Consider the following 72,089-nt stretch of genomic DNA (forward strand, 5'->3'; position numbering starts at 1 on the left):
TAGTGGCATTGTCATGTAGTTCCCACTAATCTGTAGGACCTGCACGTTTGTTGACAACATAACCTGTGGGTGAGGTTCCGTGACTGATTTCGAGCACCCCCGTAGGATAGGCTCAAAGTGCCACCATAAGCCCCCCTATCCTTATAGGGAAGTGAATGGTTTCTGGCAACCCCTCAAGTATCATGGAAACAGATCAGAACCTCTCGTTCAGTCACTCGTGCTTACTTGTGCTCGGAGAAATATACAGAGAATACATACTGGGACGATTTCAATATTTTTATTGAACCACAGTTATTCTTGTATAGAATACATGTGCTGCTATAATCAGTAGACAGAAGCATATGAAAGTGTTTACAAGCACCAAAAGAGTAAATAGTAGATATAGTTTTACCATGGTGCTAAAACAGTGTATATATGGGGGCATATAAACAAAGCAGTAATCAGGCTTACTCCACTATGCAAACCCTACTCTGAGTGTACCTAGACTGTTTGTAGGTGTGAAGCCAAGAATCCACCCAAGGGATGATCCAACTCCATTACCTGGCAGGAGAGAATGTAGGAGGCCGTCTTGGCCATGAACTGGACACCCCCTCACAGAGACGCACGGGAGGATCGTGTCAGGACACGCCACGCCATACTGGAATTTGAGGTATGGTGTGATGGACAACGCGATATAATATACGCCGACTCCATAATATACAGTTACTCCTACTGGTGGATTTACACCGTGACGATATAGGAAATTTTGCTTGTTATTTCTGGACACCCTTCCCTTTATATTGCGTTAGAATTGTGGGAACAGGTTCGGTGTGATGGACAACGCAATATAATATATGCCGACTCCATAATATACAATTACTCCCACCTGTTGACCAACACCGTGCCGATATTGAATCTTGTGCTTGTTATTACAAGCCTTCTTTCTGGACATCCTTCCAGTTATATTACGTTAGGATCCTTTGGATAGTCACTGGCGTTGATTCCATCATCTACACAATATAGGACTTTACTACTAGCCATTTCAACTTACCTATGTTCTTTGAAATATTGCCTGATTGTGGAAATTTTTTTGTGTGAATCCTTAGACTATGACTGGCTCCTTCACTACTGACTACACATCCTAGGACTGTGATTACAATTCTGATTTACGCATTGTTGTTTTGTGAAACCGACTGAATGCGGATATATTTTTGTGCCCTGAGGAAGCTCTCAGTGTCAGAGTGAAACGCGTTGGCTGAGATTTTGATTCAACTGGTTTTAAAACTTGAAACAATTTTGATACAATAAAGAAGTGACTTTTTCCATACATCTGTGGTCTACTGGACTTCTTAAGTTGTGCACCCCATCATTGTTCGACGATCCAACTCCATTACCTGGCGGGAGAGAATGTAGGAGCCCGTCTTGGCCATGAACTGAACACCCCCTCACGGAGATGTCAGACCTCTGCGTGGTGCAGTTTAAGCATGCAGGGACCCTCGGTGTCAGCTGGAGCACCTCCTCTGCTAATCTTTTGGGATGCTCACTATTTATAAAATAAATCATCCTTGTGATATCTGTATAGATTAGCAATGTTATGGATATGTAGATAGCCGTGTCACACTGTGGATGAAACTAGAACAACATTTGTACATAGTCTGCCATGAGTCCTTGTACATGGTGTTCAAGGCATTGTGATAATGTTATGGAAAGCTAGATGTGTAAACAAAGTAGTTTCAGGGAAGCTAATCCAACATTGTTGCACATGCAAAGATGTGCAAAAGGTCACAGCAGAAATGTTATTGTGCAAAATTAGGACAATGTAAGAAAAATCTGTAGCTCCGTTACTTGGGACTAACTCAGGCCCATAACAGAATTGAGTGGCATAGAGAGGAGTGGCTTAGGCTAGAGTAGAGTGGAGTGGAGTAGAGTAGAATGGTGTAGAGTAGAGTGGAGAGATGCAGAGTTTCATAGAGTACAGTGGGATATAGTAGGTTGGCGTATAGTAGAGCTGCGTAGAGTGGCAAGGGGTGGAGTGGAGTGGCATAGAGTGTAGTGGCACAGAGTAGAGTGGAGTGGTGTGTAGTGAGATAGAGTGGAGTAGACTGACGTGGAGTAAAGTGGCATAGAGTAGAGCGGAGTGGCGTAGAGTGGCACAGAGTGGAGTGGTGTAGAGTGGAGAGGAGTGGTGGAGAGTGGTGTAGAGTAGATTGGAGTGGAGTGGAGTGGTGTAGAGTGGGTTGGAGTAGCATAGAGTAGAGTGGATTTGAGTAGAGGTGCTTATAGTGGCATGGAGTGGTGTAGAGTGGAGTGGACTGGCATAGAGTGGTATTGCGTGGAGCAGAGTGGCAAAGAGTACAGTGAGGTTAGTGGAGTGGCACAGGGTGGAGTGGTGTAGAGTATTGTATAGTGGAGTGGCATAGAGTGAAGCGGCATAGAGCAGAATGGCATAGAGTGGAGTGGTGCAGAGTGGTGTAGAATAGAATGGCATAGATTAGAGTGGTGTAGAGTAGTGTGGAGTGGCGTAGCATTGCATAGAGTGGAGTGGCATGGAGTGTCATAGAATGAAGGGGCCTAGAGTGGAGTGGCAGAGAGTACGCTGGTGTGGAGTGTAGTAGAGTGGTGTCAAGTGGTATGAAGTTGCATAGAGTGGAATGGAGTGGCATATAATGGAGTGGCAAAGGGTGGCATAGAGTACAGTGGAGTAGCATAGAGCAGAGAGTTGTAGAGTAGAGTGACATAGAAAAAAGTGGTAGAGAGTGGGGTGGCATGGAGTGTTATGGAGTGGCATAGAGTAGTGTAGTGTAAGGTAGTGTGGTGCAGAGTAGCGTTATGTAGAGTAAAGTTGCATGGAGTGGAGTGGAGTGCAGTAGCATAGAGTACAGTGCAATAGAGTAGGGTGGAAAGGCTTAGAGTGGAGTGGAATGGCATGGAGTGAAATGGCATAGAGTAGATTGGAGTGGAATGGCGTAGAGTCACATTGTATGACATAGAATAGAGTGGTGTGGAATAGAATGTAGTGGCCTAGAGTGGCATGGAGTGGAATAGAGTAGATTGGAGTGGCGTAGAGTAGAGTGGCATAGAGTAGAATGGCATAGAGTAGAGTGGTGTTGTGTGGAGTAGAGTACGGTTGAGTTGAGTAGAGTGGAGAAGAACGGCATGGAACAGAATAAAGTGGAATGAAGTGGCATAACGTGGAAAAGAGTCGAGTGGAGCAGTGCAGAGTGGCACTGTGTGGAATGGAGTGGCGGAGAGTTGAGTGGAGTGGCATGGGGTGGATTAGACTGGAGTGGCGTAGAGTGGGATAGCGTAGAGTAGAGTGACATACAGCAGTACAATTGTGGGTGTAAGTAACTAAAGTGTTGAGACCACTGTAAGGGTGAAAGCAAAATAAATAAGAAGCCGTAAAACATTTAAAAATTTTAAATTGCTGAAAAGACATGCAAATATATGCAGCGTCATGAATTTATTAATTGTAACGAAAGCTCAATGTCACATAAACGCGCATATTTTACAAGCAAGAAAACTCAATGTAAATTTTTCATAAAAAGCATCTTTTGAAAGCATTCTTCTAAATAAAAGTGTTTTTTTTCACAGCATTCATCACCCTAGTTTTGTTATTGCAGAGCCTAATTTAATATGCTGAGTGGTGTCTCAATATTACTAAAGCATTAATAGAGATGACAGATAGGGTCAAAGCAACATAAATAAGAAGCCATATGCCAGTGTTAAAATTAGGAAAACACATTTCATGTACGGGGAATATATGGAAACGCTATCAAAAAAATTGTGCGTTTGAAAAAGACAAGAAATAACAAAGATAATGACGAACACATGTACGTAATCCATGCCCCAGGGAGGTGCTAACACAAGAAAGGAAGGGAAGCCTATGGGAGTTAAGCAATCGAAAGAGTCACAATGAAAACAACCAATGGTATGCTGTGGCAGGTTGTAAGCCCAATGAATACTATATAATGTCTTGCAGCACAGCGCATTTGCTGTGTGGGTGAGACATAAAAATGGTATAGAAGACAGAGTGGTGGAAAGAAGGCAAGTAGAGTGAAAAAAATAGAAATGGCGATGAGATGGGTTAGAAGATGTACTTGAGTCCGAGGGAGTGGGGAAAATGACGTTCCGAGAGTAGGAAAAAAAGCAGTGATAATTACAAAAAGGCCCAGTGAAAAGTACCTTTCTAACAAACTAGTGTGGAGGTGCACTTAGGGTTAAATAATCACGCTGGGCACCTTAGCATGCTCAATACTTTATTTTATCAACGGGAGGGCGCCGAGGTCATTCCCACACGTAGAATCCTCAGTGTGTCAGATGGCCGCTGGCGCTCCCGGCATCCCTTGCGGCGTGGTGTGGTAAAGACCACTAGAGCGCTACCCACATATCTTCCCCTTTTGGACAAATCACAATACCAAAAACTGTAAGAACAAGAAGGGGGGCATGAAGAGGATCCCTGACATGGGTGAGCGACTAATATCAAAACTAGATGCTGATTACGGGATGTGATAGGGCAGAAAGTGCAAGGAATAGGGTATTATGGTTTCATATCAAACTCCTTGTATCTTTTAGGTAATCCTACTGCCCTGCCTGTGCGTGTGCGTGTAGAGGGTGTTTGTGTCTCTTCTGTTTCTCTCATGTATGCTCTGGTTTCCCTTGTACTCTCGTGCTGGTCATTTATGGGAACTGTGGGGTTTTGTCGCCTGGTGTCTGGTTCGCTGGTGCTTTGGTTTTCTTGTGGCCTACGTTGACGTTTGGCCTCTAGACTTCTTAGTTCCTGTGTGTTGCCTCTCTCTTCTTCTCTGTCTCCTGTTGCGCCGCTTCTCTGTATGTCTGTCTCCGGTCCATGTACTTCATCGTCCAATTCCCAATTGGTGTTGCCTGTTTGTGATATAGCTTCTCCCTTTTCCCATCCTATTACTTTGTTGCACCTGGCCATTCTGCTGTGGGACCATACTTTGCCATCGCTTAATAAATCAGAACGTGAGTAGGTTTCCTTGACTTGTAGAGGGTCGCTGAACTTGCTGTCTCCTTTTTTCCGTAACTGTGCCAAGTTCACCCGGACCCACTTTCCCTTTTCCAACGAAACTTTCTTTACTTTGTGCTGTTTGTCGTAGTGGTCTGTGTAGATTATCTGGGCCTTCTCCAAGTTGCCGCGCACCACTGCTGGGGACCATTTGCTAGGTAGCGTCAGATTCATCCACACTGGGTTGTCTCGTGTGAACGGGTCCCAGCCCTGTAAAATCTTGAATGGGCTATATCCTGTCAATGTGGGAGTAATGCGGTAGGCCCACACAGTGTGTCTGATTTCCGTTTCCCAATTCTTGCCCGCGCCAATTGTAGCCTGCACTGATCCCAAGATCACCCGGTTGAACCTCTCTGCGAGGCCATTACCAGCAGGATGATACACCGGGGTGTGCTTGGTCACGATGCCATTCTGTTCCGTGAATGCCTTCCACTTCTCTAACGTGAACTGAGGGCCGTTGTCGCACGTGATGACTTTCGGTATTCCCTCTCTCAAGAAGGTGGCAGCAAGGAAGGCTACAACCCTGTCTGTGTCTGCTTTTTCACATAGTTCGACTTCCGGCCACTTGGAATATCGATCAATCAGAACAATGGCGTACTTGGGGACACTCCATGCGTCAAGAATTGGGCCTAGAATTTTCACTGACAATTCTTCCCAGGGGCTGGAGGGTGTGGCGAACTTCCCTAGGGTGGTCTTAGCATGGTTTGCGCCTTGTCCGCGTTGCTGCACTGCTCACAATTCCTTATGTGCTTCTCCACCTGGTTGTTGACAGCGGGCCACCAATACACTTGTTTGACTAGCTGTGTAGTCTTCACAATGCCTAAATGGCCCTCGTGCAAAATCGTGAGCAGGCGTTCCACCTATTGTCGTGGGGGGATTACTTTGTCTCCTCGCAAGAGAAATATGGCATTCTCACCAATGGACAATTCTTCCCGGACTTCCCAGAATTTTTGGATGTCAGCGTCCAATTGCTTATTCTCTGGCAACCCCTGCGTAAAGAATCGTTTTACAGTCACTAGGTGGGAGTCATTCTCGTATGCCGCCTTCCAATCTTGTGTGCTCATGACTTCCTCCTGATCATCTATGAAAGCTATAGTGTACTCGTCCCATTCTGTGCGGCCAGGTGCACCTTCCTTGGTGCCGATCTACTGAGGTAGTCCGCTAATTTGAAGTTTGTTCCCTGGCAGGTATTCTACATCATATATGAAGTTCAACAACCAGAGGGTAATTTAGCAATGCATGGAGTGGCACTGGCATGTCCACTGGACGTAAGTACTTTAACCTGCGGCTTGTGGTCCATTCTGAGGAGGAACTTCGAACCCCAGAGAAACTGATGAAATTTCTCCATTGCCCAGATGGCTGCCAGCATCTCCTTCTCAATGACGCTAAACTTCTCCTCATCGGGGGTAAGGGAGCGAGACGCGAAACTGCTGGTTGTCACTGTGCCGTCCGTGGACCTCTGCGCCAGAACTGCTCCCAAGCCTTTGTCACTCGAGTCCGTAGTGAGGATGGAAAGTGCAGTTTGGTCGAAGCCATGTATTTATTTATTTATTTGTTTATTATTGATATTTATTAAGCGTGAACGAATACCCGTAGGCGTCTCGGCGCTAAACCAACTACGATCTTAAAAGAGTGTTTCGCTACAGTTCTATTGGTTAAAAAGCCAGGTCTTTAAACGCTTGCGGAAAAGGAGGAGTGAAGGGCTGGTCCTGATGGATTGTGGAAGAGTGTTCCAAAGCTTAGGGGCCGACACCTCAAAACAGCGGTCACCCAAGGTAACCGTTTTTGTCCGTGGCACCGCTAGCTGATTCAAGGTGGCAGAACGAAGATTTCTAGAGGGAGTATATGGAATTAGCTGATCCCTGAGAAACTGCGGGCCTTGATTGTGTAGTGCTTTATAAACTATGCATAAAGTCTTAAACTTGATTCGATTATGAAACGGCAGCCAGTGATAATTCCTTATAATGTCTGAAACAGATTTAAATCTAGATGTTTTAGAAAGGAGTCTGGCCGCCGCGTTCTGGATGGTTTGCAGTTTGTTAATCACTCGAATCTGCGCATTTGCGAATAGTCCGTTACAGTAGTCCAGGGAAGATAAAACTAGGGCAACCACCAGGGTTTTTCCAGCTGTGTCAGGTAAGAAAGGAATAATTTTCTTTACCAGTTTTAGTTTATGACAAGCTGTAGCTGCTGTTTTCCTGGCATGGGCCATGAAATTAAGGCCATCATCAAATGTCACTCCTAGGTTCCTCACCTTAATTGCTGGCTTGGGGGGAGCTCCGAAAGATGCAGGCCACCAAGCCGGAGACCATCCTGGTGAAAGAGGTCCAAAAATGACCACCTCCGTTTTCTCAGAGTTTAACTTAAGACAATTGAAGGCCATCCACTCCCCAATTGCTAGCATGCCTCCTTGAAAACGTTCTGTCACCCTGTCTCCATCGCTATTTATGGCCAGAACCAGCTGCGTGTCATCCGCGTATGAGGTTAGGCTCACCCCATGAACTTTGATGAGTTTGGCCAGGTCCGACACATAGATATTAAACAGTGTCGGACTTAGGGATGAGCCTTGAGGAACCCCACACGGCAGAGACAGCTGATCTGATTGGAAGGATCCTAGGGTGACCATCTGAGTCCTGCCAGTCAAAAAAGAAGCCAACAAATCTTTGGCCAGCTGTTGGATGCCCATTTTTTCGACACGGTCGACTAGGATCTTATGGTCGACCGTGTCGAAGGCTGCAGATAAATCAAGTAGCACCAGGACAGCTGTTCCTCCCTGGTCCCGAATGACTCTAATGTCATCGGCTGCCTTGATTAGTGCCGTTTCCGTGCCATGGAATTTACGGAATCCAAATTGGGTGCTGTCCAGCAAGCGATGGTCCTCAATAAAATATGAAAGCTGTTGATTCTTGGCTTTTTCAGCTACCTTTGCTAGAAACGGCAGGCTGGCTATAGGTCGGTAGTTTTTTAACTCGTCCCTATCCAGGTTTGATTTTTTTAACAATGGTTTTAGGAGGGTCTTTTTCAGTATGTCTGGGTAAATCCCGGATCTAAACATGGTGTTACATAGTTGTGTGATCACCGAGACCAGAGAGTCCATTACCGGGGGCAGGACTCTAAAAGGACATGGGTCTAAGGCTGAGCCTGATTTAATGGATAAAATAATATCCGTTGTCTGGTCGTCCGTAAGATTTGTAAATTGCAATAATGGGGGGTGAGAGACAATACGACAACTGGAGTTCAGGGTGGTATCCATTTTAGGACGGAAAGCCAAATAAATGTCATTTACTTTCGTAAAAAAGAAATGTGCGAGCTCATCACATAGTGATTGAGAGGGTATTGGCGCTAAATCAGGAGTAGTTCCCGCCAGTTGTTTTGTTATCTCATAGAGTTGCCTGCTGGAGTTTTTTGCCTTATCTATTTGTTCGGTAAAGAACTTCTTCTTTGCCTCAGCAATCATAGCTTTATAAATTGAGAGCACTTCCTTGTAGCTAATTTTGCTCTCTGAGCTGTAGAATTTTCTCCAGTGCCTTTCCTTGTTCCTGCAGAGTTGTTTTTGTTTCCTTAAATCATCTGTAAACCAAGGTGCTGATGGGGTAGCTCTATTTCTGGATACCGTTTTTATGGGTACCAGTGAATGGGTAGCATGCCCTAGCCATTCTTGATATTGGAGGGTGGCAGTGTTAGGGTCCCTGGCTAGAATAGGGCGAGTACTATCCAACAAATCTCTTAGGTGTGCTTTGTTTAAATCTTTCCAGATCTTAAAAGATTCTGGTTTGGTAATAATTGCCCTTTGAGTAGGGGTCTCCGTGATAACTAAGCTACTTCAAATGGCATGGGAGAATATCTGTTATACAGAGGCCCTCCAGATTAGAGAAAACGCCATCCAATATATGCCCGGCCTCATGAGTGGGAGAAGTGACCAGTTGATCAAGCCCCAACATTTCCATATCAGTTAATAAGGAGTGTGTTTCTTTCTGATCAAACTGATCCAAGTGAAAATTCCAGTCGCCCATGACTGTATAAGAGTCTTCGGCCACCAAAGGCTCCAATATTGAGCCTAAATTAGAGAGGAAACCTGTCCTCGCTCCTGGAGGTCGATATAGTAACACTCCTTTGAAGTTAAAAGAAGCAGTTAGCTTAATATTAAAATGTAGGGCTTCACAACATGAGGAAGGTATAGCAAAAGTCCTTACTATGTAGCTGTCCCTGGCGATTAACACCAACCCACCTCCTCTTTTACCCTTCCTATCTTGACGATAGACATTATATCCAGATGGGACCGCAATCACAAGGTCCGGGTCCGACGTATCATCCATCCAAGTTTCTGTAATTAGGAGGATGTCTAAATGCCTATCCGAAATAAAGTCCGCTATCTCCTGTCTGTGTTTTCCCACAGATCGGGCATTAATAAGTGCTATACAGATCGTAGTCAACTGATAGGTATTTTTAAAATTCGATTTCACCTTACCATTAATAAAGGGAAGTGGCAGTTAGGGCAGCTTAGTGGAGGGAAAGTTGCCACACAGTCCAGATCTTTTCTAGTGCAATTAATGTGAGGTGGGCACAATTCTAACATGGTAGATCTGGAATATATCCGTCTCTCATCCAGCTCTTTCAGACCGGGGGGGTGGCCTAGGCCCGGTCCAGGCGCGGACGGGCACAGACGGGCTTGCCTTTGGCGCGCCTTCGGCTCACCGCCGGCGCGCCCGCTGCGCCCGCCCGCTGCGCGGACGGGATGACGTTCGTCTTTTATCCAGTGTTGGAGGAGGGTGGGAGGTGGCCAGCTACTAGAGCGGCACCCTTTCCTTCCCCCAACATGGATCCTGCTCACCTGTGTTTCAAAGCGTCAGCAAGTATTCTGCTGCGCTGAGACAGCGTGAGTGCGTGATAATGCCTGGAAGCAGAAGGCTCTGATTTAAAATTGCCAAATAGAAAGCAAACGAATATCACAAAGCAAAATATAATGCACACTTTTTAAAACAGAACAGGCCCCCGGCTTCCGCCTCAGGGGTAAGATCGTAGTTGAGATCAGCGCGCTCGCGCTATTGGGTGGAATAAATAGCCTGGGAGGGCGGGAGGCGGCCAGCTACTAGAGCGGCACCCTTTCCTTCCCCCAATATGGCTCCTGCTCACCTGTGTTTCAAAGCGTCAGCAAGTATTCTGCTGCGCTGAGACAGCGTGAGTTCGTGATAATGCCTGGAAGCAGAAGGCTCTGATTTAAAATTGCCAAAAAGAAAGCAAACGAATATCACAAAGCAAAATATAATGCACAGTTTTTAAACCAGAACAGGCCCCCGGCTTCCGCCTCAGGGGTAAGATCGTAGTTGAGAGTGTAGGGGCACTGCTGCACAAATGTCATCTTTGATTTGTAGAAATTCCTCATTGGAGGCGGTAGACCAGGCAAAGGCATTCTTTTCCTTCAGTATTTGACGTAGATGGTGTGTTTTTGTGAAGAAATTTTTCACAAACTTACTGTAGACTTCTTCCTTGTTGTGGGGTGTAGGCGCCGAGTTGATTGCTTCCACGTTGGCACGTTTGGGTGATATCCCTCTGTCGCTTATTTCATGACCCAAGTAGGTGACTGAGTGTAGCCCAAATTTGCATTTTTCCCACTCTGCTATGAGGCCCTTTTGAGATAGTATGCATAGTACTGTAGAAAGCTTCGCGTCATGATCTGGTTTGGTCTTTCCCAGGATCAGAATGTCGTCCTGGAAGTATTGCACTCCATTGATGTTTTTAAACAACTTGTGCATCAGCTTCTGAAACACCGCTGCAGCAGATGCCAACTCGAAGGGCATCCACCCGAACCTGTAGCTTGGTTGTTCGACCAATGATGTCCCTCTTTATTCTATTACTTTTGGATCCCGATAATGTTCCTACTGAGACTATAAGCTGAGTCACAGCACCAAGACACCCATGGGTATAAGCTGCGCTTTATAAATTTTAAAATACATAAATAAATAAATAAATAGCAGCCGAATGGTGTGATGAAGGATGTGAGTTTTCTACAGGAGGGGTGTAGTGCAATTTGGTGGTATGCCGCTGTGGGAAACTATTTGATGTCTTTGGTCTGATCCAACATTTCATTGATTTTGGGCAACGGAAATTTGTCCACTAGGATGTTTTTGTTGAACTCCCTCAAGTCAATGCAGAGGCGCACTTTTCCGTGAGGTTTGCATGCGACCACCAAGGGCGCCAATCATTCTACGCTCTCTATGGGCTCGATTACCCCATTGTCTTCCAGGCGCTGTATCTCCTGCTGCACTGCGTCCCTACAGTTGAATGGGATGTTTCTCACCTTGTGGCATACTGGCACAGCTCCCTCTTTGAGGCAAATTTTGTGGGTGAACTTTGTGAGTTTGCCTATGGTGCCGCCGAAGACGGCTGGAAAGTCTGCCTTCCATGTACCACTCTCATATATTTGGGAATGGTCTGTCATGAGTACTTGCGTGGTGCCAGTTGAATTCAGTTGAATCCCTAATGCTCCTTGGTCTGCCCAACCTAGTACCGAGGGACCATTCTCTACTACGTACTGTTTTCCCTCCGAGGTTCCACCCTTAAACTCGAAACAGAGTGGGCGGAAACCTACCATGGGGATCTTTTCATCCTGTGAAGGTGACAGGGTGGATGTCTGTGGGGAACAGGTACGTGCCTATAGTGTGTACGATGTACCACTCCCAGATATTTCGTTGGCTGATGGTGTATGGGGACCCCGAATCTGCTACCATGGAGACTTGTACACCCCCTATGGACAATAAACAAGAAGGTTTTTTTTGTACTGGCACAGTCGATACCTAGAACTTGGTCATCAATGCAAAGAACACAGTCCTCTTCATCCTCACCTTCCACCCCGTCTGGGTCGAAATCCTGTAGGACACATTTAACCAATGATTTGCGAGGTTTACATCTACTCACCTTTTCAAAGTGACCCATCACCCCACAATAAGAGCATTTGACTCTAAAGGCTGGACACTGTCTCTCATTGGCTGCGTGCGTGCGACTGACACACTTGTAGCAGCTATTCTTGTGGTCACTGGATGCTTTTTGGGAGACGGCCTCCTTCGGTGGGGGCTTCCTGTGGTGCTTTGCCCCACCCATGGGTGGAGGCGGTATCAGTCACTCTGCACACAGTGGCCTTGCTGGCACTGTCCTTTTTCGCCGCCACTGCACACCGTTTAGATAGTTCAGCCTTCTTAACCATGGCGATGATCTCGTTGAGAGGTGCATCCCCGCTGACCCACAATTTTTCCTGTATGTTGTAATTTACTGTGTGCATTATTATCTGGTCACGTACTAAATCATCATGGAGGATGCCAAATTCGCACGTGACTGCCCACTTTTTAAGCGGTCTATGGCAGTGCAGACCACCATCTGGTAGTGACTGTCTAAGTCCTCCAGCGCATGTTGAAACACATAACCATCTTCGGGGGGGCTTGTCTTTTTTATTATGTTTTCGTACACCCTCAGCCCTTCCGGTCACAAATTGTGCAACAGGATTTTTTTTCTGCGTTTGCTAGAAAATTCCTCTTCACCCTCGTCTTCCAAAGCGGACAGGTAATAAAGAAAATACCCCTTCCAGTCTTCCCACTTCATAGCTGGCTCCCCTGATTGAGGTAGGAAGGGGACCGGGTTAGTGAGGGAAAATGTCTGCGCACACATCTTGACTGACCACTGTGGCTGGGATCCACCGGGTGCAGACGAGGGACTGCCGGGGGCTAGCTGGCCGGGTGGAAGTGCTGAACCAGACTGCCGTGTGGGGTCGTCAATCACGTGGTCCTGATCTTTGTGCGCCACGGCAGGGTGTGTGTGGCGGTGGTGCCACTATCCTGGACGTTCAAGGAGGCCCACTCTGTACTTGGCTGGCCGGCTTGCACCCCAAGGTGGGCTAATCAAACAATAAGCTCTAGTGCATGACAGTCTATGGGCTGCTGGGGCCACTGGGGGGCTTCAAGTGAGGTAGTCCTGGGGTGGTGTGTCTGCGGGGGTGCGTCACCGAGGACTGCAAGTAAGCACTGCCAGGCACTTACTGTGAAGGTGCTGTAGGCTTCTCCTGCAGGACAGCAGGGTGTAGGCTGCAGTGCGTGGCTCCTGTGCAGCTGACTGTGAGTCCTTTGCGGGTCCCAACCACGCGTGAGGCCGTGTGTTAGCGAGGCTGTGCTGGACGGTGACCAAGGTCTCGCCCGCCTCCCGTCCCTCTGCCACGCTCTCCTGTAAGGCTGTCTGTCCCGAATCCACTGGACCGACCGCCCGTGCTTGCATGTAGCAGCGCTGGAAAAATGCGCTGATTTCCCCAGCCTCGTCGCCAATTTGTGGAGGTGCACTGAAGGTTAAATAATCATGCTGTGCACCTTAGGATGCTCAATACTTTATTTTATCAACGAGAGAGCGCCGGGGTAAGTCCCACACGTAGAATTCTCAGTGTGTGAGATGGCCGCCGGCACTCCCAGCATCCCTTGCGGCGTGATGTGGTAAAGACCGCTAGAGTGCTACACCACAACTAGATGGCTCCTAAAAAAGTTCTTACAATTTCTAAACTTAAAATGAGACCTCTCCATTACAACCTAAAGAGGATCATGAATAAACCATAAAAATTACATGTCTTGTACTGGGGCATGTACCACTGCTATAGTCCTTTAGTATGTATGCTGTTTTATTGAAAGTAGAATAGCTCTCCATAGATAGTGGAGACCGAAATACAAACCTGCTTCTAGGAAGCGTACCGTCACAGTACACCATGAAAGTAATTGGCAAGAGGAATGACGTAGGCATGCTCCAGAAAAGAAGAAGTAAATGGTACCTACTATACATAGTGTCAGCCGCACCCACTATTGCTCGTTGTCATTGACACACAGCTGGCTCCCTGCTTAATGAAAAGCAAGATAAGATATTTTCCTTTGAAAGCCTTATTCATATAAGAAGCTCATGTTAAGAGTCAACCCTTAAAATGAAATAGTGGAACAGTATGTGAACTTGCGAGTGCAGGGTAGCGAGGCAGAGCACAAAGATGAAAGAGAGGGCTCTTGAGTCATTCACAATATTGCATTTCGTAAAAACCTGCTGTTCACCCTCATGCTGACATTTAATATAAAATTAGTCCAATAATAAAATCCATTAAGAGGAACACATGAAAGGTGCAGAGGTCTGAGGCATTATCAGCAGCTCACTTTACCAGGCAAAATAAAGCCACATCAAAATTCTCCCAATGGGTAGACTGGCTCACGTTGGAGCATGGGGAATCGAAGTAAAACAGAAGAAAACAAGCACTGGCAAATCCAATATGCCTATCCTTTTGGACTTTTTGGTTTACCAATGTCTTTTAGCCATGCTGTACAACATCTACAAGACTCTGCGCAGCATGGTGAAAAGCTAAAAAAGTATAAAAAGGCGTAATGATGCAGTTGTGTTATTTTGGACCGCATGCATGTTCTATTGCTCATAAGGGCCTTCAAAGTCACGCAGACGGTATTTATTTTATTTACTGATCCGAGATATATTGATAACAATTTTTTTAATGAATCGCTTTTCCGAGCAGACGAACCGGAAGCAATTTGCTGACTGGTTCTCCAACAAATAACATAAATTATTATTATTTATTTTTTAAAGAACATGGATGGGAGAGCTAGAAGAGGCAAAACAACAAACGGGTTGGGCAGGAGGGGAAAAGCTGCACCTGTGGGGCAAGCACAATCAATTAATCAATCAATCTGGGGATTATAAAGCGTGCTACTCTCCTGTGAGGGTCCCAAGGCACTGGGGGGTCAAGGGGGGGGCAGCTCCGGTTCAGTTGAAGAGCCAGGTCTTGAAGTTCTTCCTGTAAGTGTGCAGGTTCAGGGAGCGTCTGATATTTGCGGGGAGACCGTTCCAGGTCTTGGCTGCGATGTAGGAGAAGGCTCATCTGCCAGCTCTGTTTCTACGGATGCGGGGGTTTTCTGCCAGGGCGAGGTCAGCGGAGCTGAGGTTCCCTTTTGGTACGTGGAAGGAGACTCTCTTGTTGGGGTATTTGGATCTGATGTTGTGGAGGGCTTGTAGGCATGGGTGAGGAGTTTGAAGGTCACTCTCTTCTCGACGGGGAGCCAGTGAAGGTCTCGTAGGTGTTGGGTCATGTGTTCATGTTGTGGTGTCCTTAGGACGAGTCTTGCTGCGGCTTTATGAATGGTTTGCAGCTTGTGCAGCAGGGTTCTGTTGATTCCGGCATAGAGGACATTGCCGTAGTCCAGTCTGCTGGTTATGAGTGTGTGGGTGATGGTCTTTCTGCATTCAGGGGGTATCCATTTGAAGGTCTTTCAGAGGATGCGAAGGCAGTTGAAGCTGGGGGAGGTGACGGAGTTGATCTGGCGGGTCATGGTGAAGGAGGAGTCCAGGATGATGCTGAGGTTCTTTGCATGGCCTGTAGGAGTGGGTGGACTCCCAAGGGCAGGGGGGCCACCAGGTGTTGTCCCAGGCTGAGTTGGAGGGTCCTAGGATGAGAACTTTGGTCTTCTACGAGTTGAGTTTCTGGCAGCTGTCCTTCATCCAGTGTGCGACGTCCTTCATTCCTTCCTGAAAGCCAAGTCTCGTGTTTTCAGCGTTCTTCATGAGGGAGAGGATGAGCTGGGTGTCGTCGGCGTATGAGACTATGCTGAGCCCGTGCTGTCTCACAATGGCGGCGTGGGGGGCCATGTAGATGTTGAAGAGCGTGGGGCTGAGCAACGATCCTTGGGGTACTCCGCAGTTGATCTCTGTTGGTTCGAAGAGGAATGGAGGGAGTCTGTTCATCTGGGTTCTGCTGGGGAGGAAGGATCAGATTCAGTTGAGGGCGGTTCCTCGTATTCCCGCGGCGTGAAGTCTGGCTGTGAGCGTGCAGTGTGAGACGGTGTCGAAGGCTGCAGAGAGGTTGAGTAAGATGAGGGCCGCGGTGTGTCCCTGGTCGAGTAGCATGCAAATGTCATCAGTGGCGGCGAGGAGCGCGGTCTCGGTGCTGTGGTTGCACCAAGACAGCACAGAAGCTAGGAAGCAATTCCTGGCGGAGAAGCACAAAAGGCTGAGTGTAACACAGAGGTGGTGGGAGAGAAGAACAATAGCGAGAGACAGCAACACGGAGCGGAGTGGAGGGGGTGGAGAAGCACACAAGGGAGATGGCTGGAAAAATGGATTACTTCAGCAAAGTTGAAAAAAAGTAATGCTAAAAATGAAATCAGCGATAGGGCACAAGTAAAGAGGCCATGCTCCAAGGCAATGACAAACATAAGAAGAAGAAGAAGAAGAATGCACCCAAGCAAGCGAATGAAAGTCACAATAAAGCCAACCAATGAAAAGGAGTGGGTGGGCTGTAAGCCTAATGTAAGCTAACAATAAATCTTTCACTAATGGACAGTTTGTGCTGTCAGATAGGTGAAACCCAAAAACTATCTTAGTAGTGTTCTGCTTTGCAAATGGTGGTGTTATAAGAACCAAACAGCTGACGCCCAGAGACCTTGCTTCCTCATACCTTGACATGTACTGGTTGTCCCTGTATACTTTGTTTTCAGGGTGACAGATGGAGCAAGTCCAGTTGCCTGTGACGAGAAGTAAGGCCAGTTGCTATAAATGAGGATCGTTGGGGAAGCAACAGTCGAGCTGGGAGGGCAATATGGTGAGTGTGGGGGTATTTAGGAAGGGAAGCAGAAAACAAGGGCAAAATCAACAAAACACATGCACCCCCATAAACTGCTGAAAGATAAAGAACAAGAGGGCATATTAGCAATGGCAGCGATAATTATCGCTGGCCGTGCTTAGCGATAATTAGATTATCGCAGGCTATCACTGCTTTTTATTGCCCTGGTAGCGCGCAATTAATGCGTTACTCCAGGTCGATACAAATTCCAGAGATAGCGAGTTTATCTCCCTTTTGCAGGGAACATTGCTGGTTTTCCAGTGATGTTCGCTGCAAAAGGGCGACAACCTTGCTGATACGACCCACAGGGTCATAACAGCAGAATCCATCCCCTATGTTACGGGTGGCTAAGTCAAGAATTTAGCAGACGTTAATTTTTGGAGAAAACAGCAGTTTTCTCTACAAACGAACGTCTGCTAAAATGCTAGGGCATCCTTGCTGATAGCGCGAAGCCGCGCTATTGATGTCCTGACATGTAGTGTATGTCAGGAACGCCCACTTTGCATCTCATTAGAGATGCAAAGGTAGGCAAAGTGCAAAAGGGTGCTAACATGCGTATATGCATGTTAGCACCCTCTTGTAAATAGGGCGATATTTTTATCTCTGCTTTCTTGGCTTTTTAAGCCAAAACAGCAGAGATAAATCCCCTGTAAATATGCCCCATAGTAATTCCCTTAATGTAAGCAGAGGAGCGATGTAGGTCGTCCAGTCAAAAGAATGTGGAAGAAGGTAAGCTACTGAGAGACAAACACACACACGAAGAGGAGGCAAGCTATTAAATAAGAGCAAGCGCGTTTGACAAAATAGCCAACACATGTTAAACAATGCCAGCACAAAGCCTGCTGCAACTATTGTTATAGTACATGGCAGGGCTAAACCTAAGGAATACCTAAAAAAGTTGATTTAGTGGGAAAAATACCAAAACATGATTGCTTTGTGTATAGAATGCATGTATGAGAACAATGATTGAGTGTACTATTTTAATGTAAAATAGTCCCTCTTGTATTCCTATGCAAGCATTTTAGAGGTGACAGAAAGATACATCAAAGTTGAGAAAGAATGCACTCCTCTGGGGAACAGGCCAAACTCATAGTGTGCGCACAATGTGACACTCGCATCTCTCCACCACTACCACTGGCAACATCCTTCTCACCCCACCTCCCAATCATGCCCATGAAATCTCATAATGCAGTTATATTGTCTAGGGCGTAGATTTTATTAACATCAAACAGGTTAATTCCACATAACCACTACATGAATATAGGCATACTACTTGGAAAACCGAAGATATACATGCTTCACACTTTAGTGATATTCATATGTCAAAACACTAATATGGTAAAATATATATTACATTTCAGCATATCATTAAGCTGTCCAGCCTCTGGAACACTCAACTGCGCACATTATGCCGGCAGGCCACAACGCGCTAACAGTAACAATTGCATTTACCTGAACCAGGGCACCACCTAACGCCTCAGAGGTACCTGACCAATGGATACACCTTCGGGCATACACATACCAAATGTACAATGAAATTATAATTGCAGTCTCAGGTGACACAGCATTAAGTTGTTCATAGCGTAGAATCCTCCGCTGTGTACGTACATTGTGCCGGCAGGCCACAACGTGGTACAATGAACGTTATCTTGCTTGAAAACCAGGGCACCGCATAACGCACCGGCCCTCCGAGGTACCACCTGAACCCAGGCAGCCTCCCAAGAATCAACTCAGTCCTTCAATGACGTGTTACGGCAGTAGAGTTGAGGACCGCCGGCAGGCCGGTCCCTCTCCCCGCCACTCCACTGCACGCTTCAATCTTACCCTGTCCTGGGGGTCTATCCCCCTCCATTGTTGAGCATGCCTCTTTGTTAACTGTCAGTGCTCCGCCTGCTCCGCTATACTTTAATGCCGGGCGGGTGGGTGGTTTTCCGGCGCTCTGCGGCTAAGTCCAAGGAGACAAAAGAGGGCGATCCCCAGGAGACCCTGCCTTAAATAGCTTCTACACTAGGAATCGGTTTCGTTTCTTCTTTCGCCGATCCCCCAGCTGCATGTCATTAGCCAGCCCACTCCTCAACCAGCCTCCTATTGCGATGTCCGGTCCCATGGCGCAACTAAGGCCGCCCCTCCTCTAATCGCGAGGGGCGACTGCTCATAGAGTGCGCACAATGTGACACTCGCATCTCTCCACCACTACCACTGGCAACATCCTTCTCACCCCACCTCCCAATCATGCCCATGAAATCTCATAATGCAGTTATATTGTCTAGGGCGTAGATTTTATTAACATCAAACAGGTTAATTCCACATAACCACTACATGAATATAGGCATACTACTTGGAAAACCGAAGATATACATGCTTCACACTTTAGTGATATTCATATGTCAAAACACTAATATGGTAAAATATATATTACATTTCAGCATATCATTAAGCTGTCCAGCCTCTGGAACACTCAACTGCGCACATTATGCCGGCAGGCCACAACGCGCTAACAGTAACAATTGCATTTACCTGAACCAGGGCACCACCTAACGCCTCAGAGGTACCTGACCAATGGATACACCTTCGGGCATACACATACCAAATGTACAATGAAATTATAATTGCAGTCTCAGGTGACACAGCATTAAGTTGTTCATAGTGTAGAATCCTCCGCTGTGTACGTACATTGTGCCGGCAGGCCACAACGTGGTACAATGAACGTTATCTTGCTTGAAAACTAGGGCACCGCATAACGCACCGGCCCTCCGAGGTACCACCTGAACCCAGGCAGCCTCCCAAGAATCAACTCAGTCCTTCAATGACGTGTTACAGCAGTAGAGTTGAGGACCGCCGGCAGGCCGGTCCCTCTCCCCGCCACTCCACTGCACGCTTCAATCTTACCCTGTCCTGGGGGTCTATCCCCCTCCATTGTTGAGCATGCCTCTTTGTTAACTGTCAGTGCTCCGCCACAGGGTGAGAAGCTCCCCGGCGCACTCGCCCTCCCCTCCTGGCGCTGACTGTGCTCCATAATAGCCCCCAACACTGTCTGAATGAAAATCTCCACTCCCTTTGCCGACATATGCTTTCCATTGTGCTGGAACAACTCCCGTCTATCCAGATGTAATAACTTGTGCTGAATTGTACCCATAGCAGAGCCACGTAAGAGTTTATGTATAGAAGCGTTCAGTTTCCGCACAGAGTCATTAATAGCCTTGGCTGACGACCCACCAAGCCACTCCATCCTCGGTATCACCTCTGACCACAATAACAAGGTAGTTGGTAAAAATTGCCTAATCCTAGCCAGGACTGAAAACAAAGCCTCCCGCACCCCCTGTCTGCCTAGCGGCAGCATGTCATCCCCGCCCACGTGTATAACTAAAATGACTGGGCGAGGCACCTCTTCGGAGACAATTACTTGGTGCAATCGGTCGAAAAGATCCTGCAATCGCAGCCCCCGCACCCCAAGCCAGTGATGCGCCAACCCAGCAGCCCCTTGTGCTGCCTCCAAACTCGACCCGCGAAACTGCTCCTCCGCACTGCAAATCAAGGAATTCCCACACCAACATATATGCACCTGTTTGCGGGAAACCACTGTAAGAGAAAGAATCGGTATTAATAGCCTGACTGATAGGTACCTTGGGCAACATTCCTCCCCTCACACGAGACTCGGCCGGACATACCGCTGAAAACATTCAGACTGCCACCGACCCACTTTTTTGATTACATCCGCAGGCAATCCCATTGCTGCTGCTGTGGTGGCTGCCCCAATGCGGAAGGAATGGCAGCTAAACTGGCTAGAATCCTCCCCTAAATATGTTAATGCCTTCCTACACACCTGGGTAAACTGATATCTTGTCACTGGCACCCCTTCCTTGTGTACCAGAAGCCTTGTAGAGGCTACCGCTGGTCGTACTGCGAGGTATTCCTTCATCAACTGTACAGGACAATATGCTACCTGATGGGCCGCATACAATCTCACCCATGTGCCTCTCCCACGCGTGTCAGTTTTGGACCGCCGGATTCTTATATGGACCACCCCGTCACCTAACAAGACATCTGCCAGTCCTAAACCACCGTCACCTTGTTTCGAGGCTACCACCAACTCTGAAACACGCAAGGCCCCAAAAAAGGCAAGCAGGTAAGCCAGACTGAATAGCTTTACCTCATATTGACTACGGCACACTAACTGTAGAGCCCCCACCAGCGAACTCAACCTTTCTATATTTATAGGCCTCCTAGTGTCCTGTACTCCCGGTACCAAGCGCTCCCACCCTTTGATGGCTTTCTGCACCCTAAAATCTTTGGTGGGATCCTTAACACCATGCAACCCCGCAAAGAAAGCGATGGCAGACAACTGCCTCCGCACCAACGAAAGAGACTTTCCCTGACTCTTCTGGGCTACCAGAAAACTCAGCACCCCTTCTGTGGTGAATCTGTTTTGCTCCAAGCCTGTTCCGAACGTCGCACTGTACACCTCCCACGCCCTCTCGTACATACGTTTTGTCTGGGGTGCCAATGCTGCTGTGATTAGGTCTGCGGCGATGGGGCACCAAGCCTCCATAACTCTTCCGGGAACTCCGCCATCAGTTTGTCTGCCTGCGGCCACCGTGCCCTGAACTCTGCCATCTTAAATCGAGACAGAGCGTCAGCCACTGTATTATCAACACCGGGCACATGTTTAGCAGTAAAATGCACATTATGCAAGAGACACAGGCGAATCAGAATCTTCAACAACCGCAACACCAGCGGGCATTTTGCATTTTGATTATTAATGGCCAGTACTGCAGACATACTATCCGACCAAAAAATGACTCTTGTGTTCTCCAAGGAGGCCCCCCAAATGTGTAAGGCAACAATGATGGGGAACAGTTCCAGAAAGGTGACGTTGCGTGTGAGCCCTGACGTAACCCATTCCTCTGGCCAATGCCTCATGCACCACCTAGAGCCCAACACTGCTCCAAAACCAATGCTGCCCGCTGCATCTGTATGGAGGGCCAAATCACTGTTGGTGCAGGCTGGCTGCTGCCATAACAGTGTTCCATTGAAGTTATCCAAGAACCCTCGCCATAACTCCAAATCTTCCTTGACTTCTGCAGACAGCCTTGTATGATGGTGTTTGGCCCGTAGGCCGGACATCGCTCTCGCTATGCTTTTTGAAAAGACTCTTCCCATGGGAATCACTCGTAAGGCAAAATTCAATTGGCCCACCAGGACCTGCAGCTGATGCAAAGTAACCTTCTTGGCCGCAATGCAGGAGTTAACTGACTCTTTGAATGCCATCACCTTCTCCTGTGGCAATCTACACACTCCTGACACTGAATCTATCTCAATCCCCAGGAAACATAAACAGGTAGTAGGACCTTCAGTTTTGTCTTCAGCCAGTGGAACTCCCAAAGACTGGGCCAGGTGCCGAAAACCTTGCAGCGCCCTCCCACATGCCTGACCTCCTGGGGGACCCATGAACAAAAAGTCATCCAAGTAATGTACCACATCATCTGATGACACCAAGTCTTTCACTGCCCATTCCAGAAATCTGCTGAATGTTTCGAATACCGAGCATGGAACAGCCCATGGGCATACACAAGTCCACAAAGAACTGTCCCTCAAACGTGAAACCCAGCAAACGCGTATCTTCTGGATGAATGGGAAGAAGGCGGAATGCGGACTCAATATCTGATTTGGCCATCAGCGCACCTTTACCCAGTCTCTGCAATTTTGCAATGGCCTCGTCAAACGTGGTGTACCTCACTGTGCACAAATCTTGATCCAGACCATCATTTACTGATCGGCCCAATGGGTAAGAGAGATTGTGAATCAAACGAAATTTGCCCGGCTCTTTCTTTGGTACCAACCCCAGGGGTGAACACACTAAATACTCACACGGGGAGCATGAAAAGGTCCCGCGACCCTACCCGCGGACACCTCCCCCTTAATCTTGTCCCAGACCAACTCCCGTTGTTGGAGAACTGACTGTTGATTCTTTGGAGGGACCGATGAGGGGGGAGCGCGGGAAGGAATGCGGAACCCATCTTTAAAACCATAATACAGCAATGAAGCCTCCTCTTGATTATTGTATTTGCTGAGTAAGTGCGTGAGAACATGCATGCGGATGGGCGAAGGACGCACAGTATTAGTGTTTGGGCAGTATGCTTTTAAAGGTAGTACGCTCTCTCTGCTTGCCTTGTTTTCTGAAACACTTGAACTCGGGATGTCCCTGTCCCCCGCAGAATGAGCAAATGTGTTTAAACTTACATGCTGTCCCCTTGCTACATTCCTTCTTGTTGTACTGCCAGCAGGCCAATTTTGTACCTCCCAAACTTCTGTTGAATCGAAAGGACTGAGTCAATTTTCCAGGCGTGTGAGCCATGTTAAACCCTGCATGCCAAATATTGATCTCCCTCTGATCCCATGCTATCTCTGGCCTGACAGCTTTCATCTGCCTAAACTTAGTGTCATACTGCATCCAGGCCGACCCTTGGAACTCAGAAGCCGCCCCGTGTATTAAGGACATGTATCCAAACAACTGCGGCGCTAACGCTGGTGTCTTCTCCGTTATTATCGCCGCATAGATAGAAAACCCTGTTACCCAATTCCGCAATGACCATTCCACCCACACCGTTTTTGGCTTGAACTCGCTCTCTTTAGTTGTTTTTGGACGACTTGGGACCACCCCTGCGTTGATCACATCAAAAACGTTCACAAACTCCCCTTTATGAATTTTTTCCCTCATCTCCAAAGGAACATGCCAAGCAATCGTGGAAGAGGGGGCCAACACCAAGGATGAAGAACCAAAAATTAAAGGCGTCACCACCGGGGGTGGTTGGACAACGCTCGCTGCTGCCGCAGGCAGCGTGGCAGCAGGCGTGCCTGCCCCCATGTTCGCTGTTACTGGAGTGACTCCCGTCTGCGCCCACACTTGCGCTGCCACCTCCCCCTGTGTTCCTGCTGCTGACAATGATCCCTGTGGTGGTGTACTTGCTGCCCCTAATGCCACCTGGGGCTGATGGGCGACCGACGTTCCAGTCGCCTGCACCCCCCCTGAAGCTCCTGAAGGCCCCCCTGACACATGTGTTGGCGGTATTATCAGTCCTGCCACATTCCCCGGGGGCTGCCAGGCCGCAGCGCTACCTGCCGCTTGGGACACTACTGGCGCACCCCCCACTTGTGGAGGGCCCACCGATGCTGCTGTTGTGGAAATCGCCATAATGCTCTGCCCCACAGCACCCACCGTCATATTTAACACAGGCCCCTGAGCTGCATTATCTGTGCTACGTGCCGTCATGTCCTGGTTGTTAGACTCACCCCCCACAGTAGCCGCTGACGCCAGTTGAGTGCGCGCCTTGTCCTGTTGCCCCTCTCTATATCGAGCTGGGACTTTCCTTTGCCGCTTTGAAGCCCTGCCATCCGGCTGTTGTTCTGACCCGCCGGCCAACTTTTGAAGCGCCACTTCCATGCCATGCCGCTTAGCTGCTTTCCAAAGCTCACTCAGGGCTTGAAACTCCTCCTGGTCCACCGGTTTCCGGGAATTGGCGGGAGCACGTTTAGGCGGCATGCTACAACCTGCTAGCAGAAACAAAAGATTGTTACCATCACGAAAATCACCAAAATTCCCTCACCCCACCACCTGATGGTCGCCTCCATCTTTTACCACCAGCACCGGGCGATTCAAATGACGTACATGCCCCTGCCATCTGGTGAGACCAAAACCTGCTACACACAGCAAAATATTTCCTTTCCAGACAAAAAGGCCTCCCCCAACGTTAAGCGGGCCTCGCTCTATGTTAATCGCCGTATAGGGTGTTGGATTGGCAGTGCGGGGTGGGACCATGACAGAAACGCACCAACCTAATACTAATTGTATTTTATTTTTATTATTATTATTATTATTTATTTTTTTTTATCACGTGGCCCACACTGGCACATGCTTCCTTCCCCCCCATGGGATCTGGCCACGCCCCCTCTTTTATACTCGCGCTGCCTTGCTCCGCCACATGTCCCATGCTCTTGCAGGCCTCGAGAAATACACCATAGCGTTTTCCCGCTCTGTCGCAACATCTGGCCACACCCCCAAAGGTCGCGGCGTCAAGAATCCACATTTAATGATTTATTGTCAAATATACAGTCGCGCGGCGAGGGAATCAAACCGGCAACCTTCCCGCTGTGTCACACCAGCTGTAAGGCGAAATAACAATCAGAGCATTTCCGCTCCTACCGCCTCCTCTAGCCACGCCCCCAAAGACGCGCTGTGCGATCCTTCGCATTGTACACCATGACGGCCCCACACATATCTGGCCACACACCCAACAACGTGCCGCATATTGTGGTTGAAGGCACCTATCACCCAGCATCTGGGTGCCCCCTCCCCCCCACAGCGGGGCCGCATCTCGCAAACATTACTCTACAAAGCAAACTAACATCATTTTTACCATTATTATCCTATCGTAACTGAAAATGATGCCAGTTGCCCGCAGTGGGAACCGAACCGGCAAACCCCCACACTATATCCGGAAAGAATTAACCGGACTGCCCCGCAAGTGCACCTTCCCTCGCCTGCCGCTTACATGAGGCTACCGCTGCACGCATTACCCTGAATCGGCATATGAAAGGCATTTGCCGTGGCAGCCCGATAAGGAAGACAACAGTCCATCCCAGCAAAAACGAGCAGAGACCTAGCGGACTTCGCACACTCCCGTCATCATACACATGCACCATTAACATTGAGTCAGCTGGGAGGCATAAATACGAAAGTACAATACAAACAAAACAAAACAAAAACATTTCTCTCTTTTTTTTTTTTTTTTTTAAATAATGCGGGTATCGAACCCGCGACCTCTCGCATGCTAAGCGAGAATGCTACCATTGATAGTACACACTACGCCGGCCCCCCTGAACCCACCGCGTAACCCTTTGACGGCTCAGTGACCGGATCCTGATGACAGCCCTCTCGCTGCTTTTTCCGGCGCTCTGCGGCTAAGTCCAAGGAGACAAAAGAGGGCGATCCCCAGGAGACCCTGCCTTAAATAGCTTCTACACTAGGAATCGGTTTTGTTTCTTCTTTCGCCGATCCCCCAGCTGCATGTCATTAGCCAGCCCACTCCTCAACCAGCCTCCTATTGCGATGTCCGGTCCCATGGCGCAACTAAGGCCGCCCCTCCTCTAATCGCGGGGGGCGACTGCTCATTATGAGTACATATTAAAGAAGGTAGTGAGACAAAATATCGAAATTAAAATATCGATATACAATAATATCGAAGTTTTAATTTCGATAGTAAAGAATATCGATGTCCAAAATATCGACAGACAGAATATCGTTTTTTTAAGGTATGTATCTTACTAATATCGAATGTTACTAATATCGAAATTTTGTTTAGTGTTATGTATTTTAATATGTTGTTTATATGTTTGTTAAACATGTTTTGTAATGTATGTTTGAAAATTTGTAAATTTGTTTACATTTTGCGTTTTAGTATCAGAGCGGGTTGTGGGTTTATAGGGGAATAGGGTGGGAAGTAATTTAATAATAATGAATTAATTAATATATGTCTGTAAATATTTTTTATTAATAATTAATTGGTAATTAATTATTATTAATTAGTTAATTAATTAATAAAATTTTGTACATCTTTTTAATTAATAATTAATTGGTGATTAATTAATATTAATTAGTTAATTAATTATTATACTTTTGTACATATTTTTAATTATTAATTAATTGGTAATTAATTAATATTAATTAGTTAATTAATTAATATACTTTTGTACATATTTTTAATTAATAATTAATTGGTAATTAATTAATATTAATTAGTTAATTACATTAATTAGAGTAATTTTTTAATATATAATTTTTTGTTATTGTTAATTATTTGGGTAAAATTAATATTAATTAGTAAATGAAATTAATTATAGCTAATGTGCTAATATATTTACTTTATTGTTATTGTTAATTAATAATTAATTGGTAATTAAATAATGTTAATTAATTTTGGGTAAAGGAGTATTTTTAGGGTTCAGGGTCAGTTTTCAGTTCTTGGGTAAAGGGGTATTTTTGGGGTTGAGGGTCAGTTTTCTGTTTTTGGGTAAAGGGGTATTTTTAGGGTTCAGGGTCAGTTTTCAGTTTTTGGGTAAAGGGGTATTTTTAGGGTTCAGGGTCAGTTTTCAGTTTTTGGGTAAAGGGGTATTTTTAGGGTTCAGGGTCAGTTTTCAGTTTTTGGGTAAAGGGGTATTTTTAGGGTTCAGGGTCAGTTTTCAGTTTTTGGGTAAAGGGGTATTTTTAGTGTTCAGGGTCAGTTTTCAGTTTTTGGGTAAAGGGGTATTTTTAGGGTTCTGGCTCAGTTTTCAGTTTTTGGGTAAAGGGGTATTTTTAGGGTTCAGGCTCAGTTTTCAGTTTTTGGGTAAAGGGGTATTTTTAGGGTTCAGGGTCAGTTTTGGGTTTTTGGTATTTTTAGGGTTCAGGGTCAGTTTTCAGTTTTTGGGAAAAGGGGTATTTTTAGGGTTCAGGGTCAGTTTTGGGTTTTTGGGTAAATGGTTTTTTTTAGGGTTCAGGGTCAGTTTTCAGTTTTTGGGTAAAGGGAAATTTTTAGGGTTCAGGGTCAGTTTTGGGTTAAGGGGTATTTTTAGGGTTCAGGGTGAGTTTTGGGTTTTTGGGTAAAGGGGTATTTTTAGGGTTCAGGGTGAGTTTTGGGTTTTTGGGTAAAGGGGTATTTTTAGGGTTCAGGGTCAGTTTTGGGTTTTTGGGTAAAGGGGTATTTTTAGGGTTCAGGGTCAGTTTTGGGTTCTTGGGGTACAGGGGTATTTTTAGGGTTCAGGGTCAGTTTTGGGTTTTTGGGGTACAGCGGTACAGGTTAAAATCAAATAAAATAAAATTTAAATTAAATCAATTACATAAAATTAAATAAAAAATTACATTAAATTATATTAAATTAAATTATATTATTTTCAATTTTTTAAAATTAAAATAAGTAATATATACTTACCAATACTTACGTTGTAATGGTATGCGTTGTAAAGGTACCTGCGTTGTAAAAACATGCGTTGTAAATACATGCGTTTTAATAGTTTTTGTGTTAATTTATATGTAGTTTTTAATTTATTTTAAATGTATATGTATTAGTTTTAATTTTTTAATTATGTTTTAATGTTTTTATTTAATATTTGAAAAATTATATGTATTTTAAAATTATTTTTACATTATTATTAATACATTTAAAAAAACAATATTTTTAATTTCGATATTTTTGTACTACGATATTAATTTTTCGATATTTTTGTACTTACCTTTATGAAGATATGACTCCGATATTTTTGATTTCGATATTTTTGTGTCGATATTTTTGTATGTAGATATTCTGTCTGTCGATATTATGTCATAGATTCATTAAAGAACTGGCATCAAAAAGCATTTGGACTGTTATGCTGTCAAGCCACACATACAAAAGTTAGGATGGACGGCCCTCTCCAAACCTTACCTGGACTGTTGACATAATTATGACTTGATTTGCAGAACCATACATGTTTGAAAGGTATTCAGATTAATTCTGGTTTGCGTGCAGGGCCGAACTGAGACAGAAAATAGACCCAGACACCATAACAAATATAGCCCACATTAGGGAATCAAATAGCCAAAAAAGTGGCCCACATTTGCAAATCGGGGCAGTTTTGAACTTGTAAAGATACGTTTTATAGGTGTTTGGAAGACTGCATGCATTTGAGTTTGCTGCAGGCAATATTTGTGTACACATCATAGAAATCAACAGTGAAAACCAACTCACAAGACAATGATGCAGGTATACAAACCGCCCAAAGCTGCCCTAACACTGACCTGCTAGACCAATCCTCTGGCACTGCCAGATTGCCCCACAGTCCAGTTCGAACCTGTTTGAATGAATACAGTCCAGTTTTGAATTGTGCAGTATTGCAATGCTAATGTCATTTGAGTCAATACGAAGTCAATCTCAATACACCGTGGCGGAAACAGACATACTAAGTAGTTTTCTTTTTTCATTCAGGCTCTAAAATGTCTTTGTTCATACTGTGTCACCACCGATAACAGATAACATATGGTAGTTGTTTATTGGAAAGAATATTTCGAACCCATTGGGGCCCAGCAACTGTAGTGCATTCATTATTCTTTCAAACAGGTGATTTATTTTGAGTAATTATTTATAATGCCATAAAAAAGATTCATCCGCAGCCAGCTTCAAGACACAACAAATAAAATTCAATGTAACAGCAATATATAATATGCATAAAAATGTCCCATAAGAGGGAACAAAAAGCGAATGGACCAGCATCACATTATAAAGGCAAAGTACAATTTCAGGCAGCATTTGTAAATCCTTTATGGCGGTGGGGTCTCGCAGGTTTTTGGGCATAGCATTTTGGAGTTTTGCTTCCACTATTTTGTTGGTTTTGCCCCCGTTCTTATTGTATGTAGGTACAATGGGCAGCTTCGAATATAAACTGGTGGGAATCATCAATGTAGTGTTCTACCTATTTTGTAGTCACTGCAGTTTTTTCAGTTTTTAGGTTTCGCCTCCATAGCTCTTGCGTTGCGCTTGCAGAGTCTCCTGTTTAAAAAAAAAGAATCTTGAAAGGGGCTTTAGAATCCACCACTTACTTACCTGAACTTGTCATTCATTGATTCCAACATCGCTCTCATTTACGTGCTTCTGATGGGCCCACACAGCACCTGCTTTCACTTCCTGCCGTCCATGCTGTAGTGTGGACCTTGGACCAAGCACAACTTCTTGTCATTGGCCATAGGCTACTGACTAGTGTCCTTCCACTGGCTACTCAGCCTGCAGGTACTTTTTCATTCCATTTACAAATAAACACTTTATATGTTTGCGGTTGTAGGCTGTCTCCCTCCTCCCTGCTTGTTGTCGCCCTCCTCCCCTGCATCCCTGCAGAGATACGATTTGGCATTTATGATATTGCAGTAAACTCAACATCTTTAAATTATGGACAAATCACTAGCATGCACGCATGGGTGCCCGTACACCCACCACCACCACCTCCAGCCAGTCGCTGAACTCCTGTTGCTGTACACGGATCCCGTCCTCCCCCAACCCTGCTTTTCCATTTTTATTTTATTTGTGCAGTTTTTCATAGCGCTAACACCATCGGAAGGTATTGGAGCACTTTACATGAGGATCAGTTACTTTACACAAGGACACATTAATTATTGTGGGCTCAGGGAGAGTAACTGATTTGCCCAGATTCACAGGCTGTTGAACCGATGTGGAGACTTGAACCCAGTTTCCCAGCTCCATAGTCGACAGCTCTGGCCCTTATGCCACATCCTCTCCCCAGAGGCGGCCACATCCTTTCTCTGGCCTCGTCCTCAGTTCAACATTTTGTGATTAAGGACAAATCACCTAGCGACATATTTATGAGAGGCTTGCAACTTGTTTTTACCATGCAAAGTGGTACATGTGTGACACAAGCTTCTAAGTCAGATTTATGAAGCCATTCAAAGCCATATTGAGTGGCTTTGAATGGCTTCATAGATCTGGAGTAGGCAAAGCAGTGCAAAACGCTGTGTTGCCTTACTCTGCAAAAGGGAGGCGCTCCATGGGCATTGTGGTGGGTGCTTCCACGCAAATCCCACAATTTTTGACACATTCTCGGATTTACCAAACCTGGTAAACCTGGGAATGCCCCAAAAAGATATGCCTCCCCAGGTGAGGCATAACGTGGAGAAATATCTTTATTTCTCCTTCTCCTTCTTTTTTCTCTTTTCTAATGTGCTGCATCCTGCAGCACACATAGAACGAGGAAAATGCCTCTATTACTTGCTTTTGTGCAGGAAGGTACACCTTTGTGCACTAAAACAGTTCTGCCTACAACACAGGCACCCTTGAACCATGGTGCAGGGGTGTCTTTGTTGGTGCAAGGGTGCTGAAATGTCACCAGCGCCGGTGGAAATGACAGAAATGTGCTGTTACTTGAATACTGCGCTTTCCTGCCCTTTCCCTCTAGCACGGCGTACTAAGTCTTCACACTCCAGTTTGTGGATAGCACTCACGTCAGCATACTATGAATATTTGCCACCAACATACAAGTAACCTGACCCAGGAGTTGCAAATTAGCCGCGCAGCCCCAGCCATTCTTTACATTGACTGTCCTACCTGGGTCTCAACCCCTCCATACAACTCACTTAACAGAGGGCGTGCCCTTTTGAGAAGCAAGCGACCCCACTGCTTCCTCATAAAGTTCTTTTATGATGGCGCTCCAATTTACGTGACTAACTTTCACCCCGACAGACTCCCCAACATGGTGCCATGTTTGGGTGACATTCTTTCCGCAAAGTCCTAAAGAAGCCATAAAGCACAAGGCCGAAACTCATCTACCTATATCTTCCAGGATCAATGCCTAACAAGAAGAACAAACACAGAATCCAAATGTTTCTATAGACCAATGTCATAATCACAGTTTCATGCAATTTAGTTGTTCACTATATTAGCAGGTCAATTGAAATGAAGCATTCCTACCTTTAGACGGTTATCATTTGGTTACCATTAACAAGAGTTTATTGCCCGTCATTGCGGATACACTCTCTACCTTGATACTACCACTTTTCTATAACACTTGTGTTATTTTAAAGTATCAGCAACCTTTATAAGACCAGTTGATAAGCCTTGTCTATCAGTTGCCGCTTTGTCCCCTTTTGTAAGTTATACAAGTCAATATTTGAAATTGGTAAATTTTGTTGTGAGAATAACTATTGCTGACTGCACCTTCCTTTACTGCAGCACAGCAATGCCTCCATTCTAAACTGAACATAGATTATAAGAATACAATTTAATTAATTCCAACATTCGTGTTTTCCACCACTGAGGCGTTAAATAATAAATTGACCTCATATTTGAATTGTATTGATTTATCCTGCTAGAGCCTTGTTCTTAATTGTTGTTTTCTATTGGCGTAGCCTGGGCTCTAAAGGTCTATATGGGCTCTCTCCCTCCTTCATGCTTTTGCACTTTCCCTCTGGTGCAGTGCGGTGCAGTAAAGTAATTTACTGCCCAGTGCTGTGTCATAATCTCATAAATATGCCCTTAATCTCACGGTGCCTAAGCACAGGCTGCTGTACAACTCGGTTTAAAGCTTTTTTTAAAAGAGCTAACATGCAGCCAACGTTGATGGCGTCACAATCCTTTTATTCATCTTTAAAACATGCTGCACAGCAGGTAGTGCTGCTGTGTAACGTCAGAAAAACATTAACAAAGCTAATGCTTGTTTAGATATGCTGATATTCACGACCATTCGATTATAAAGCAGACAGTTGTAACTGCTTGAAAACTGGCCACCCGACTATCCGGTACCACCAAGGTACATAATAGCAGCGCACTTGATATACAGATGCCTTGGAATCAGCCTTTACCTTGGGCTCAAAAGTAATCCATGATAGTACCCAATATCCATTGCTCCCAGAGTAGCCCATGAATCTAGCTGTAGTGGCCAGTCAAAAGTAAGAGTGGTGGAAACTTGGCAGCCACGAAGCTGCTGTTTTGTCGCTATTGAGGCATAATCACTATGGCTATATCCCCCGCACTCTGCCCCACTCCCACATATATGCAACATTCCCATACTGTATACCTCCTTGTGACAAAAGCCAACGTACATGCTTGTCTTGTGGTGGTCATTTGCTGGCCGCAGTTTATTAGGAATACAAGGAAAACATGTATATACTTTGCATGTTATGTCATTATTACTTCCTTGGTGAACTATCATACTTCCGTCGTGCTCCCTATGCATATCATCATACATCATTTCTGCCATGTATACATTGTCCCCATCGCATAGCACCTGAGACTGACAGTTCGTTGTTAGTTACTATGCAGGCTTGTGTAGTCTCTTGGGTCGTTTTGTTTGGTAGGTTGGGTTTGCGCTCTCTTTGTACGGGGAGGGAGTAGCTTCTGTCCCGCAGTTAGGCCACAACTCGCCACCTTGTCCGACTCTTGTTGTGCCCTGCTGTCTGGCGGGGGCTGGTCTGCGAGCGCCGTCTCCGTTTGCTACCCCCCTCTTTGGTAGGCCAACTCACCCAGCCGTGAGGCATCCCAAAGTGAGTGGTCCTACACACCGCCCTTAGGCCAACTCACCCAGCCGTGAGGCATCCCAAGGTGAGTGGTCCTATTCTGGCACACCGCCCTCCGGTGTAAATCCGTACCAACCATTATCTGCGTAGTTTTTCACCACGCCAACGGGAGGCTTCCGTCTCCCTGCTGCTCCCCAAACTATGTCCCCATGCCTTTTTATTTGCAATCTGCTAAGGCCGTGGCGCCCCGAAGGTTGCTCCAAAACACTCCCAGGCCTTCCTCAGACAGGTGCACTTCATCTGTGGCATAGAGTTCCCGGCGACCCATGAGGATGAGCCTGTGCCGGACAGTTTCCAAACCATTTGTTCTGCAGAATTTGCTCACCGTGAGGTTTAGCTCTTTACAGGAGTTCTCAACTGCTTTCTGAGAATCTGCCCCACGCTATTCGTCTCTGCTGATCAGCTCCGACCAGATAATTGCGGTGTTCCCGAAGGGCCTCGCTGCCTCTGTGACATCTCTCCGGATATCGTGGAGGAGTGCTTTCCTCCCGAGTCTGGCCAAATCGTTACCACCTAGGTGAATGATCAACACATCTGGATGCCATGCTGTTTCTGCCCGCAAGTCTCTGAGGGTCGCCGGCAGCTGTTCCCATCTCATTCCAGGTTGGCCAAACTACCGTATGCAGGTGTCCACTGGCTGTCTTTTGTTCGTGTGGCCCCCCCCGCTGTCACCACCACCCACACCAGGTGTGGTCTCCTCCCTGTCAAAGCAATGAAACAAGTCACTCCACTGTTTACCCTGGGGCGGAGCACCCCCTTTTCCCCCCTGGTGTGTCTTGTGGATCATAGCAGTTGGGTAGGTCTTGTATGCCTGTGACCTCCACCTCCCCACTGCCTGTATTCCAGCTATGGTCATCTCATGCTGTGCAGCAGTTGTAGCCGCCCCCTATCCGGAATGAATGGGACCCAATACCTTCCGGGGGCAATCCAGCATTGCTAGGTGCGAGGCGCATGATTGCTGTAAACTGGAATTTGCACAGTTGAGTTCCGTCCCTGTGTTTGAACAGGGGGCTCCCGCTGGCTGGTCGCACCGTCATAAAAGCGAGCAGGCAGCACACCACACAGCAGCTCTGCTCCTCAGTGCATTGTAGCCTTATTATTGTCCCTCTTCTGGTTTGGTCTATTTTCAACCGCCTTAGTAGAATCTCTACTCCTTTTGCTGTGGGGGTCACATCGCCTGCTTGCAAACAGCGCTCTACCGAGCCCAACCTCGAGGGTGCTACTAAATCGCTAAGGCGAAACGCCCCAAAGAAGGCGGTGGTAAATGTGGCCCTAAACAGAAGGGCCTTAAACTTGCCCATTGTAATGCCCCCTAGTGTCCCCAACAACAAACGCACCTTGTGCCCTCCTTTCGTCTCCGCCCCTTCATAGCTGCTTTGTTGTAATGGGAGGCAACTGGCGCCTGCCCGGTCTCCAATTTTGCGTAGTGTGCCACGGCAGACAGATGGGCCTGTGCCCATGACCTGGACTTCTTGCACTTAAATGCCCATTGAATGAATTGTTCGGTTGCCCAGCGTGTGGCCCCCACATTGCCCAGAGACTGGATGCCCCTTACCCTCATTACTGTCTCAATGTATTTCCTATGTCTCCTGGCTGCTTCATGGGCGAGTGCATGGTGGGCCAGCTCTGATAAGTCTACCCCGCCAGGCCCCACAGCTTGCACGGGAAAGGGGTCATGTTCTGTTCTGTCCTGGGCGCCAACACTCTGAACCTGTCTGTCTTGGCTCTGGACAGGGCGTCTGCCACTTTTTTCTCCACCCCCGGGATGTGGCGTGCTCGTAGGTCTATGTTGCCTTCCAGCTGTAATCTAACTAGTCGGCGCATTAGTTGCAGAGTGTCTGGGCACCTGGCAGATCCCTTATTATTGGCCTGTACTACGCCCTTGTTGTCTGACCATAGTGTTAGTATCATGTTCTGTAACTCTTTCCCCCAGATCGTCAGTGCCACTATGATGGGGAACAACTCTAGAAAGGTAATATTGCTGGTTATGCCGGCCAGTGCCAGTTGCTGGGCCACTGTCCTGCGCACCATTTGCTACCTAGGATCGCCCCGAACCCTGTGCTGCCCGACGCGTCTGTGTACAGCTCGATCTGTTTGTTAGTTACCCAACCTTCCCTTCAGATCAGCAAGCCATTAAAATCTGCTAGAAAAGTATCCCACATCGCCAAGTCTTACTTGACCTCCGCCCGAGCCTGACGTGGTGGTGCTTCTGGGTGAGCTCGCGTGTCAATTGGGTTAATCGTCTGGCGAATAGCCTGCCTGCTGGGATTACGCTGGTTGCAAAGTTAAGCTTGCCTATTAGTCTCTGGAGGTACCTCAACATCACCTTCTTGCGCCCGCATAGGCTCCTAATGTCCTGCCTAAAGTCCTCTACTTTTTCCGGGGGGAGCCTGAATGTCCCGGCGACGGAATCTAGCTCTATTCCTAGGAATATGATTTTTGTTGCCGAACCCTCTGTTTTTTACCATGAAAGGGGGGTCCCCAGTCCCTCTGTTATTTTTTTCAATGCTGGTAGAGTGTCACTGCACTCTCCTGACGCTGACAGGCCTGTAAAAAGGAAGTCGTCCAAGAAACGGAGCTTCCCGCCCGCCGGATGCCTATCGTGCAGCGCCCATTTAGGTGCTAAACATTTCAAAGTAGACACATGAAATTAGGCACCCCATCGGCATTGCCTTATCGAAGTACAGTTTCCCCTCCAACTGGAAACCCAACAGGTGAAAGCGTGAGGGGTAAACTGGGTGTAGCCGAAAAGCTGACTCGATGTCCGCTTTTGCCATGAGGGTCCCTCGGCCAATTGCCCTAACCAGATTCATGGCATCGTCTATTGTGGCATAAATCACTGAACAGACCTCTGTGCTGATCTCATTGTTTACTGACGTACCATCTGGGAATGATAAGTGGTGCATTAACCGGTATTGCCCGGTACCTGTACCACCCCTAGAGGAGAGATCACCAGCCCATTGCTCAACTGGGTGGGGAGGGGTCTCTCTTTCTCTATTTTCTTTGTCACTACCCCTGGGTGCTGTAGTGCAAATTTTAAGTTTTTCGCACTGCCTGGGGGGAGGGTGCCTGTGAACGGGATGGGGAAATCTTCTTCGAAGCCATGGACCAATGTCTCTGTGTCTGACTTGTTGTGGTATCTGTCGGCTGATTATCGACTGGAGGCCCGATTCTTTGAAGGCGACGCGGGGTGGGCTCCCGGTCGTTACCTGGGCAGCGGCGGCTGATTCGTACTCGGGCCGGGGTCCACCTCCCTGAAAGCGAAGCATGGTGGGCTCCCGACCGCCGTCTTCATGCTCAGCTCGAAATCCCGATAGGCGAAGCGGGGTGGGCTCCCGATCTTCAGCTCGGCTCACTGGACAGCAGCGGCTGGTCTCTTGGCCGGGAAGGGCTTTGCCACAAAAAACGAACTCCACAAAAAAGTTCATGCCGCCGGTGCTGCTCCCCTGCTCCGTGAAGATATTAGCCTACCTGGGGAGCAGTGCTTATGTCCCCCCCTTGCTTCCAAGCCCCAGGTAGGCGCTTTCCCCTATTTGGGGGTTCGTATCTCGCCTGAGCCCCTATTGGCCTGGGGTGACCGGCGCCTCTTCGGGGGCCGCTGCGGGGGGGCGGGGGGGCAAGGGTGTTTTTCCCGTTCTTTGGCACTTTTGCACGCCAAAAACCGGCCGCGGAGTAGTTCTGTCCGGGGGCATGGCGCTAGCGCTAGTTATAGCGCCGGCTCTGTAGCCCCCTTTGGGGGCAGCCTCTGCAATAACCACCAATATTTAACAACAAGGTACTCCTATATCTTGACTTAGTTGTTAGTCCTCATGGAGCTCCCGGAGAATTAAAGTGGGGGTGGTTACCTTTTTGGTATAAAATTGGAATTTTTCATAGTAGACAGAGTTTGACGATTTAACCAGACTATGCAAGGTGTAGTTAAAAATTATTGCCCCTGTGTAGGACATCTTATAAGAGATGGAGCAGAAAAGGTAGTTCGCAGGCTACGCCCCTCTGTGATTGTGTTGAGGTGGGTGCTGAGGGGGCCTACTTGATATGTTTAAAGTAGGTGCAGTATTAGTAGGCGTAGTATTTTTCAGTGCTTCCCATTGCAGGATGCATTGATACAGTGGATGTATCGCATAGCCTACAGACCACTGCACTTGGTGTCAATAGGGCAAAACATTAGAACCTAAAGTGTAGAACTATATTATCGCCTGTGCTGGTTACTTCCTCTCACTTAAGGGGATTTCATTTCAGCAAAGATTGCCAGAAAATTCCAATAAATGATTGGTTGTTTAATTAGCTTCCATGATAGATTTGGAATACTGACACATCTTCACCTCCACAGCTAGCTATCTTTTCTTTGTCTGCAATGCCTGTATCTGCCTTGATTACCTCCGATTATTATACAAAGACAGTTTGAAATTCTCACACTATAGCAAATTTAAAGAATCGAAAGATGGTAATCCAATAGCTTCCCAGAACAGCAGAAAAGATGTAAAGTATAGTGAAAAATCAGGTGTTTACGTGCATGCAAGCAACAAGAATGTAATATTCCCTTTTATGAACACAAATACATTTTACCTTTTTGAATTCTGTTTTTCGGCCTCCACTGACAAACAAGACTTCTAAACCAGCCCCTGACCTCCTAGAGTACTTGTTGCAGTTCCGTTCGCTGCTTGAAGCCTCCCTTGCCCTGTTACTGGAGCCTCTGAGCTTGTTTCCTGTGCTTTCCACGGGTCCCCGTATTGCTGCTGGAACTGCTGTGTGATCTCCTGACCGGGACTGTGGGGCGGACGTGCCTGTGGGGGACTGCGAGGACCAGCATTCACAGCAGAAATCACCAGCTGGTCCTCTTCCCTAAACAGCCCCGCCTCCTGCTCGCAGCTTAAAAACATCTCACGGCCCCCGCTCCGCGGGTGCCGTTCACTGCTTGAAGCCTCCCTTGCCCTGTTACTGGAGCCTCTGACCTTGTTTCCTGTGCTTTCCACGGCTCCCCGTATTGCTGCTGGAACTGCTGTGTGATCTCTTGACCGGGACTGTGGGGCGGACGTGCCTGTGGGGGACTGCGAGGACCAGCATTCACAGCAGAAATCACCAGCTGGTCCTCTTCCCTAATCAGCCCCGCCTCCTGCTCGCAGCTTAAAAACATCTCACGGACCCTGCTCCGCAGGTGCCGTTCGCTGCTTGAAGCATCCCTTGCCCTGTTACTGGAGCCTCTGACCTTGTTTCCTGTGCTTTCCACGGGTCCTCGTATTGCTGCTGTAACTGCTGTGTGATCTCCTGACCGGGACTGTGGGGCGGACGTGCCTGTGGGGGACTGCGAGGACCAGTATTCACAGCAGAAATCACCAGCTGGTCCTCTTCCCTAATCAGCCCCGCTTCCCACCCTATTTTAACTGACTATTCCCGCGCGACGCGGAAGGCGCGCGGGCGTGCGCCGGGCTAAGCCCGAGCAAAGGGCGGGCCGTTTGAGGCCGTTAGAGACCGTGTTAGGCCGGGCTGGGCCACCTCCCTAACTTCTGTCCCTTAGTTTCAGTCTTAGCCGAGGTGCACATTATTATTATTATATTTTAATAATTGCTCAATTTTAAATTCTGTAGCCTGATCTTTGGGTGCTTTATATTAGAGATTATTGTTAATTATTGTTATTTATTAATTATGTGCATAAGAGCGTCTAGAAGTAAAACGGCAGTGGGGGGGGGGGTGACCACAAACTGCCACCCTAGATAATTTTATTATAAGGGCCAATTCCTTCATCGAGCAGGAAATCTCATCGATGGAACGTAGAGTATCCCAGGACCTTGCCTTCGCGAAAAGATCCTCTACGGGCCATCTTGCTACAGCCAAAAGCCCCGACAAATCTAAGGGTACGGCCCCCCTAGGAACTTCTGAAATAACAAACATAGATGTACATGCCCATAGGCAGAGTTTGCCGGGAACGGTAGACTTATCAGTGTCTCACTTTTCATTAGATTCACAATCAAGTGATGACCTGGAAAAAACCCCGGACCTAGCCGCCATCACTACACCCACACCCGCTGCTCTGAGTGCTAGTCAGCTAAAGGGGAAAAGGGAGGGAGCGATCCCCAAAAAAACACAAATAAAAGAAGTAAGAGAGCTGGGCAAACAACGAGAAAGCTTCCTAAGATTTCTATTCTAAACCAGATAGCAGTCCTTCCCCCCAATAGGAATGCCCCTATAAATGAGGCATCAGGCATTGTGAATCCAGAAGTTCCGGATAGTCTAGAGAGGATTAGTGTTAGGGATGATGAGGTTAACATCTCCCTCCTACCCATGATTGCCGAACTCTTCAAACTTTACCTCACCCCTATAGAGTCAAGACTAGCCCATATTGAAAAACAGATAGCTGATCTCTGTGCTGCGCCAAAAAAAAACAACCCGCAGGGATCCCACAAAACGGGGGGACTAAACATATCTATAGCTAAACCTAATGTTCCTGTTACTGAAAAATTATCAGCAGCAGTGACTAACTCAAAATCTAAGGCTGCTTCGGTTCTTTCGAAGACATTAGATCTGAAAACAAAAACCTGTGTCACTCCCCCACGAGAGGGGAACATTCTAACTAGGGACCATATGGTGCAGCCAAATAAAAATAAGAATAATAATGATGGAGGATCACATAGGAGACGAGTGGTAAACTTGCCACCTGAGGCAAGCCCCTATGTGGTCGTTATGACAGGGGTCCCTGAAGTAGGGGAGGCCGAGGAGGAAGCCAATTGGTCTCTGAAAAATAAAGTACAACACTGGCTCAATATTAATCGGCCCTTACACGCTAACCAAATAAGTAAGATCCTGACGGTACGTAGGGTCCCATGGGTTGGTCATGAGAGAAAATCAGTACAGGGTGATTGTATTCTGGTCAATTTTGCGGATCCCCACACAGCTGACTATGTATGTACTTGGAACGTACAGGACAGACATTAGGGGATAGCAACCAGACGCCTCTCCTTTTTTTATCCCCCCAGTAGCAGACCAACATGTGGTTGAAGTAACGATAGTGATTGGCACACAGTAGGGCGCCGCACAAGGATTGGAGACTGGGGGACTTGGGGAGCATCAGCCTCTAGAGATCCTGTGCATAGGGAGAATTGGGGAGGCTTTCCAATTACTAATAGATACAGTGGCTTAGAGATGGTTGACTGACAGCTAAAATCTATCAGCCGACCAGACGAGGAGAGGGTGGATCCTGTAGTCTCAAGGGAAGAACCAAAGGGGTACTGTGAGCGGCCACGAATTGATGGACCGCCTACTACCCCCGGGTTAAGTAAGATATCATCCCCACAAATTATAGAGAGGACTCCCTATACCCATGAACGGACCTGTTACCAGGCCAAACGGGTCCCCGAGCCCCAAGTAGAAAACATGCAAAATAATTTTACTAATGCAGATCTGCGGGACAAGGGTTATATTTCTATTGTCTCTTGGATTCTGGCGGGCTTGGCTAATAAATTAGGCTCTCCGGAATGGGGGGCTTTCATTGACTTACAGGATGTATGCCTCTTCCAGGAGACATGGGCTAGAGAAGTCTATCGTCGGGCAGGGTTCGATACATTCTCAATCTGGGCGAGCTGGAAGGGGAAGGGACGCCCTTCTGGCGGACTACTCATCTGGGTGGCCTCCCATCTGGGTTGCAAAGCGAGGGTTCTCGCAACTAATTCCCCTGATGTCCAATGTGTATTGCTGGAATGGCCTAACGCTACAAACTGGCTTTGATTAATGTATATTCAAGACCCGTGGGTATAGCAAAGGTTTCTACCACCATAGAAGAACTGGCAACGTTTCTGGGTACTATCCCCCAAGGCACCCCGTACATAGTGGGGGGAGATTTTAATTGTCAATTCGAACCTCTCCCATTATTTTTAGAGGGTGCGTCTAGTGAAGAGGATGACCAATGGGGAATCCCTAAACTGGCGGGCTCGCTAGTGAAGTCTTGGTCACCACTGGCAACACAAATTATGTGCCTAACTCTAGCTCATTCCTTAAGGGCATGTAACGGCCGGATTGGAGACTGGGGGACTAAGTGGAGATATCCCTCCCAAAGCAACTTTTAATAAACCGGGGCATAGCTCTCGTTTGGATTATATGCTTGTGGAACTGTCTGAATGGTCTAGACTCATCGATTTTAGGGTAAGCCCGCGAGATGACAGTGACCACAATGCATTGATCCTAAAGATCTCGGTCCCTGGTGTTACTTTGTCCACTCAGGGGGGTGATATCCTGTTAGACTCGAACATGATACTAGCTAGTAACCGGCGTAGAGTCCGATGGTCTAAAATTATAGGAAACCCTAGAGATATCCAGAGGTTATACGCAAAGACTGTACCACTTCTGGAAAAAGTCGACAGTCTCCTACACCACTCTCCGTCTGAGGAGAACTTCAGAGAAATTGGGGTAATTAATTTCGAGTTGTGTGGCACACTGGCAGAAGTTTTGAATCCAGTGCGAAGGGCAAAGAATGGAAGAAAGAAAGTGATATGTGCTTCGTGGTATAAATCTGCCTGTAGGAAGGCCAAGGCCAACTTATTGGAGGCCATCAAGCAACAGGATAACATCTTAATGGTCAGAATAAGGAGGTTGGAGTACAAACTCCTCATTTGTAATGCTAAAATTGAATGGGATAGCGACAACTGGAAGGATATGACGGACGCGCTCAAGTTTCTGGACGCCCGGAAATTCTGGCAGATCGTCAAAAATGGTTCAGCTAATCCCACTCCGGCTGTGGAGGCTAATATCGCATCTAAAGTCTGGGAGGACCATTTTAGGGCCCTGTATGCCCACCCCAATGTAGATCTCGTTGGAGACCATGAATATTTGGTCCCAGGTTCGACCCCTGTGACACTTTTGGAAACGGAAAAATTTACCGTGGAAGAAGTTGGGCAGCTATTGCTAGACTTGCTCCTGAAAAAGCCCCAGGGTTGGATAAGCTTCCCGGTGACCTGTTTAAAAATGAACCCACGGTTTGGGCTCCCTATCTACAGGCTCTATTTAATGCTATTCTTGGCGGGATGTCGGTGCCTACTACTTGGCTGGGGGCGGAGATCGTGCCCATTTTTAAGAAGGGTTCGTCTCTGCTCCCAGCCAACTATAGGCCCATTAGCCTAATTGACGTCCCTCAAAAGATTTTTGCCAGCTTGATTTTGGACCGCCTACTAGAATGGATGCTAGAGAACTCAGTCCTGAGCCCATACCAAGGTGGGTTCAGGAGTAAAGTATCCACTATAGATCAAGTCTTTCGTCTTTCCGCTATATTCTGGAAAACGGTGCAGATGGAGTGTGGCAGCCTCTATACTGTATTCGTCGACCTATGAGCGGCTTTTGATCATGTACCCCGTAGGAAACTTTGGACCGTCCTCTCTGGCTTGGGAGTCCCGCAACATCTCCTGGACATGATTGTCAGATTACACACTGGCAACTATGGTCAGGTTAGATGTGGAAGGGAGGGAGCACTGTCTAATAAATTCCCCGTTGGCAGGGGGGTAACACAGGGTTGTGTGCTTGCACTGACCCTGTTTTGCCTCTACATCAATGGGGTAATTGCCCACCTGACCGCGGTTGAAGACAGCGATGCCCCTAAAATTGGAGGCAGCAGGGTGCCGGCGATTATGTTCGCCGATGACACCCTGCTGCTTTCCAAGTCGCCGATGGGGATTCAGCGAGTTCTTAATGGTTTCGAGGCTTTCTGTAAAAATCATGGCTTTGAGATTAATGCATTGAAGACAAAATATATGGTCTTCAATCCACCAGCTAGGACTCGCCCCAACCCATATATTGGTGTAAGCAGGCTAGAGAGGGTCCGTACTTTTGACTACTTGGGTATTACCCTAAACGAAAACATTTCTTGGGACCACCAACGGGAGAAATCTCAATTAAAACTGGCTCAGATAGCAGGTGGAATTATTAAGCTTGCCACTAGTAATAAATCTTACTTCAAGCCGGTGGGTCCCCCACTAGAGGTCTATAGAGCACAGGCACGGGGGCAGCTATGTACGGAAGTGAACTCTGGGGCCACACATGTAATCACGATTTAGTGGCTACAGAGAACAAATTCATTAGACAACTCCTATCACTTCCTCCCAGCACTCCCCTGATGCCAATGAGACTCGACCTGGGTTTGAGACCCCTTGACGAAGATATGGGACTACGGCCTCCATTATTCTGGCGTAGGATATGCTCTATACCAGAGTTAGCTAATTACAGACTAGAACTGCAGGAAATTCTTACCCTACCAAATGTCGGGAAAATTCCCTGGTTTAGTTATATAAAGAAAGAATTAGGGAAACTAGGGTTATCCAACCTTTGGTCTGATCCACTTTCAGCATGCCCTAGGATCACAAGGAGGCAGTTTATTACCCTGTGTCAAGATAGCAAACTTGCCACACACATACATGGAAGAAGTTCAGGCACCCTAACGGCAGCCTTTTTTTTTAACTAAGGACACCTACAGGTTTGAAACTATATTAGATGTCATATCTCCAATAATGATTAGGAAGCTGTATCTCCAATGGAGGTATGGCAGTTTGCCGGTATGGGCTTACACTAGTAAATGGGCCGAATTTTCCCCGACCCACTGCCCAGGGTGTAAATATGAAAATGAAACTGACTTACACCTATTGTTTTTTTGCAAAGCCTATGCACACGCAAGAAAGAAATGGATTGTCCCATTATGTAAGAACTTGGGGTTTTCCAACTGCTCACATGCATATAGGGTTTTTAAGACTGAGCCTTCTGGCTGTATAGTCTTTGCAGTAGCTAAGTACCTGGGGTCAGTTTGGTATAAGAGAAGGTACCTCCTAGCTAGGGATGTAAGCTAAATGTTACCTTTATTGCATTGACATCGATAACAGTAATATGTTTAATGGTTTGTCCTAAATTGTTTATACTGTCTTAACATGTCTTATAATAATATCAATTTTATCTGCTGTTTCATATGTAATGTTATTTGTATCTTTTATGGCCTAATTGGCCGAAATAAAGAATATGAAACTAAACTTGTTGCAGTGTACTGTGCCGTTCAACCATAGATGGGACATATGTGTAAAGATGTGTGATCTGGAACCAGTCAGGCCTAATGACCTGCACAGGGGCCTTTTGTTTTTTTAGAGGGCATCTTTTAATTGTGTTCCTAGCTGCTTGATCTTCCAGGCTTCTCCTACTTTTTTGAAAGCACATGGGGGAAACAAACATACTATTTCTTCTGCACTTTGTCTGTCTGTTTTCTAAGCCGTGACAGCAAATGTAAACCCGGAGATACGTACCTACAGATAATCCATCAGACATGCAGTGTACTTACCTGAATTATTTTTTAAAGATAGGCAAATGCAAAATAAGGAAATACAGGGGCAACAGATAATCTGAACTACACCTTTGTCCAATTGCATTTGCACAGTAATGTGTGCAAATCAGTAATATCAGTAGTGACATGCCAAAATAAGGCACACTATTACTGTTGGGCATGATCTGAAAAGGAGCTTACATGTGAATGAAATATAAAGGGCCCGATTCCGATCATGCTAGGAAAGCCCTACGTATGAATTGCACCCGGAGGGCTTTCCGAGCGAAACGTGATCCGGGAGTCCATACGAGCGAGTACAATGCAGCAGTATGCTTAATGTCTCGGTTTGCTTGGACTCCCATCGAACTCCATGGGAGCCTGGGTACAGACACGTACACAGGCTCCCATTGCAGGAAGGGGTGGTTGGGGAAAATCGTACAACCTGACTGTGCATGCCTGGATTGGGGGGACCCATGGGCACACACCTGTGACAGATTCGGAGAGCCCCGGGTGAAAGGAGGGACTGCTATGGCCCCCTGAAGTACGATTCTAACAGCTGTTTTGTCTCGCTGAGACCGAGGCGAATCGGCTGTCCAAATCGTGCATCGTACTTGCTCAGTCGAAATTCGGCTCCATGCACGGCACGAGTTGGCTACAGACGAGTCGTACGAACAGGTTAGGGTCCCGAAAATGATTCGGTGGACGCATACACAATCTTCGCTTTGTACTTAGTCATTCAGACCTGTGTACGATTCAATTGGAAACAAGGGCTATGAATCGGATCCAGGAATGCCAAATCCAATTCGGAAGCCTTCCGAACGACATCGGAATCGGACTCAAAGTGTTTAATTGATGTGAATTTCCAGCTACTACGAAAGCATGGTTTAATAACTAAAAAAAGATGTTTATACGTTTACTCCCATCAGGAACGTAAAGATCCATTTTAATTTACTAAAAGATAGGAAATATGTTATGCTGCAGGCTGCTCTGAACCACGCTTGCACAGGGTAGAGCAAATTTTGTCCATCTACATATGATGAGAGTTGGTAAGAACTAATCACTCGAAACGTTTAGTAGCATATGTAAATTGAGAGACTGCTCTAAAATGTTCTAAGCAATCTGAATTCATTGCTGTTTTTTACTACAAGAAGAATTCACACATTTTTAAGCCCTTTGGGATATGCCCTGAAGGTAAGGATAAATTGATATTTTCTTGTACTTCTAAGTGCTCATTTAATAAGAATTCCTGGTATTGTTGTTAGAAATGTAGCATTCCCTGAACAAGATGATCTGCTGTCCTTTATTAGAGCAAGCAATTTTATTTCTTTAGTTTAACAAACAGGCAAGAGCAGTGTTAGACTTGGCATCTTTTGGCGTGTTTCCCCTGTCTTTTTTGCTTTCCGACATCCGGTTTTGAATCGTTTTTGCAGGTTTAGTGTCTCTGCGCACTTTCGCACTCCTGTTCATTGTTAAAGTGCAAGTGATCCTGTTGTAAAGTGTTATTATGGATTGGTGTTTACATGATTGGCATATTTGATTTACTGGTAAGCCCATAGTAAAGTGCACTGAGTGTGCCAGGGCCTGTAAATCAAATGCTACTAGTGGGCCTGATTGTGCCACCCACATGAGTAGCCCTGAAAAAGTATCTTAGACCTACCACTGCAGGGTCTGCATGCAGTTTGTAACTGCTATCTCGACCTGGCAAGTGCACCCACTTGCCAGGCCCTAACCTTCCCTTGTTTTACATATAAGTCACCCCTAAGGGAGGCCCAAGGTACCCCTCTGGGCAGGGTGCTGTGTATGTTAAAGGTAGGACATGTACATGTGACATGTCCTGGTGGTGACTTACAGTTTATTTAGTTTTGTACCACTGCAAGGCTATCTGTCACGTAGGAAAGAATGAGAGGTTTACTTATAATATCTTATAAGCATTCCTTCCCATTGGGACAAGTTAGGGAAATTGAGTTTAGTATGCCCTAACTCAAAATGTAAAAATGCATCTTTTAGTAAAGATGATTTTTATGTTCATTGTTTGAAAATACCACTTTTAGAAAATATGTATTTTCTTGCTTCGCCATCCTGTGTGCCTCTGCTGGGTTTGTGGATTGACTGTCTGGCTTTGGAGTGACAGGGGTTGGGGATGTGCATTCTCTTCAGACATACACTGGGGGGTTGAGTTGTGTCCTGCCTTTCCTGGATGAGTCAGGGCTGGGCTGAATAGACCCGGGCTGCATTTAGAGTGGTGGAGGAGATTGCTTTGCATCTGAATGGGCCTGGTCCACCTTAAACAATGCTGTCTCCACCTCCTGCCAGGAAGCTGGGCCAGAGAAGACAGAACTGGTTAGGACTAAGCACAGACACTCTCTGCCTGAGAGAACAAATGGATTTTGAGTATAAATATTGGGGCCCAGACCGCAGACCCCAGAATTTTAGAATTTGCTGGAATCGGAATCAAGGAACCTGCCAAGAAGAAGAGCTTGAAGAGTTGCCATGAGGAGTAATGCCCCTTTGCTGTTGCTTTGTTGTGTTGTCCTGCAGTTGCTGCTTCCATCTTGAGCAGTGAAAGGACTGGACTGAACTTTCTTTACTTGTGCTGAGTATCTTCAAGGGCTTGAAGTAGAGCTTGCCTCCTGTTCTGAAGTCTCAGGTACTGCAATGACTTCACCTACCTCTGGGTACTGCTTCTGGAACCGCTGTTTCAGTTGCCACAGAGAAGGGAAAAGCAACCGGCTTCGTCGCTGGCTCTGTGTCCTGAGAGCAATGCAGAAGGCACCGTCCGTATCACGCACTGCAACTCTGGTCTCACAGACAAAGACAACTGCTACCACCACCACCGCCACCAAGTCACTGCTTACACCGTGACCTGTGGGCACCGACTCCGCACCGCCTTGCTTCACTTCACCATCCTGGTATCACTGAAGCCGTTGCTGCTTTTGACTTTGATACTCCTCACTGCATCGTGGCTGGGGGCACCGCTCGTAAGTTTCATGATGTACCGCCTCATCCCACACAGCCGTCTGGGCTGACCAATGCCAGCTCCCTGCTAACCGACTTTGTCCCTTGCACCACAACTGGCCAGCACCGCATCAAGCACTGCCTCATCCTGCACCGCAAGCCTTTGTCTCACCGACGCTGTCTGGACGTTCATCACTGAGCCACGGCCTGCACCACATCAAGAGAGCACAGCACCCTGCACCGCTTCCATTTTGCAATTCAGCCGCAATGGTTCCCTCGACCGGCTTGCACCAAAGTGCCCACTGCAACGAGAAAGTTACTGTTACCGAGTCTGCCCACACTTTCCCTGGCCGTACCAACGTTGTAGGCTGGAACTGTTAGACTCTGTTCTTTTTAGCATTGAGGTGGATGGAGCTACAGACTTGTACGAACTGTGTTGTTGAGGTATTTCTGCAATCTTAAGGATATCTTGCAATGTATATATTTTTCAAGTACTGCATGGTGGATTTCTTTATTGTTTTGGTATTCTTTTGAATATATAAAAATATTGGATATTTTTTAAACTGGTGTGGTGTCCTTTTGTAGTGCTTTCACTGTGTTACTCTTGGTTATGTGCAAATGCTTTACACACTGCTTCTGAGATTTGCCACACTGCTCGTGCCAAGCTACCAAGTGGTAAACAGGGTTATTTTAGGAGTGCAACTCCCTTACCCTGACTAGGAAGAAGGGTCCCTACTTGGAGAAAGGTGCAAACCCTTGCTAAGTAGAGACTCCCATTTCTAACATTGGTTGTCAGCGGTGAGGATAGGACTTGTGTTTGCACTTGACTTAGAGTGATTGGTGTGCACTACTACCATATTGCAGACCATTACATACCACATACAGGTTCTTTATCTTTTTGGCCTATGTTTTGCAACTTCATCATGACTGACTCAAGAGCATCATCTGTTGCATCTTTGGAAGTGGCAATTGAGTAGGATAGGTTGGAATTCAACAATGTGAAAGAATTGAAGGCTTTAGGTTTGCAAAAAGCTAAAGATCCAAGTCAAAGGCCTCACCAGGAAGGGGGAGCTACAAAAGGTGCTGAGAACCTTAGTAGCAGCCGGACAGGCCAGTGGGCAGTCTGGAGATCTGGGTGGAGAGACGGAGGAGCCTATTCCTATGATGGATGTGCTTTTGGGAGGGGGAACCCGCCAGGCAGCAGTGACTTTTCCCCAGAAGAGCTGGAGTACAGGTGGGAAGCAAGGAAATTTGAGTTGGGAAAACTCAGGATGGAGAATGAAAGGGAAGACAAAAAAATATCCATTGAGGTAAGGAAGATGATCTTAGATCCTGAACGTAACCTTAAGGAGCTGGAGCTAAGGAGTAGGCCCAGCTCAAATGGTGGTAGCAATTTATCAGTGCAGTCAGATAGAATTGTGCCCAAGAATGTAGGCAAGGAATGCAAGAAGGGGGATGATATACAAAGCTGGTTTCAAGGTTATGAGGCATCTATACACATGAATGGGATCCCTGAGAAGAATTGGGGGCAGGATTGTGGCCTCTTTTCACAGAAGAAGCAAGGGATACTTTAGTGGCTTTGGGTAAGGGGTGTAACCTCACCTATGCTGACATGAAGAAGGCACTTCTTACCAGGTATGGTCTTACTCCAGAAAGGTACAGGTATCAGTTCAGGTCCAGTATGAAAACTGATACCAACACTTGGGGGTGTATTAGGATGGCGGTTTGAAAACCATTCCAACCGCTGTGGTAGTGGAAATGAACCGTCCGCACATACCGCTGGAAAACCGGTGGTCCGATTAGGATCAACCGCCAGAAAAAAACGACCCCGGCGGAACGATGCCACAAAAGACCACAGGTAGCGGGCAGAGCAGGTGAAAATCAGTCCGCGGCAGACGGATTCGCAGTGGAAAAAGACAAACCCACCGCAAGGCCAGCGGATTGACCATACGCACAATTAGGAGACCATTGAGGTGACAGCGGATCGATCCTCTGTTTCCGGCCGCCACGATCGCAAACAGTGATGAATGGCGGAAGGGCGGTTGCATACCCACTGCTGCGGCCACACCAGAACAATTATGGTGATTGACAAAAAAAAATACAACAAGGCCACTAAGTGTATACATCAAACTAGCTCAGTTCCCAAAAACACCTAACACACCCCAATGACACATCCCCATGGCAACCCTAACAATACAAATCCCAGGACAACCCACGCAACACACCTGACAGCAATACTCCATTTGGACACACCCACCATCCCCTTCCTGACCAGAATCCTTTGCAATACTCCATCCCTGAAGGAACAACCAACCCTACAGCACAAAGGAGAGGCAAACCACTACACATCTCACCAGCACAACAACACACTCACACACCACTTACACCACCACCACTCTTACATCAGCACCTCAAACCATTTGCACATCACACACCATGGCAAAAAAATGCCCAAATTGACTGACAATGAGTTGTCAGTCATGGTAGATAAGATAATCAGAGTAGAACCACAACTGTTTGGTAACCTGGTCCAACAGACACCATTAGCCACCAGAACACAAATGCGGGAAAGGATAGTCAACAAAGTCAATTCAGTAGGGACCACCCCATGCAACAAGAAGGAGATCATGAAGCGTTGGCATGACCTCAAGAGGCAGGTAAAAGAGAGGAACAACAAGAACTGTCAGATGGCTCAGATGAGTGGAGGTGGCCCTCCCATTCCACCAAGAACATTCACTACATGGGAGGAGAAGGTGCTTGCCATACTGCATCCAGAGAGTTTCACAGAAATAGCTGGGGGAGTGGAGGCTGGTAAGTACAAACAAATGTCTACCATCACACTGCTATGTACTGTCTTGCACAACTACAAAGCTACACCTCCTAGGCCCAATTCCATTCATTTGCACAGCACACTCACAGATCCAACATTCACTCCCTCTCATTCACCCCAAAGATAGCTAGCAACTTTCCCTGGGTTGCATGTGCACAGGCAGCCAGCACTACAACTCCCACCAGGCCCCCTGTCGCACAGTTGAGCAGGATGGAATACTCCCCCTACCCAAGAGCCATGTGTAACCATTCCCTTCCTCTGTTCCACAGGGAGCCAGCCATCTTAACAGGAAGGGGTGTTTGTGGATAGGCAGCCAGCACTACAACTCCCACCAGGCGCCCTGTCCCATAGCTGAGCAGGATGGAACACTCCCCCACCCAAGAGCCATGTGTAACCATTGCCTTCCTCTGATCCACAGGGAGCCAGCCATCTTAACAGGGAGGAGTGTCTGTGGATAGGCAGCCAGGACTACAACTCCCACGAGGCATCCCTGTCCCACAGCTGAGCAGAATGGAGCAAACCCTCACTCAGACCCATGTGGCAGCCATTCTATTAATCACATCAAACTTGCAGGTAGGTAGCCCCCTTAACATGGAGGAGTGTTTGTGGGTGGGAGTCGTGTTTGTGGGTAGGAGGCCAGCACTGCAACTCCCACCAGGCACTCTTGTCCCACAGTTCAGCAGGATAGAGTACTCTCCTCACCCACAACCATGTGGCAGACATTCCATTGCTCACCTTCACTTAACAGGTAGGTAGCCATCTAAACAGGGAGGGGTGTTTGTGGGTGGGAGGACAGCACTACAACTCCCACCAGTCCCCCTTGTCTCAAAGCTCAGCAAGATGGAGTACTTCCCCCCACCCCGAAGCATGTGATAGTCATTGTATCTCACTAACCAAACTTACAGGTAGGTAGCAATTTCAACAGGGAGGGGTGTTTGCTCATATCAAACTTACAAGTAGGTTGCCATTTTAACTGAAAGGGGGTTTATGAGTGGGAGGCCAGCACTACAACCCCCACCATGCCCCCTAGTCCCACAGCTCAGCAAGATGGAGCACTTCCACGCCACCCAGAAGCATGTGGCAGCTATTGTATTTCAACAACCAAACTTACAGGTAGGTAGCCATCTTGACAAGGAGGGGTGTCTGTGGGTGGGAGGCCAGCACTACAACTCTCACCAGGCCCTATTCTCCCACAGCTCAGAAGGATGGAGTACTCCTCCCACACCCAGAAAGATGTGTCGGAAATTCAGCACAAATGTGTCAGAGAACAGGTAAGTAGACAGTGCATGCACCCTTCCATTTCACTCAGAAAGCATGGAGCCATATGACCACACCAGCCCTCACATCCCACCAAACTTGGCATAGATCTAATAGCCATTTCCAGTGTGCAGACAGCTAAGCGCATGTAACTGTCACTGAAACCAAAGTGTGACTCATCAAATCACAGGATTAAAAATTCATGGCACAATCATGTGCCATGGGGGCAGAGCGTCAAGGCCCATATGAAAACAAAACATGCATGGTCATTAGTAAAAAAAAATCAAAGCACATGATATGACAAAGGTATGCATGAGATAACAATGGCTAGTTCATGTACAGATGTAATGTCTTCCATACAGAGTAAACAGCAAAGATGCTTCACATACAGTTGTGCTGCTAGTCGTTAGATGACAACTTGTCCAAGTAATCACACAATATGTATGTGGTGCATGGTATCTAATGACATGTCACACCATGGACAAGTAATGTATGTACCTTCACATCATGTCATGATGCTCCGTACCGTGAAGATATACAAAGTGATGTCAATGTAAACTGTTTGGTGTATAACATGTAACATCCAAACGTCTTACACCAAGCATGTGGGTGCACTTCAATGACCATTCCCCCTCTGTTCCACTGGTGACCAAGAACTGACAGCCGCAGATGACAACACCAACCTGCAGAGCCAGTCTCCCCCCACTGGAACATGGACTCTCTGTTGCTGACTTCCTAGATTCCTTGGATGCGGAGCCAGAAGCCGGCCCATCAGGCATGCCAGGGCGCAACCGGTCCCAGGAACCCGTTGTCCCCCCCGCCACCACCTCAGCAACAACAACTGTGCTGACCCCTGCTGTAATGACCTGTAGGCCTCCACCACCACCACCACCAGTGCTGCCTGCAACACTGTCCCTTCCTTAGAGGATGCCCACACCATCCCACAACCTGAAGAGGGCAGGGAGAGTATGCAGATGCGTAGAGTGGTGACACCACAGGTCTGGGACAGCAGGGCAGATGGGAGGGCAACTGGGTGCCAAAATCTACCGGACACTGGGACTGAAGCCCTGGCCAACATCGCCAGAGTCCTTGGGGCATATGAACAAGCCCAGGGACACACGGGCCAGACTCTGGAAGATTTACATGAGCGCCGCCTGCTGCTGAGGTCAATAGACACACGAATGGGCCAAATCGTGGACCTCTTGGGGCAGCTTCTGGGTGTCCTGAGAGACAGGCCAGTGGCCCCAACACAAGCTCAACCTACCTCCAATGGCCCGCAGGATGACAGTCCCTCCACCTCCTCTGCGGCCACAGAGAGGGGTGAGTCCTCAGACCCCGCTGAGCTCGCAGCAGAGGCCCACCCCTGCCATACGCTCAAGGGGCCGTCCAAGGGAAGGAACACGTGGCAAAGCACCAGCCAAATGACAGTCAAGGAGCCAGCCATGATGGCACCCCTCTTCACCTTGCCATTGACTTTGTTGACTGTCCTTATCCACACTGCCACATTGTTGGCAGGCGTCTGTTGGACTGTGTCACCACATCAATGTGGTGACTACTCTATTGTCTCATCTACCATCACTGACAACTCATTGATTCCCTTTTCACCTTTTTGTAAACAGTCACTTATACCCATTGTAAATAAACACTCCTGACACACACATGTTTTCGTGTCAGTTCCATGTTTTTCACAGGATGTACAATGTTGACTGTGATTACAATGTACCTGGAGCAGTGATTGTTGGGTGGCATTGCGAGACTGAAGGGAGCTAGGAAAACACAAGAGAACAATATTCACTTGTCAGGTGATGGTATCACAGCCATTACACAACACTTGTCATCAAGTACTGAAATCTGCACACATTACAATGAGCAACAGTACTGACATAGACATCCTGTAGCTGTGCATAACTACCCTGTTCTAGAAACATTAGCAGCCAGCACAGAGCCAACAACAGGCATCAGTCACAAAGCTCCCCTAGGCCTTTACACCAACAACAAAATCAGCAGACAATGGCACCGTTGCACGTTTTCACTCACCTTCAAGGGAAGTAGCGGTTGATGAGCTGCTGATGCAGGTTGACACCTGCTTCCTCTCCACTATCCTCGCCACTGGACATGTGTGGGTTTGCAGGCGGGGGCCTCGGCTGCTCATCATCGTCCAGGAGCAGGGGGATCTCTTTGCGAAAGGCCAGGTTGTGGAGCATGCAGCATGCAACTATGATCTGACACACCTTTTGGGGAGAGTACATCAATGCACCTCCCGTCTTGTCCAGGCAGCCAAATGGTGACGTAAGTAGACCAAAAGGAAGCTCCACCACACAATGTGTCCTCCCATGGGCATCATTGTAGCGGACTTTCCCCTGGGTCCTGGGATTCCTCAGTGGGCTCTGCAACCAAGGCCAGTTGGGATATGCAGAGTCACCTAGGTGTGAGATACACAGAGACATTTTGTAATATAAACAGTAGCTGAGAATAACATGTTACACATACAGCACACTACTTGACTCTGCGTACTCACCTGCAATCCATGCACTCTCTGGATGCAGATTTGCCATCAGCTGTGGTACGATGCTGTTACACAGGATGTAGGAGTCATGGGCTGATCCTGGAAATTTGGCACAGACATGTGAGATTATCATATCCGCCTGGCATACCACTTGAACATTGATGGAATAGAAAGGCTTCCTATTCCTGTAGATGTGCTCACTTGTCTGTGGTGGAACCAGGCCAACATGTGTGCAGTCAATGGCACCAACAAGATTAGGGATGTGGCCAAGGTCATAAAAATCAACCTTCACAGCCGCCAATTCATGCCTCCTGGAGAAATGGATGTAGCTGTCCTTGTGGGTCATCATAGCAGACAGGACGGATGTATGACATTACAACGCATGCTTTTACCACGCATGCTTTTACAACGTGGTTTTTACAACGCATACCATTACAACGCATAGCGCTTTGGGGTGCTGGATAGTGAATAGTTTAATTTACTATTCCAACTCCAGTCCCCATGGACACTAGGGAAGGTGTTGGATAGTAAATTAAATCTATTCCCTATCCTAGAGCGCCCCCCAGCGCAATGCATTGTAATGGTTTTCGTTGTAAAACCTGCCTTGTAATAGCACTGCGTGGTAAAAGTTGCATTGTAAAGGATGTTTCCCAGACAGGACATCACGTAGCACCATGCTGAACATAGGTTGCGACATCTCACCTGCACTGGACACCATGTACTGGAATGAACCCATAGCAAAGAAAAGCAGGGCCGCCATCACCTTACACGTTGGTGTCAAAGCAGTCGGATAGGTTCTGCGAGGCCTCACATGGGGCTCCAACAGAGAACATAGGTCTTGAAGGGTAGGTCGATCCAGATGGAATTTCCGTATGATGTCCTCATCCTCCTTGTCCGCCAGCCCTGTGAATGGATGATGCACATTTGGTCGCCTCTTAGGTGAGATGAAAGGGGACACGTCAATTCAATGCCAATATGAGATGTGTCCAACATCTTACGTGTTGACTGACACATCGCCAACAATGACTGGCATGAAACTTCAGCTTACAGCACAACTTACATGTAGGGACACCTTGATCTAAAGTAGTCATACACTTGTCCAGTATTCACAGTGAGTACCCCCAAAACAGAATAATATAATAACACAGAGAAGTCTCCACCTGAAATTAATCAACAAGTGCTGGTAAAGTCACTATGAATACAGTCTTCCTCCCCGGAGCAAGCAATCAACAAACGAAAATTAGACATAAATCCATGAATAAGTTTTAATCAGTATTCATATATATACAATTCATTAATTTCAATAGATGTTATATCAAAAGACAAACATATAGAGCAAAATTAGAAACCCACACAAAACACAGTCACTCCAACACATACTCACTCAGTGCCATTCGTCCCGATCGTGAAGGATCCACTCATTCAAATTCAATAAAAACATTAGAAAGTACAAAAGGCGAAGGCCTACAATTCTAAGTAATCAAGCTGGGAGACAAAAGGGCCCTCATAAACACAATGTTATTTTGTCTCCAGATTGGTAACACAATCCAAAATCAAAAAAATAATGGCAAAGAATATATAATGCAATTAATACAGTAGAAATTTCAGATAATAAACCAGATACAAGCAATGAATAAACAAGAAGGTAAAAATATGGTAGACTTCGCCAGGTTACTGCTGTAGTGGTGCCGACATACGTTTCGGTGTGTGACCTTGGGCAGGTCTCACCTTCATCAGGGCACGTGTCTCCGTGGAGACAGAGGTGGGGGTATCTGCGTAATGATAAGCAAATGCCAATGTAAAATTTAGAGGATAAAATCCATGCTTCATATAGAAAAAAAATAGGTAAGTTACCAGTGTGCAAAGACACAGCGGGAGAGAGGAGTAGAATAATAGGGCAAATAAATACCCCCAAAACAGAGTCAATTATTTCAAGGAAATAAACGTAGGATATCTATTTGGTTAGGTGATGGATAAGGTCGCTTTCCTGTCTATTGAGCATATCTGTTTGGTTTCTACACTCTCTTTGCGTGTGGTATATAACTAGTTGTTTGATCTCTGTTGGCCTTTTTCTAGACCACCAAATTTGTTTGTGTTGGATGCAATTTGAACTGGGGATTAAATCTGTGAGTTGATCGGTAAATTGTCCCTAGGACCCTCTTCCCTTTGTGGATTTGTTTGTTATGTTCTTGTGCAGCTGATGGCTGCGGGTCCATTATTTTGATCACTAGTTGCCTATACATGCTGGATAGGCCACTAGATTTAAGATTGCTCCAATGCGAGCTTTTTTCATACCTTCTCCAGAGGATTGACGCACCTGGACAGGGTTCTTCGACATGCCTGAATTTAGTGGTCTAGCATATGACGATGCCACATACCAAAGTATATTGGACAACACACCGAGTATATTGGACAGCATCACTAGCTCAGCGGGTCCCAATATAGATGATTGGAACTCAGTCACAATTTTGAAAAAATCAAATTCACGCACAGTGATACATGGTGCTATTATGGCAGAGTATTTGCGAGGGAACTGTGCTCCCCCAGGGTTGATTGTTACTAACGCCCCACGCCTGTTTTTACAGGATGAAGCTTTCCGGAGAGACTGGTCCCTAATAGCCTGGCACTGCACGCGCGACTGGCTTCTTTCGATTATCAGCATGGCTGATTATCAAAAGAAATGCAGGCGATGGAATCTCAAATAAAGACTACCGTCACAAGTATTCTCTTTAAAAAGAACCAAGATGTATCCAATAAGGTGAATAAAGAATTTAAGGGCACAATACTGCAGTCCAAAATAAATAAATACAAAAAGACTTGGCCAAGTTTAAACATGAGGTGGTATATCCATATACTAGCGATGATTATACTCCTCCGGAGTTCAACAACAAAGGTAATGCTATGGCTCTACTTACTCAGGCAGCAGCTCTGAAGATAACTCAAGCGATTCAGAACTTTCTGAAACGAGTAGACAGCCATTCAGAGGCTATGGAAGAAGAGCTTCATGGAGAGGATATCCTGTACCTCCTTTTCAACAATGGTGGCCACCTACACCATGGGGTTATCCACCACAACAATTCCAGCCACCTGGGGCACAATTCCAACCATACCAGCAAGACTTTAGTAACCAGTCTTTTTTAGGGTCAGGCCCAGGCAGGTCCAGAGGCAGGTGAAGAAATCGCCAATTGCAAGTACATTGGAATTATCCTCTGCCAAGACACCTCAACCAATAGGCGCTTGCAGCAAAACCAAATTGAACCAGAATCAGCAGCAAACAGGGACAAACCCGGACGGGAATTGATAGTGAACTTGAGCAAGAAAACCTTGACAACTGAAGAAGAAACAGTCCTCAATAGAGGTTTAGGTTTGGTTGCCACATCTGATGGGGATGAATTTACAATCCAGTGTGAACTAGTGACTGATACCAAAAACACTGGACTAAAAAAGCGATCTACCTGTAATCCCCCATTGCAGAGTGTACCACCACAAGTACTCACGTTCAAAAGAGTGGTACAAGAGGAGATCACCACTCTTTGCACAAACAAAAGTAGGAATTACAGTAATCTCCCTGAGAAAGAACAGATTGCCCTTCGAGCGCTTACTGAAGATCAAGCAATTACAATTAAGCCCGCGGATAAGGGTGGGGCTATTGTTATTTTAGATACTGAGGCCTTCCGGACTGAGTGTCTGAGACAATTGAATGACAGGAGATTTTACCGCCCCTTGAAAGAGGACCCCACAGTAAGAATCAGTAAAACCTTTACAGAAGTAGTAGAAGAAGCCTACAAAGAAGGATGGATAACATCTCAAGAATCAGCATTCCTCCAGACTGCCCATTCGGTGATGCCCTACTTTTATACTTTACCAAAAGTACACAAGACTCAAAGACAGCCGCAGGGTAGGCCTATAACATCGGAGATAGGCTCTCTGTTGGAGCCTCTATCGACCTTTGTAGATTTCTTTCTGAGACCAATAGTAAAAAAGATGCCAACATATCTTCAAGATACAAAGGATGTATTGCGTCTGCTACCTACAGTGGAATTTGACTCGGAGTGCGACCTATTGGTCTCCTTCGATGTTGAATCGCTTTATACATCTATACCTCAGGATGCGACGTTGGACACAATTTTGACTATCTTGAACGACGCAAACTTGAATTTGATCACTCTGGCTTATTTTTTCATGACAACTGTCACATTTGGCCATGAAAGATAATTTTTTCAAACTCGAAGAGACTATCTACCTCCAGGTCTCTGGAACAAGCATGGGGAGCGTTTTTGCGCCTAGTTTGGTGAACCTCTACGTTCACAAATTTGAACAAGAACACGTATTAAACAACGATAATCCCTTCCATAAGTCGATTAGGGTATGGAAGCGATATATTGATTATATCCTAGTTGTATGGCGTGGAGATTTGGAATCAGTAACAAACTTCCAAGCATGGCTCAACACACTGAACGATTTTCTGAGGTTTACCTTGGAGGTGAACAAAACTAGGATCTCCTTTCTTGATTTGTCCATCTATGTGACCCCCACAAGATTAGAAGGTGAACTCTTCCTTTTGTTGAAATTTGAAATCTTTCACTTATCTGTTTTTGTCTCTTTGTATAATTTTGATATTTGTGTATTGGAATAGATTTGTAGGTAATCCCCCAAAGGGGTTGGTTGAGTGATTGGAAGTATGATGCATGTACGAATGTGGTAATGAGTGTGAATACTAGTATGAATGTGTCACTATATGTGAGTATGAAAGAGAAGAAGCTGATGGAAAAAAGTTGAATGAAAGGACATCCATTAAGTTTCAACCATTGTGATTTTGTTTTCGGTAATGGTGTATTGTATGTAAAAATGTTTTAAGAAGTTTGCATCTTAAAAGCTTTTGTTGAAAAAATATACTGAGTAATTAGAACTGAAAAAGTGGTTCAAAGGAGGTCGGATTCTTTCCTTCTCTCTTTCTGAAGCTAGAAAATTATTGGCAGCACTGGCAATCTCATTTGTTTTCTCATTATAGTGGCGCGGCCTTGCTGCGTATCAGCCAAACCCTTTCTATTGATAATTTTCATGGCCATGTAAAGCATCAATAAATTGGTTAAAGTCCCTTTACTAAATCGCCTTAATGCGAGATATGGTAAAAAATAAAAATAACCAGTAGGTGGATAAAGATGACGCAAATCTGAATTCCATTTGCAGACTTAGCGCAATTTTGACGTATGAGTGTCTTTGTAATTTGGAACTCGTTCAGAATATACAAAGTAGATGAAGTTATGGCATGCTGGTATGATGATATGAGTTTTACATCTGTACATTCACATACCATTCCAACGACTAGCACTGGGCATTTATATGTAGTCTTTCTACACTTTTGCCTCAAGTCAGACCGGGCGCTAAGGAACTACAAGTCATGACGTATATGACATCACTTTGTAGTCTAGTCAAGTGACGCCGTGCAAATCTGGCGACCGTAAGTTTAAAATGGAGGGCGCTCAGTGCCTCGGGACCATCCTTGAACTCAGGGAAAGCCCGAGGCACCGACGGAGAGGTAAGCCTCTTGTTTAGCGAAGTCATGCTTGGGACTCTGTGTGGCACCTCTATCTGGCTGCGCGTTGTTGGTTTTTTTATCTTACCTACTATACGCTCTGTTTATTTTACCCGCTACATGCTGTTGTGTTTTGCTGTATAATAGGTATATGATGTCTGTTTTGAAGCATGAGCAGCACGGTGCTCTTGATCGGTTAAAAAACATGGATAACAGTCATTTCACTGTGTTGTGTACGCGTATCATGTCTTAATCCTCCATTGAGTTCGGGAGGTCTGTTATATTCTCTGTTTCAGCCCTGAGAATGTTTTGCTTTATGCGTGGCACCTTCTTTCGGCAACGCAAGCTTTATTTGCAACGCAAGCTTTTTCTGCTGTATTTGATAGTAACATGCACTCTGACATGCCTCTTTAGAAGCGATGCGTTGATAGTTTCAGAGCACGGTTATCACGGTGCTTTTGACTAGAATGGGTCAACCTGAGAGACACTAACCTAGCATAAAAGATTTGTGGCTTTGAGAGGTATTTGTATTATCTTTGGCCACATTGTTTTTAAACATATAATAAAAGAACCTATCTTTTGCAGGCAGTAATATTGCTATATTAAAACCTGTGTGGAGGAAGACACACTTTTTAATGTAGTTCACACTGATATTAAGTATATAAATATCGGCCATGAGAAGAGCTATTGGTCTACAGATGCATTTTTCTGGAGGATGGTTGTAGAATAGGAATACTTACAAACCCGAATAGAGTATATCCATATAGCTTGTTTGATGCCCACTCTTTACTAGTGACTTTATTTTCATTACAGGGCGGGGTCTCAATTACCTGAGTGGTTACCAGGTGAGGTGAGGCTTGTACCTCATACAAGACAGGTGAGAATGAAAGTATGGCTTATTGGTTAGGGCAAGGATGTGAAACTGCTGCAACAATTCACAACCTGTATTTAATGTTGCTATCTCTTACAGGTGTGAAGACCACCTTGCATGTATTGAGGTATTATGTACAAGGTTGAAATTCTTTTATGCACATTTGCACTAATATAAAATTCCAGTAGCTATTTAAAAACTTAGGTCCTGAAGAAAGCCTGGGCTAGTGGCCCACCAGGCTGAAACTAGTTGACCATTTAAGTGGCCTATTTGTTAAAAGCCGCTTTTTGCATTTTTTTAATAGGGTTGGAAGAGATGTTCAAAATCCTTTTTAATTCTCACTCGCTTGCACTGCACTACTTTTTTCCATCACCTAACCAAATAGATATCCATGTTTATTTCCTTGAATGTATGGACTAAATTGGTCACTCCTTTCACCTTCCCTTTGTACTTCCTTTTGTTGTGATCTCAGTGATCCATGCGAAATCCAAACCACATCTTTTCCCTCTGTGATCAAGAGGTGTTGTGGTAGGAAGGAAGGATATCCAAGTGATGACACTGGCCTCTCTTGGCAGTTGATGGGAATCCGATTATTTCGTAAAGGTCCCTTTCCTGTCTATTGAGCATATCTGTTTGGTTTCTACACTCTCTTTGCGTGTGGTATATAACTAGTTGTTTGCTCCCCTGTTGCCCTTTTTCTTGACCACCAGATTTGTTTGTGTTGTATGCAATTTGAACTGGGGATTAAATCTGTGAGTTGGTTGGTAAACTATTCCTAGAACCCTCTTCCCTTTGTGGATTTGTTTGTTAAGTAGTTGACACAGCACGTGTGTGAGACAGCAACACTGCTAGCTTCTACGTTGCTGCCGTATCTGCCACATCTTCTTGCTTAAGTCGGACAGGGCAAACATTAACAACACAATGTGCACAGTGTGCATAAAGAGCAAGTATTAACACAAGTTCATAAATCTATACAGTGAAATAGGCACATTATGTGGTCAGACCTTCATTACTCTGGGTTACTTAGCCATCTCACACATTGAAATGTGTACATATATAAGAGTCCATCACACCACAGATCTGTGTACATGCACAACAATATCATAAGAGACATGTGAGGGAATACATGCGCGTACATGTAATTCTGTGCACTGACATGGAATGTGCAGTCATCAGTGGGCTAAATGTCACACTAGCATTGGTTAGCACTATCTTGTGGCATGATTCATGTGTCTACTATACAATGTTGCCACTGCCACAGCATGATATGTCCATAGGTGCCATAAGTGTGACCACCACCACATTCACGGCCATAGGCACCAATGTCAAGCGGCCAAATCGCGGCAGCCACCGCCTGGCCCCTGTGGTGTGTCACTGCCAATGCCCATGCCTATACAGCCAATGGGAACCGCAATCGCAGTAGTAACAGACACATTGTAAAATGGCGGTTGCGTGCTCCGCCACCACAATCATGGCCATAGGCACCAATGTCAAGCGGCCAAATTGCGGTACCTACTGTCTGGCCCCTGCGGTGTGTCACCGCCAATGCCCATGCCCATACAGCCAATGGGAACCAAATGCAATTTTGAAAATCTCGGTATGCGTGCCCCGCTACCTTGGTGCTGGTCATTGGTCCCATTTGAAAAAGGCTGACCTGGAACACCAATTGCAGCAGCTTAGTACCACTGAAACAACCCCATGAAGCTATAGATGTGTGGGAGAGAGCCACACATTTCCACTGCTTCCAGACACTGCTGACTGACACTCTTCACTACCAACTGCTACTGTTCCTGTCTCCTGGACCCAGTGATGGTGAGGACTGAGAACATCAGGGCCAGTCCCTTCACCACAGAGAGGCTGGAGGTCGTGGTGGACGAGTTGCTCCCACAGTATGGGAGGCTATATTGTGCTCCTGATGTCATGGTAAGTGTTTCAGAAAGAAAGTAGGGGAGTGCAGGAAGTGCACACATGAAGTTGATCTGCTGCAGTATGTGCCGGAGAGTGAGGGTTTGTGTGATACACTGCCTAGCATGCTGACTTCAGGGGAAAGGAGTTTGTAGCCTATTTTACACATTTCCCGGGTTGCATATTAGGATGGGAGGGACATACAGTGTTATTGCAGCCGTACAGTGACACTGCAATTTTGGAAAGTGGAAGTCAGGACAGAAATTGCCTGTGCTAATGGATGTTTGAGTCCTTGAGGTTCTTTAAACAGGCTCATCTGTGACATTACAAAGACTTTTCGTCCAGAGGGTACTGATGGAAGTAGGTTTGACTTTAAATTGCCACTATGGATATGTAAGCATTATGCACAAGAGTGAAATTCCTGAAGGTGACACTCTTGGTGGAAATTCACCTATGACACAGCAGATTGTTGTACTTCTGAAACATCCCCCTTCCATTTCCTTCATAATGTACTGACTCGCATGTGTAGGCACTGTTTGCCCTCTCATATTGTACATGCATGTGACAGTTCTGATGGTCCACGTTAGACCGCAGTGTGAGCCCCCCTGGTCTGCACAGTTACTGCCCAATTTGACAGGGACCCATCACTGAATGGACAGAGTGAGACATATGGGTTGTCTGCTACCCTATTCATTAATGAGCTATCTTAAGCCTGTGGATTGCACAAGACAGACCTTGTGAGAAGGGTGTGAGATTGTAAGATCATGTCCCTAAATGTGACCTCCATGACACAGTGAGCCATTCACACGGCAAGGACATTGTGGGGTGTGCAGTGTTGGACACAGTGTGTCTACCCCAACACATTTTTTACAATGTAATGTATGTCTTGCTCCCTCACATGCTGCATCGCAGATGTGGGCCTTCTTCACCTTGCTTTCTGTGCTGGCATTCTGCATGTGTATGAGATGGCCAGGTACTGTGTCCATCCTCATACCTGCATGCATTTAGGTATGATTACCGCATGCTAATATACTACGTGTCATGCTGTATTGTCTCTGCTAAACATATCTGAATAGCTGAGAACAAAACTAGAAGGCTTTTAGTCAGTAAAGGACAATGGGTGCACAACCTAAGGTGAACACACTGATAATAACTTGGTCGATGTGGCGGTGCACCTGGGTGAGTGGGGAGCCCTAGAACCACTCAAAATGTGGTAGTAAACTACCACGTAACACCAGGATCACCACCCTGACTAATACGCGGCGGCACTGAATATACACACCGGATTCGGGCGTCTACATACAGAAGTGGGTCGCACCCGACCGGGAGCAACGCAATAACAGCGTGAAACCTTGAGAGACATTTGAACCTCTACGCCCGAATACACACATAGACGAACACCAATTGAAGTTTATCTATTGAACCGAGACTAAGGAATATTTACATACACAGGGGTTGACAGCAGCTTCATTGATATTATTTTTCCACGGTCAAGGGCCCGGCTGAGTCCGAAGTATCACCAGCAAAGCGACCTACTGTTGCAATACAGCCACATATAGCCCTGAGGATTCGCAATAGCGGCTGGCTGTTTTACTTACTAAAGGACTCCACCGGACTACTCACCCACTGGAGATTCCTACATCCTTCTGTCGCTTAGTGCATCATTTATTTGTTTTGAATGTCATTGAACATTGTTTTACTATTGAGTGCATTGGGTACACTTGTAATATCTGAATAGCTGTGCTGAGTGTGTGCATGCTCCTGTACTGAGACACAGTGGTACATAACCCAGTGTCACTGTAATTTCCCCTCTTGTCTTCCATGCCTACAGCTCAAAGTCCACCAGTGTAAGGCCGTATGGAGGGCCGTTGCATGCAAGGTGCGGGCTCTGGGTATCTCCAACTGACGGCACACACACTGTCACAAGAGGTGGGATGACATCTGCCGGCTGAGCAAAATCGTGGCGGAGATGATGCTGGGGCTGCTCCCTCGGACTGGCAGGTTGGCGCACAGGAGCATGGCACCCCTAATGGCCCGCATCTTGGCAGTGACACAGCCAGAGCTGGATGGACGTTTGAGGGCCCATCAGCAGCAATTTGGGGGGGGTTGAGTATTCTGAGAAGGGTGATTTTTGGTGTGAGTGACTGCATATATTCCAACCCTGAGCCAATGCATAGCTCTGTGATGTTACTAGTGTGATACAATGGCTTGTAACTGGCCTCTGGTGTCTTTTATGTAATGGCCCTTGACATTGCATGCAGAGTTGTGGCCTTATGCCATCGGCTGCATTAGGGGAGTCATGGACATCCCATGGGAGTGAACGGCAGTCTGCCTCAACTCCGCGGCTTTCGTTGATGTGTGCAGTGCCTGACCTCGACATAGTGAGACCTACACATCTGACAATAATGTGTAACTGTAGTTATGCACCAAAGCACAACATGGTGAATGGCAGGAGCTCATGGCCATTGCAAAATTACATTTTGGAGTCTGTATCTGTGTTGTCCCATTATGGTGACTCCATATGGGACTGTGACATCATGTTGAGATGTACATCTTCTTCACCTACAGGGACCTGGGTATGCTCACAGGGATCTGTATGTCAGTTTGCATGGAGGCAGGGGCAAGCTATTTGGCTGTGTGGACATCACATGGGTCAAATAAATAAATAAATAAATAAATAATGCCAAGTGTGCATGTTACCATGCATGTTTTGAGTTTTCAATTAAAGTTGCACATGCAGACTGCACAGGGTGGTGTGCAACATGGGGGTATCATCATCTTGTTTTGTGCTTTGCTTGCATATGATGTTTGTGTGTATGGCACTAAACTGAACCTACGTCTCTGTCTCCTGCAGCATCTACCGAGGGCCCAGAAGGACATGAGATGGACACAAGTGGTGAAGCTTTGGGCACGCCTGCTACACATGAGCTCACTGACACTGATGTGAACTGCACCGCGGAGGGGGACAGGAGGGCCATTGAGGAATCGCACCCAGAAACACCAACCTCAACGTCATCTGACGCTAGCGGTGACTCCTCGATGTTGGCGGGCACAGGGAGAGGGAAATCTACCTCCTCTCCCACCACACATTGTCCAGTGCCCACCCTCTCAGCTTCTTCCAGTAGTGCTGCATGTGGTCGCACCAGTAAGACGGAAAGAGTGTCCTTCCCCCCAGGCACCGCTCCCCTGCCTCCCCTGCTGCCCTCAGTGTTGAGGCTCTGAACATTTTGCGGCAGCTGTGTGTGGGTCAGACAACTCTCCTGAATGCCTTCCAGGATCATGGCAAGAAGTTGGCACAGGTAGTTGCCTTCATGGGGGCATTCATTCTGATGTGGGTGGGCTATACAGGACTGTCCAGTCTTTGTTCTCCACAGTGACTGCAGCCATTTACCTGTCACAGGCTCATAGTCCAGCTCCAGTCCAATCGGCAACTCCCCTGCCAGTGGCTACATCTGACGAGAGTGAAGACACACCACAGCCCACAGGCTCTAGGTATACCACACGCAGCACAAAACAGCAGCACACCAAGAGGGCCAGAGTGCAGACACCATCCAAACAAAAGTCACACAGGAGCCCAAAGGCAACAGCCCTTCAGGTGACACTCAGGGGCATCAAGCCAAGAAGCAGGCCTCAGGCTCACATGGCTGAAAATCAGCCCCATCCAAGGACACTCCTGTTCCAAAAGCATCTCCCAAAGACAGGCAAACAGTTGCTGTGCCTGCTGTGAAGCTGGTGCCTGCTAAGAGTCCGCAGAAAAAGCCATGTAAGGCAGATTCACCCACAATCTCAACTCCCACCCACACCCCTGTAAAGCTGGGACAGGAGGACACTGTGAGTTTTCTCCTGGTCAACAGGGGATGGAGGGGAAAAGGCAAGGCCAGGCCAAGCATACCGCCAGATCCAGCAGGTCCCCAGAGGGAGGGCAACCACCTGCACCTGATGCACCTGTGGGGGAGAGTGAGGCTGTTGTGCCTGCCCCACTTCACACTCCTACCAAGATAATCATTCCCTATCGAATCCCCAAGAAGTAGAAAGGCAGCCCTTCTACATTCACCCTCACACACTGTGTCTCACGGCAGCATGTCTCTGCCTCCATGTGTCTAAGCAGCCCTCCGGCTAACAAAGCCACTGATACCACTATCTCCAACAGGCCCGACAATCAGCCACCTCCCAGTTTGACTGACAGCCAAGTCTGAGGAAAAGTCCCCCTCCCAAACCTATCTCTCCCACAGCGGTGCCTGGACTGCATATTTTTATCCCCCTAGCTGTGTTTCTGTGTTGCTCACCCTGGCAGTGTACGATGTCACCCATTCCCTGTGCAGGTTCTCATGCACACATGTCTTTTCTTTGCTCTATAGACTGGCCACTGGCCTTGCTGTTTGTAATTTGTATGTCCATTCCCTGTGCAGGTTTTCATGCACACATGTCCCTCCTTTCCACTATGGACTGGCCAATGGCCTTGCTGTTTGTAATTTTGATGCTGATTTCCTCTGCAGGTTCTCATGCACACATGTACCTCCTCTGAACTATGGACTGGCCACTGGCCTTGCTGTTTGCATTTTGGATGCCCATTCCCTGTGCAGGTTCTCATGCACACATGTCCCTCCTTTGAACCAAGGACTGGCCACTGGCCTTGCTGTTTGTAATTTGGATGCCTATTCCCTGTGCAAGTTCTCATGCGCACATGTCCCTCCTTTAAACTACGGACTGGCCACTAGCCTTGCTGTTTGTAACTAGGATACCCATTCCCTGTGCAGGTTCTCATGCACAGATGTACCTACTTTGAACTATGGACAGGCCTTGCTGTTTGTAATTTGGATGCCCATTCCCTGTGCAGGTTCTCATGCACACATTTACCTCCTTTAAACTATAGACCGGCCACTGGCTCTGCTGTTGTCTACTTTTTTTTTTCAGAACAATATTTTATTTGGTTTTGGTAGTTGACAAAATACACAATATAGAACACCACTCCCTAAGGATCAGGGTGGCAGTGTGCTTATAACAGTATCATTTAAAAACATTCAGTCAACAATTCCCCAGGGTCCTACCCTCCACTAACCCACCCGGTTCCCTCCCTCCACCCCGCACGGTGTCTACATTGTCCAACAAGAGGAGCCTAGCAATCACAATTACTGCGTGTGAACCCATTCACCCATAGTCAGTAAGGGCGCAAACCGCGTCGGAGGCCCGGGGTGCCGGGGGGTCCAGCAGGAGGCCCCTGTAGTCCGCCCATTTCTTCCATACTTTAAAATGTTTTGTGGGACACCCCCTGGCCTCAAATATCAGACGTTCGAGTCCCATGTTATAGTCCAAGCCCCGTTTCCAAACCTCCAGCAATGGGGCCCTAGGAGCCTTCCAATCCCGGGCTATATCTCTTTTGGCCACTATGAGGCCCAATAGAAGCAAATGTCGTTTATATAAATTCCCCCCCACTTGTTCCATAACATGGAGGAGGCCCAACTTCGGTGAGCGGGGAAGTTCCCAGCCCAGCACCTCCTCCAGGCAGTCCCACACTCCGGTCCAGAATCTCCGCAGTCGTACACACTCCCACACCGTATGAATAAAGGAGCCTATTGCACTGCCACACCTCAGGCACTCCGGGGAGGCAATCAGTCCCGCCCTCCACAGTCGTTCCCTCGTGTAATACGCCCTATGCAGATACTTAAATTGAATAAAGCGCAAGTGCACCGCAATCGCTGCTCCCCTAGGGGCCTCCGGGGCTTCCCTCCAGTCCTCCTCTTACAAACTCCCCAACTCTCCCTCCCAGACCAAACGCAATTTATCGAGGGAAGGGGAACAATGGGTGACCAACGTCTGGTATATGCTAGATATTTTTTTGGTTTCTAGTTCCCCCATGAATAGCTTAGCCTCCAGGGGGCTGAACTCCGGTAGAGTAGTCAAGTCCGCTATGGTGGGGGTCAGGGTGTGCCGGAGCTGCAGGTAACGAAAAAATTGAGATTGGGGCATATCGTATTCATCCCGCAGAGCCTGAAAATACTTGAGGACCGAGCCCTTCATGACGTGGCCCAGCGCCGAAACACCAATAGCGTCCCAGCCATCGAAGCCTCGCAAGGAAGCCAGAGCCGGCAATCTCCCATTGTGCCACAGCGGGGTCTCCCCCGTCAGCCTGTTCCACCATCCCATACGTCGGAGTGCATCACGCCACACCCGGAAAACTGTCTGAGTAACCGCCGGGAGTCTTTTCCGGAGGGCCGCCGAGTACAAGATTGTGTGGAGCGTGTGCGGGTCCATCAGGTATCTCTCCAATGCATAGGTCGGGTCGCCACGATCCCCGTACCACCATTCATTAAGGATCAGCAAATGTGACGCTTGGTAGTAAGACTGGACATCGGACGAGGCCAGCCCCCCACAATAGGTCGAGAGGAAGCAGGTGCGGAGTGCCACCCTCACCGCACCCCCGGTCCACAAGAACCGACCCAAAGCCGAGTTCACCCGTCTGAACCATTGCGGTGAAATAGGGTAAGGATGATATTGAAGTTGGTACAGGATACGGGGTAGTGCGACAATCTTAAAGATGGCCGAGCGTCCGTAAACATTCAGGGGCATCCTGGACCATATTTGCATATCAGACCGTATTCTATCCCACACGGGCAGCACATTGCGGGCCCACGAGACTCCCGGCACATCAGTTAAAAAGACTCCAAGATATTTAAGGCCTCCTGCCGCCTCCTGGAGGGCCGAAGCCCAAGTACCTAGGATTCCCCCGTCTCCCAAGACCCATAATTTCGATTTCTGTACATTAAGCGTGAGACCGGACACATCGCCAAAGATACGCATTATATCCAGGACCCTGGGACCGGATCTGTTCAGGTCCATAAGAAAGAAAAGAACATCATCGGCATGCAGCGCGATTCTGTCTGACGGGCCCCCTACCCATTCCACTCCACGCAACTGTGCATCCATCCTCACCCAAGCCGCCAGCGGCTCCATCGCCAGGGCAAACAGGTAAGGCGAAAGAGGGCAGCCCTGTCGGGTGCCTCGGCCTATAAGGAACGAGCTGGAAACAGCTCCCGCTACCCTCACCGCCGCCGTCAAGTCCGTATAAAGCAAGTGAATGTAGGACAGGAAACGCGGGCCCAGATTGAGACGGAGAAGTAGTGCCCGAAGATACGGCCAGCTCAGGGAATCGAATGCCCTATCAATATCTGCTAGTAAAAGGGCCCCCGGGATGCCCGCGCCGCCTCTATCACCAACTGTGCACGTCGGATGTTATGTCTTGTTGCCCTGTGGGGCATAAAGCCGGCCTGGTCCGATGGACCAAGTCCGCAATGTAAGGGAGAAGGCGTTTTGCCAAGGCCTTCGCTAAGATCTTCGCTTCAAAATTAAGCAATGAGATCGGACGATACGATTCAGGACGATCCGGCGGCCTCCCAGGCTTGCAAAAGACCACCACCTCCGCGTGCCGCCAGTCCCCCGGCAAGCACCCACAGTCCCTGGCCGCCTCCAGAGCCTTCCTGTAGCGCATCCCCAGCTGGAGATTAAACGTTTTCATGAATTCACATGGGAAGCCGTTAGGCCCAGGGGCCTTGCCAGAATTCAGCTCACCCAGAGCCTCTCCCAGCTCCTCGGCCGACAAAGGGAGGTCCAGTTGGGCCCGACCTTCATCCGAAAGCGCCCGGGGCGGGAGATCCGCTAGGAATTTGTCGATCTCCTCCGCCGATAGGGTCTCCTGGGGGGCGTATTGCGTTGCGTAATATTGTGCAAAGGTCTCGGCCAGGGCCTCCGGGGCCGTTATAGGGCCTCCCGCTTCGTCATGGAGTCCCGGTAGGGATTGGGCCTGAAAAGTACCCTGGCACAGCCTATAAAGCATCGTGCTGGATTTGTCCCCCCATTGATAAATTCTACTCTGCGTAGTTAACCAAACTTGGCGGGCCTCATCCAACAGTAGGGAGGTATACGTCTGCTGGTTATAGAGTAGCTGCCCCACTGCTTCACCGCTTCCCTCCGACGTACAGTCTGTCTCCCGGCTGCGAACCTGACTCGCCGCCTCCGCGATGGCTAACCTGCGGGCCTTACGGTTCGCTGCGCACCACGCTATGTCTACGCCGCGAAGCACTGGCTTTAGGGCCTCCCACAGGGTCATGGCGTCCCTGTCCGGGCCATCATTTTCCCTCCAGTAATGCGCCATAGCCTTCCTCATGTGGGATTGGTAGTCATCGCGCTGCAGGTGCCACGCGGAGAGGCGCCAACGAAACGGTTGTCGCTTCGTACCTAAAAGCAGCGTCAATGAAGACCGGGGAGTGATCCGACAGACCCCTCGGAAGTATTGAGGTAGAACCCACCCTCCCTATCCAGGGCTGGGGGACAAAAAGGTAATCAAGGCGAGAAAATGACTTGTGGACTGCAGAAACAAATGTGTATTCACGACTACATGCATGCTGATATCGCCAGGTGTCTACCCAACCCATTCCCTGCACCAGTCTGCTCAGTTTTGTAGTGGCCTCCGGCAACTGATCCCCCCCCCAGGCCTACATCGGTCCACTCTCCCATTCATCACGTCATTCCAGTCACCGCCCACAATCGTCAAAGCAGGTGGAATTTCAGCCCACACATCAAACAGTCGTTCCATCAGAGCTTCTTGCAATGGGGGCGGGGCATACACGCTGCCGAACACCCTGGGCTCATCCCCCACCATCCCCTTAATCAAAGCAAACCTGCCATGCGCATCCAACCATTGCGTCTCATGAGTATATTGTACTCTACGATGTATCAGAATTGCAACACCCCTGGACCCTCTCACAAACCCAGCGTGGAACACCTGGTCATAGCCATACCTACGTAAACTAAGGGTTTTGGTGCCCATAAGGTGCGTTTCTTGAAGAAGTAATACATCCGCCTTTTCTCTCTTGCCCAGTCGTAGAACCGCACCCCTCTTAATTCTGTCGAGCACCCCTCTCACATTCCAACTCAAGATGCGCAGTGAAGCTCGCCATCAGTAGACCAGAGCTTCAATCAATTGGGCATCAGAGGCCACACACATACATAGCACATCCTCCAGGTTCCCGTAAACACCGTGCAGAAACTAGACCTACCCATCCCTCTCACCCCTCCCCCACCCCCCTACCCAACCTATCCCCCCGCCAACTCCCCCCCACCTCAAACTGTGCCAACATCCCCCCCGCCAACCCCCCACCCCATACCTCAGCAACATTGAAGTACCTGTCGCGGCGCAGGCGATCCCGAACCTCCAACGGGAGGCCGGAGACCCACTACACCAATGGATCCCTCCCAACTACCCACCAAGTGTCTAACAACCCCCCACCCAACACGTGGGAGCAAGTTCCGGGAGAAGGCCCGCTCTCTCTCGAGCTATCCCGACCCATGGTCCACCCACAAACAGTCATTTAAGTAATAGCAGTGCAAGTGGCATGTCCTGCACCCTCACGGTGCCTCATCAGCCCCTCGGGCCTGTAACTTTAGCTAGGGACAAAGCATCACAGAGTCTCAAGATTTTAGGGGGGAAGAATCCGACGCCTCCGCTTCCTCCACTGTCTCCTTCTGGGGAGGCGGGCGCTTCTGCGAGCGCGACCTCCAGTTGCTTCTGCTGCGTGATCTGCGAGGTGTCCTCCTGGGCTCCGTCGTGGACGATGAATCCGAGCCCCTCATCGGAGGGGTATGAACCTTAACTCGCACCGTTTCGTCAGTCCACTCAAACACATCCTCCGGAGAAGTAAAAAATTGAGTGCGAGTTTGAAACACCACTCTCAGGCGGGCCGGATAGAGCAGGGCATACGGAATTTTCAATTCCAGCAGGCGTGCTTTCGCTGCGGTGAAGGATTGACGTTGCTGTTGGACTAGTTTGGTGTAATCCGGAAAGATAAGGATTTTATGATTGTCATACATGAGAGGGTCCTTGGCGCGAGCCTGTCGTAATATGGTGTCCCTGTCATGATAGTTGAGCAGTTTGGCGATCACAGCCCGGGGACGAGCCCCAGTAGGTGGCTTCGGGATAAGTGCACGATGCGCCCGCTCTATAACGAAGCAGCGCGAAAGGGAGTCCGGCGGAAGCCAACCCTCCAGCCACTGCGTCAAAAAGGCCTCCATATTTCCCTTCTCACAATCCTCCGGAAAGCCCACAAAGCGCAAGTTGTTTCTTCTGGCCCGTCCTTCCGCGTCCTCCACCCTCAGCGCCAGACCCTTTTGGATCCCCTCCATGGCGGCCACCTTCTTCTTGAGGATCACAACGTCGTCTTCCACCTCCGT

The sequence above is a fragment of the Lissotriton helveticus genome, chromosome 2_1 (assembly GCF_964261635.1).
Source record: "Lissotriton helveticus chromosome 2_1, aLisHel1.1, whole genome shotgun sequence".
Taxonomy (NCBI): Eukaryota; Metazoa; Chordata; class Amphibia; order Caudata; family Salamandridae; genus Lissotriton; species Lissotriton helveticus.